Source organism: Vombatus ursinus, unplaced genomic scaffold (genome assembly GCF_900497805.2).
Source record: "Vombatus ursinus unplaced genomic scaffold, bare-nosed wombat genome assembly UNPS02014801.1, whole genome shotgun sequence".
Classification (NCBI taxonomy): domain Eukaryota; kingdom Metazoa; phylum Chordata; class Mammalia; order Diprotodontia; family Vombatidae; genus Vombatus; species Vombatus ursinus.
The window spans coordinates 20984548-21056636 of record NW_020954579.1 but is presented as its reverse complement, the minus strand read 5'-3'; positions in this window follow the sequence as shown (position 1 = coordinate 21056636).

Below are 72089 nucleotides of genomic sequence, written 5' to 3'. Positions count from 1 at the left end.
TGTGGTACTTTTATGAAAATAGACCATGTGGTAGGGCATGGAGAAAATATAAATAAATGTGAAAAGGTCAGGAATATGAAACAGAGTCTTTACAGAACATAATATAATGTAAATAATAACTAATACAGTGAAGACATATAAATGATACAAACCTACAGTAAATGTAGACTTAATAATGACATCCTGAAAAATGAATGGGCCAAAGAAATGATTATGTAAAAATTAATAACTACGTGAAAGAGAAATATATTGCTTAATATACCACAATTTCTAGGTAGTAACCAAACAATCCTTACAGACAAAGAATTACATTTCTGAAAATATACATTAGAAAAATAGAAAAAGAATTATTGAATTGAATAAGCAATCTAAAAAACTAGGGAATCAAAAAATTAGTAATCCAAAAACAAGCACAAAATCCAGAATATTAGAGGAAAAATTATAAAATAGTAAAAAAAAAATCTATAGAAATTAAAAATAAACCTAATATATGTTTCTTTGAAAAGACAAAACAAATGAATCTTTAAGTAATCTAATGAAAAAGAAAGGGGGTATCAAATTACCAAAATAAAAAATATGAATTCACAACAGAGAAAAATAAGAATTAGTAGACCTTAATATAATGCAATTAATTGATTAAAAAATCTGAGAGTTTAAAGGAAATGGATGATCATCTACAAAAATGTTAAATGTTCAAATTTATTACATGAAATAGATATTTTAAACAACCTGCTTTTGTAAAGTAATATTTAAAAGTAATAAAGTCACTCTCAAAATAAAATAATAAAACTTAGTTCACAGAGATTTATGAGTGGATTTTATCAAATATTTAAAAAGAAAATAATCCATATGGTATACAAATTATTCTTTACAATTCACAAAGTAGTCTATAGACTTCCCTTTATGAGACATACATGACTTAAATAAATAAAGTGAAATGGATAAAGCATAAAGAGATTAAAACTCAAGATATCTACTAGATAGCATTTATATTTAAGCTTTGCAAAGTGCTTTAGTATATATTATTTCATTTGATTCTCGCAACAACTTTTTGAGGTTGATACTATTATTACTCCATTTTACAGATGAAAATTGAGACTGAAAAAGGTTAAACAAACTGCCCAAATTCATACTGATAGTAGGATCTGAGGCAGAATTTAAATTAGTCTTCCCGATTCACTCTATCCACTGTACTAGCTAGCTGTCCAAATATTCATTAAAAAAAATAATAAGTATAGAGGCAGAGATAATGAAATAAAATCATAGAGGGAAAAAAGTGGTAAGTAATACATATCAAAAATATATCTATTATCATTAAATTAGTTTTATACCAGGGATGCCAGGAGGGCTCAACATTGAGATTAACAATTAATATTGTCAGTCATATAAAAAAACAAATAACCAAAGTAACCAAAAGCATATCAAATAAATATTTTAAAAACTTTTAGCAAAATATAACTCATTTCTGTTTTTTTTTGATCCCAATAAAAAATAGATATAGAAGGGCTAGTTTTCTTTATGATACAAAGCATACACCTCAAATCAAAATATATTGTTATTTATAATTAAGAAATACTAAGAGATTCCCCAAGAAATGTAGGAAGGCCAAGCAAGAATGCTGCCCTTTAATTTCATTATTTGACAGCATTCCGGAAGTTCTAGTGATAGTAGCGATGGAAAAAAAAAAAAAAGACATAAAAGATGTAAGCAAGGACAAAGAAGATGTTAAAATATCTCATTGGCAGACAAGATACAAATCTAGTCAGAAACCCCAGAGAATCCCAAAAGTAATTCTTAAAGAACAGGAATAATGTCAGGAATTAGTAAAATAAAAAAGAGATCCACAAAAAACAATATGTTGCTACAAAGTAATAACCAAAACTGGGGAGAAATAATATATAAATAATTTTCAAAATAATTACAAAATAAATAAAATATCTGGAGATCAATCTACCAGAAGACACTCAAGATTCATACATTTATGTAAGTATGTATATATGCACATACATATATATGCATATATGTTTACAATTACAAAAAAAATCAAAACCAATATAGTGTAAGAAGAGAAACTGTCAATTTAGGGGAAAAAAAAACCTTTAATCAAATATTTCTGATAAAATGCTAATATCAGAGATATCTAGAGATTTACATATAAAAGACCAATAGACATTCCCCAATATTTAAAAAAGGAACAAAGGGTTCTCAAAGGAATGACAGATGATTAATAACAATTTGAAAGGTTACACCAAATCACCAAACAGTAAAAGAAATGAAAATCAAAACAGTACTGAGAATTCATCTTATAGGTAACAAATAGACAAACTTCAGAAAAAAATATGGAAATAATTGGTATTGGGGGGGTTATGGGAATAAAGACATGCCAATTCAGTGTTCTTCCAACTATTCTGGAAAATAATTTGAAATCATTTAAAAAGAATTATGGAAATGTCTGCATCAAGTGATACAAAAATCCTACTGCCAGACATTTTTCCAAAAAGGAAGTCAAAGATATAAAGAAAATACCAAAATGTTTATAGTACTTTTTTTAATTGTTGTTGTTGTTAATAACAAAGTAGAGGTAAAGTGGGTGTCCACCTATTGGGGAATGGCTAAAAAATTGTAGTACTATAGTGTAATGGGATATTATTGCTCTGTAAAAAAATAAAGAATAGGAGGAATTCAGAGAAATGTGGGATAAGCCCCTTGAGGTCAGGTATTGTTTTTTGTTGTTGTTATTTTCCCTTTTGTTTTGTTTTGTTTTATTTTGTCTTTTGCCTTTCTTTGTATCCTTAGCACTTAGTTTGCTGCCTGGCACATGGTCTACACTTCATAAATGACTGTTGACTTGTTGACATAAGAAGAAACTGACTGCTGTGTAAAAAGATAAGAAAATTAGTTCTATTCTCACTAAATAGGTAAAATTATTCATTTTTATGGGTTTGGAATATTACATTTAATTTCAAATACACTTGGTTGGTTTTGGGGTATGTATGTGTGTGTGTGTGTGTGTGTGTATGTTTATCTTTGTTAAAAAGTATAGTTCACTGAGTAGGGGGTGGAATATGTAGGGAAGGGATGCATACAAACATACGAGTACATATTCATAGGAGAAATTCTGAATATCCTGTAACAGGGAACCTAGCATATATAGTTATTAGGAAGCAAAAGAAAGCAATGATTTCTCCTTTGACTACTTCCTTCTCCAGGGAAAACAAACAATTAACAAGCTATTTTTCTCGAATATAACCTAATTCCAACTGTAGGTTGAAAGTAGAAATAGATGACCTTACAGAGAAGTTATAGCCTCATTCACTAGATCATGGAACATCATGTATTCAGAATTTAAAATGAAGAGAGTTTATGAGATTGAGGGAAAACTTACTTTAGAAAGCAAAGAAGCTGAAGTCCTTTGCATGAAGAGGGCGACTACAAGAGAATAGTGAGATTATGTAAAGAGTCTAAGAAGTGTGTACGTAAGAGGTAGGGGGCAACACAGAAGGGGGCAGATTTTAAATGGAACTTTAAAAAAATGCCTGGAAGGCTAAACTTATTTCCTTCACTTATTTATTCAGCTATCCAGTAAACATTGATTAAGTCCTTACTATATGAAGGACCATAGGGTATTTTGTTGCTGTTGTTCAGTTGCTTGTCATGTCATAAAGTAGTTAATAATAGCAAATATTTATGAAGCTTTTATTATATGTTGGGCACTGTGCTAAGCATTATACAATTATTATCTCATTTAATCCTCACAATAACCCTGGGATGGAGGCCTGATTATTATCTTCATTTTACAGATAAGGAAACTGAGGCAAATAAAAGTTAAGTTACTTGCCCAGGGTCACACTTAAGTATCTGAGGCCAGATTTTAACTGAGGTCTTTCTGTGTCCAGGCCCAGTGCTCTAATCTTGGACCTGAAGTCAGGTCCTGCCTATGACACTTAATATCTGTGTAACCACTGGCATGTCATTTAGTCAGAACTTCAAGCAGTTCTCCAATTTTACACATCAATGGTGCTTATTAAATACTATGTCACTTTGGGCAAATCATTTCATGTCTTGAAGCTCAGTTCCCTCATTTATAAAATAAAGGATTTGGGCTAGATGACTACTAAAAGGTTGTTTTTTGTTTGTTTTTGTTTTAATTTCTAAATATCTGATCTTTATGAAAAGAAAAAAACATGACTTCATAAATCATAAGTGCTTGATGTATTAATGCATGTGTTACTGTGCTGAGCTAAGGAGGATATTAAGATAAATGAAATCCATTTCCTGCCCTGAATGAGTTTATATCCTAACAGAGGAGAAAAACATACACAGAAATAACTAATATCAAATTGGTGAGAGGCAATAGGGCATAGTGAATAGTCAGCCTCAATGCCAGGAAGGCCTTTATTCATGTCACAACTCTGATATATACCTACTATCAACCCCCAGGCATGTCAATGAACTTCTCAGTATTCTAGGTACCTTTCTGAAATTATAAGTGAAAGAGAAGCTAATAATATGCATTGTTAGAGGGAGTTCTCTTCATCAGTAAACCATAGGTTCAGTACCTATCCATATATATAAAATAGATATCCTTATAATAAGTTCCTAAGAGATATCTACATAAATTGCAAAGGACAGTCTCTTGGAAGGTGGGGAGAGGGTGAGAAACAGAAACTTGAAATGCATTTTCTGAGCCTTTAAAATTGATGGACTTTTCTATAGCGTTACGGGGGAAAAAATCAAAACAACAGACTGACTACTTGCAATTGCCAGTTGAAATTTCTCTAACGTTGCAAATGAGGTTTTTCCCTTTAGTAATAATAAATTCTAACTAAATATAGGATTTTTTTGCCTGAAAAAAAATTAAGCTGGGGATGAGAGGGTAGTGCTAGCTTTGACTTCCATATACATAGATGGGTTATGTGTGTCTCTCCTCATATTCTCAAACATATGCCTAGTATATTAAGTTAATCTGTTTTCAACAATTGACTAATGACTAACATCCCCCTGAGTTCAGTGGTTGAAAGGGAATAGGTTGCTAGTGCCCAGCGACACTTGGAGCAGTGGACAGGAGATGTTAAGCATTCCCTTGATACGCAATCTGTGGTTTTCTCTCATTGGATGGTGTCCACAGAGTGGCAGTTACCTGCAGAAACAGCCAGGCACCACTCTGAGTACAAGACTGTCTCCCCAAGTTGCTACATAGCCAAGTGGAGCCAGAGGGTTGATCCCCTGGCCCCTATACACCACTTTCCTTTCACCACCTTCAGTTTATACAAAGACTGGATTATCTAGGCTGTTTTTTTTTTTTTCCTGTAGCCTTTGCAATGAAAAGCTCTCCACGAAAAGCCTAATAAAGTCATATGCCTGTTCTCCCCATGCCTCCCCCATCCCAAATATCCTTGCCAAAAATAAGAGGGAGTGAGGTGGGGGTGGGGAGGAGGGAGAGACTTTTAAACCTGGAACTCATTTAGCTAAAGGGACCTTAGTTAACAAGAAAGTTACCCATCATGAACTGCAGGTAACACCTCCAGTGATCCTAAATCCATTACCAAGAGACTTTGCCTGGACTGAGCTTGATTTTATGAACTGTGAGGCTGCTATGTTGAGAGTCTGCAAATTGGACATAAATTGGACTGCAAAAGACTAGGGGAGCCAAATGGTTTTCCTTCTAATGATGTAACAGGCTTTGACTTTTACCAAAGATTCACATAATCTTGAAGGGAGGCTAGGGATGAGTGTGTGTCTATGTCTCTTTTAATCTACCATTTCCCCACTTCTGACAGTTCTGTTTCTGGCTCAGAAGCAGCTACGAAATAGGATAAAGTCTAAGACTACCAGTGGGATTTGCCATGCTTATATTAATGTGCTCTCTAGATGCACTCAAACCAGTTTGACAAAATTCAGCAAAAGGATCAGCTTTGTTGAGCTTCAGCTGCCAAATAACAGCTTCGTCTGAATTCCCTTTTCAACTGGCTGTTAAGAAATTGTATAGACTCAATTTAACAACAGACGTTTAAATCCTAAACTCCTATTGAGACTAAGCATAAGTGGTGATCTGAAGCTCAGATGGCTTAGACTTGATAGGAAGTTATCTACAAGGAGCTTTCCCAAACCTTCTTAAATTCTAGTGCCTTTTCTCTATCTTTATTTATCCTGTATCCAGCTTGTTTGTATATATTTGTTTACTTGTTGTCTCTCTCATTATAATGAGACCTCCTTGAGGGCAGGGGTTGTGTTTTGCCTCTTTTGGCATCCCCAGCACTTAGCACAGTGCTTGACCCTTAATAGCCACTTAATAAATGCTTATTGACTGACTGACTGATAAGAGTCAAGGATGTGCCAGAAAATATTTAACAACTGACTTTCCAGAAGAAAAAAAAAATATATATATATATATACATAATGTACATATCTGCCATATACATAAAACATATATGTACATATACACATTAGAAACATATATATATATATATTCATGGTACATTTTAAAGTTTCATATACATTATTCAGATTTGCTCCATTACTGTCTTGTCAAGACAATCAACAAAACAATAAATTTTTGTTTTTTTAATAAGGCAATTGGGGTTAAGTGACTTGCCCAAGGTGACACAACTAATAAGTGTCAAGTGTTTGGTCTAAGGCTGGATTTGAACTCAGGTCCTCCTGACTTCAGGGCTGGTGCTCTATCCACTGTGCCACCTAGCTGCCCCTTTCACAGATTTTCTTTTTGTTTGTTTATTTTGTTTTGTTTTGTAAGGCAGTTGAGGTTTAGTGACTTGTCCAGGGTCATACAGCTAGTAAGAGTTGTGTCTGAGGCCAGATTTGAACTCAGGTCCTCCTGACTCCAGGGCTGTTGCTCTATCTACCACACCACTTAGAAGCCCCCAAAGTGGTTTTTCTTTTCTTTTCTTTTCTTTTCTTTTCAGGGGGTGGGGGGTTAGGCAATGGGATTAAGTGACTTGCCCAGGGTCACATAGCTAGTAAGTATCTGAGGCCAGACTGGAACTCAGAAAGATGAGTATTTCTGACTCCAGTCTTGTCACTATTCACTGTGCCACCTAGCTGTCCTATTCTTCCTACCTTTATGAATTTGGGCAAACTGTTTTACTATTCTGGGCCTCAATTCCTTCAGAGATTTGGAATAGATTATTTCTTCCAATTAATCAAAATCTATTTTTTCTTCTTTCTATCTTTCAGCATTGGGGAGAGGGGAGTGAAAAAAAAAAACATAATAAATATGCAACAACAAGCAACAGAAATTCCTAAGTTGACTGTCTTCAAAAATACATTTATTTCATTTTGTCCCCTGAGTCCCTCACTTCTCTGTCAGAAGGCGGGTAGTAAGTTCCATCATAGGTCCTCTAGAATCATGGATTGTACTTGTGTTAATGGAAACTGGACTAGGTTATATAAAATCCCTTCCAGTGGTATTTACTATGGTCATCTGGCCTCAAGAAGCTCATCATTTTTTTTCTCCCTTTGGTTTACATAGTGCTATCTTAGAATATGTATAGGAGAGCTAGAAGGGTACAAAAAATGCCTTTCTTTCCCAGAAGTGAAAACAAAACAAAAACAAAAACACAACACTTGCTATAGGATATAAGTTCCTTGAGGAAAGGAATTTTTTTTGTTTTGTTATGTTTTGGTTTTGACTCACGGAACCAGAAAGATGGTAGTTTAGTCACTTTCTGCAAACCTTTTCTTCTACCCTTCAACCTTAAAACAAAATAATTATGTACCAGATGGAGACTCATTAGCACCAAATCTATAAGATAATGTAACATAGGTTGTACAGAGCATGCAAATATACTCCCTGCTAGCTTCAGTCAGTTATATGTATGAGTCAGCATTTGGGTCCTTGGGGAATCATAAACATCCTGGCTGCTTTTGGTCATGTGATGGGCTTCTGGCCATATTGTGGCTAAGCAATGAAGGATGTGGGTGCTTTGAAATGATAAAACAGTCCCCTGTTGGTTGTGGAGCAAGGCAAACCAATGACTCATTGGACCTTTAGAAAGAGACAGACAGACAGACGGACAGAGAAAAGAGAAGAGGTAGTTTCTGGCTGTCTTCCAGCTACCATTACAAAACCAAAAAGAGATAGGGGATGGTGGGCTGGTTCTTCCCCACTCCAGCATCATAGTGATCACTTTCCTATGGCAGCTAGTATAGAGTAACAACATCATGCAAACTTGCATCTAGTATCCAGGTTACCTCTTCCACTTTGTGTTTTCTTCCCTGAGTAGATTAATTTGGATTCAACATCAAGATGGACATATCCAGGTGAGAAAATGAGCTTACAGGTTTGAGAGCTCTGGAGGTCAACCTACCTAAAGATAGCAAGGGGAAATTCATCATTGGAGAGTCTAAAAAACCATCAGGAGGATATTTGGGAGTTGGTTAGACAGTGTGGAACTGAAGTGAAATATGATCCTTCTTATTCAATGATCCTGTAAATTATTTCATATTCTGATGTTTGTGATACAAATTTCCTGCAGAGTAAAGTGATAATTACTGTATGATATGTCACTGATTGCTTCTGACTAGTCAATGTACATTGTGAATCATTTGTTTCTTTAGAATTCTTTTGTGTGTAGAAAATAAGTATCAGTCCCACACCTGATTCACATAGTACATTGAACCTGTTCTCTACATTTGGAAGCCCTAGATATGAACAAATATGCAAACTTTAAATAATCTGTCCCTAGGGCTTCATACTAAGGGAAATAAGCCAAAGAATATCAAAAAAGGTAATGTAACTACTCTCATGAAGAGTCACCAATATTAACCCTTGAATGGACCACCTAGGAAAAAGGGGTAAGTACAAACTTTGGACTGAGAAGCAGCTCTTAATGTTAAAATAAGAAGAGGGAATACCCAGAGGAAAGATAACTTATGAGTTAACACTTGAGAACTTCAATATTTATCACTCAGTGATCCTCATCTGCCTCCACTAGATCCAATGCATATAAAGACTCTTGCAGCTTGTAGTCACTCTGCCCAAATCCTAGAAATAGACTGGAGGGTTGGGAGCAGAGAAGAGAACAGGCTTTCATTAAATGCCTATATATTTCAGGTACTGTGCTAGGTACTTCACACATATTCTCACTTGACCTTATCTCCTTTGATCATCACAATAACCTGTGAGGTAGATGCTATTATTATCCCCATTGTACAGGTCATACTCTAGTGACTTGCTCTGGGTCATACAGCTAGTAGTGCCCAAGACTAGATTTAGACTCAGATTTAGACTCCTTACTACAGGCCTAGCACTCTGTGCATTGTGACACCTCTATTAAAACTGGTTGAAGAAGAATAGCTAGCCTTTATGTAATACTTTAAGGTTTGCAAAGTGCTTTACAAATATCATCTCATTGGGGCAGCTAGGTGGTCAAGTGGATAGAGCACCTGCTCTGGAGTCAGGAAGACCTGAGTTCAAATCCAGCCTCACACACATAAAACTCACTCGTTATGTGACTTTGAGCAAGTCACTTAACCCCAATTGCCTCACCAAAAACAACAACAACAACAACAAAAAAAAAATATCATCTCATTTGATCATCATAATAACACTGGGAGATAGGTGCTATTATTATTCTGATTTTATGGATATCAAAATTGAGGCAGACAAAGGATAAATGATTTGCCCAGAGTAACACAGGTATTAAGTGTCTGAGGCTGGACTTGAACTCAGGCCTTTCTGACTCTAGGTTCAGTTCCCTATATACAGTGCTAACCACCTGCCTCTAGACTAACATCAAAGGAATGTGAATGATATTTATCATGGAGAAAAGTAATTTCAAAGGCTAAGGATTGAAGACAATATCTTGTGGCCTTTATGGGGAGAAGAGACTAAAGTCTTTTCCCTTATACCATTGTCTCTAATTGGACATTATCCATGAAGAGTCTGAGTCTAAGAAGCCCCGAGTTCAAATCCTGCCTCAGACACTTACTTGATACGTGACCCCTGGGCAAGGCACTTGATTTTCCTGTGCCTCAGCTTCTTAATATGTAAAATGGAAATAATAACAGTACATACTTCTCAGGGTAGTTGATAATATTTGTAAAGTGCTTTACAACCCTTAAATTGCATTATGATGATGATGATGATGATGATGATGATGATGAAAAACAAAACAAGCACAGAGAAGGTAAACAACTTGTCCAAGGTCACACAAGTAGGTCAAAATCACCTCTGACTCTAAATGTTGTTCTCTGCCTACAGGACTCATGGCCTAGAACATGACTCATTCAACAAATAAATGATTAGAATGTGTTGAGAAATTTGTAACAGATAACCAGGTATGCACATAAAGTAGCCTATCTTTGCTTTCAAGCTGCTTCAAACCTAGCTGAACTCAAGCATATACCCCTAAAAGCTAATTAATAGTACACAAGACAAGGTGAAAATTAGATCAATTCCAGTCCTGCTATTTACTACCTCTGTGACCTTGGATTAGTCACTTATAAAAAAATAAGAGAAAAAGATATACAATACCAGAATACATCCAAAGAGAGTGAAGTGAAAAGTTTAAGCTGGGGAGTACCCAAGAAGAAGGGTAGGGGGAGTTGTTAGTGTTCAGTCATTTTTCAGTCATGTCTCACTCTTTATGACCCCATTTGGGGTCTTCTAGGCAAAGATACTTGGAGTGGTTTGTCATTTCCTTCTCTGGCTCTATGTATAGATGAGAAAAATGAGGCAAATAGGATTAAGTGACTTGGCCAGGATGGGAGGGTAGGTGCAGGGAACTGAGGGGGGAAGGAACCCACATAGGAACATGGTGGTAAAGTTCAGAGAATCAGAAGGAAGTTTGGGGAAATGAAGGTCTCAACAGAAAGTGACCAATGGTAGAAGCTAGTTGCAGGGGCAATAAGAAGTTGCAGGACAAGAATGCCCCCAGTTTTCTCTATGCAGCCAAATGAACAAAACAAAACAAAGAAAAGACTTCTCCCCATATGGTTAGCATACTAGAACCAGTCACAGAATATCTACTTATTCTCCATAGTCTTTCTAAGGCACATTCATTCTACATCATTAGGACTCTCCCAGGATCAGACTTTTCAGTCACTCCATAGGGAGAGACACCTGAAGAGTTCTGCACATATGTCCAAACCCCATTATTTCAAGTTTATTATACATCAATATATTTAATTATTTTACTTTGTCCCAAGTTAATTTTCATATTGCATTAGCATAAGTGTATTGAATATAGGAGTCACTTAATAGACAACCTTTAAATAAATTCTGAATGAAGTAAAAATAAAGAGAGGAATCAAACGGGAGAAAAGGGGGAGGAAGGATGCCTCACTCTGCTAGCATTCTATAGCATCTATTCAGGTTGCAATAGTTAATGGAAGGACAGCACTTGGAGTCAAGGAGACCTGAGTCAAATAGCTATTGGGTCAGAGGCAAGATTTGACCTTGGATTGATTTATCTGATTCAGTTTCCTCATGTTCCAAACCCAGACAGAATTGTCTAAGGTATTTTAGATACCATCGTACATCCATTGTGTAGCACAGGAAAGGTGTTTGGCTAAAAAGAATAATCTATCATTAGGAAGGTCTTCCCTTGTATAAGAATTTAAATAATTAACTCACAAATGGAAAGTTGGAATGGCATAAAACTAAAAACCCACTGTTGGCTTTCATGAGACTAGAGGGAAAAAGAGGAGGAACTTATGTTTTTTCTTGGAACAAGAAATTGATAAATTATATTATTTTCTCTGGAAAATATAAGATGAGATTCTTCTCTGAGAAGTAGGTGAGGGCTGAATGCTCTTGAAATTGTACTATTATCTGCCTCATGTTAATAACCACAGTAGGTTAGTTTGGGATCTTTCCCATTATCCCTTGGTCATTGTCATTCAATCCAACAAGAACTTATTAAGTTCCTACTAAGGGCAAGGTGGACAAAACCAGAAAAAAATTCCTGCCAGCAAGGACCTTATATTCTAACGTTATATATTGAAATTTAGCATCATTAGATCAGTGGGATTTGTCTACATCAGAGCAATATCCAGTCTTATGAAAAAGGATTAAATATACAACAAAAGAGAAAAATGAATAATGTGTGACAGGTGCATGTGACCACTGCAGACACAGAATAAAACCATAACAAAATTATGCTGTCCCACGTAATTTGTAGATTCCACTGTTTATACTGTTGTTTGATAAAACTTCCTAAAGCACATTTCCATCATTCATTCCACTGTTCAACGCAGTTTAAATCTACCAAGTATAATTCATTCTTCTAAGCCTGAAATTCAAGATCCTTCACAATGTGCTTTCATCCTTGCTTTTGTTCATGTTGTATCCTATATCTGAAGCACTCTTCCCTCCAATGATTTAGCAGGTATTTATTAAGAATTTACTATAGTCTATGATCTGGAGATTAAAAGAAAGATTAAATGGAACTGTTCTTGTCTTCAGTGAGCTTACATTTAATCACAAAAAGGAACTTGTGCATATCTAAGTGAATTAAGGAAGTATTGAGGAAAGGAGAAAGATTAGCATCTTGGGGAAGTCAGATAACATCTTACGTAATATTGGGAAGAATGAGAGACTGCATATCCCTTAAAGGAGTCATGTTAATTAGTCCAGGTTAATTAATAGTAGCTATCCGATGATGGCTACTATCTTGATCATGGCAATGCAGGGGTTGGAAGAGGAGAGGATCAGCCTAAATAATATTTTTTAAAAAAATACTTAGACAAAGTACAGTTTGATAAAATCACATGTAGCCAGCAATACATTCTCCAGCTGCCTTCCAAACAGACTCCAGTACTATCCATCCCTCAGAAACTAATATTCTTTTCTTACTTAAGCTGATCCTATAGAGTTAATTCTGATACAAGGTCAACTCTACAAATAATTTAGCAGGCCTCTTAAGAGAACTGGACAATTGTCTGAGCTATAATAGCCTTTGCAAACATGCCAGCTAAAATAATGATATAAGCAAAATAAGAACTAATTTCTTATAGGATAAAAGGAAGGAATTTCCCTGTGTTATTTATTTATCATATTCATTAGATGCTCCCATTGCATAAAAGGCTTTAGGGCACAATTATGACTGATCAGTTGTAGGGGCAAAGACTGTCTTTTTTTTTCCTCTGTCTTTCTTTCTGAATTTTAGAAGAGATGTATACTGGAAGTATACACTAATCAGAGAAGAAATCCTAGCGCTTTAAGGTAGACTGTGGCTTTTTGTTGTTTGCACAAGGGTACAAGAATTTTTTCAACCTGCTGCAACTACTGAATGCTATTGCAAACCAGAGATACCCTTTTTTGGCTGTTAATGAAATTTCAACTACATTTGGATATTAATTTTGAGGCTCCAGTCCTTGTGGTACAAACAGTACCTTCTAGCTGAATGAATGAAAGAAAAACTTGAAAAATAAAATTTTAGCACATGGAAAATAAAACACTCCTTGTTACCTTCTGGAGCCATATAGTGGAGAACTGGTGGTTTTGATGCCCTCTCCCTGATAAGCTCACATGACAATAAGAAAAATTGACGAGAAGTAGTTTGCCATAGTAGACAGATAGTAAACCTCGAAACCAGGAAGACCGGGTTCAAGTCTTACCACTGACGCATACTGGCCATGTTGAACTGAGTGAATCACTTAAGGTACCAGTACTCTAGGAAACTAAGACTAAATTTCACATAAAATGTCATCCTGCATTGGCAGGGCAAGCATCCTCACCTGGGATACCTTGATACAAATGAAATCCACAGGTCTAGTCTCTGTCTCTGGCTCAGATGATGTTGAAAGAGTACTTAAAGGTTTGCAAAGTACTTTACATTCACTAGCTTAGTAAAGTCTCAACACAACTCTGTGATGCAAGTAGCATAAGTAATAATATCCCATGTTACAGAAGAATAGACAAGAGTGAGAAATAGAAGTGTAACCCCTGTCCCAAAGCCTAGAGTACGGGCCTAGAGTCAGGAAGACCTGAGTTCAAATCTGGCCTCAGATATTTACAAGCTGTGTGATCCTGGGCAAATCATTTACCTCTATTTGCCTCAATTTCCTCATCTGTAAATTGAGCTGGAGGAGGAAATGATAAACCACTCTAGTATCTCTCCCAAGAAAACCCCAAAAGGGGTCACAAAGAGTGAGACATGACTGAACAATAACAACAACAGAAAGGGACTTTCTCCTCAATTGGTGAAGATGAATGCCCTTGCCCTGTGTGAGTAGTGAGGCAGAGCTGGCTAGGGGAAGATTCTGCAGCCTTCCTCCTTTGGGAACTCTTCAAGCAGGAGTTTCCTTTCAGGGACTCATCATTCAGGTGCAATTGGCTTCTGGCTTAGAGAAAGAAAGATGGAAAAAACTAGTCCCACATCGGGTTGATTAAAGAAAACAAACAAATAAACAAAACAGAACAAAACAAACAAACAAACAAACAAAAAACAATTCTGAGAAAACTCTGAGAAGACATGGGTAGAGCTGGCAGTCTCCATCATGTCCCTACTCCTATTTGCTTCTCTAGAGACTTTGGGAAGTTTTCCCCTTGGGTGAGATCAAGGATACTCTCTTAATTGAGCTGAGTTATCTCACTCCCAATAGGAAAGCTCCTTTACTCTATACTGTCCAGTATATATTTTCTTATGTATACCTTCTCTGATTTCTGTTTTGCTGTGATTTCGATAAATAAGCATCTTTTTTTTTTAATTTTCTATATGTGCTCATTGTAAAACTGGTATTAAGTGGGACAAGGGTCAAGCCTTGAACACAGAGTTCAGGGTCCCTCCCCCTGCCAAAATGACAAAGCTTAGATGGAATCCTATCATATGACTCAGATGAACAATATTTATGGGAGTAGATAGCTATGCTTCTAACCTCTCTCTAAGAAGAGCAGAGTGGTGGCCTTCAGCCCCAACTTCCTGCTACTCATACTGTCAGGAATGAAAATCTCCTTTGGAAAAGAGTTGGTGGAGAAGAAGGTAGAGATGTGAAGTCTACCTTCCTTTGAGCCATACACAAAGACAGTTATCCTCATCACACATGGGTCCCTCTCTATATGTGGAACTCACATTCCATATCACTATAGAAGCAAAACTAAAATCCCGTTCTTCCTGATTTCAAGTTTAGGATTTACACGGAAAAAAGAAAGAAATAAAGAAAGAAAAACAACAATAACAATAAAAGGTTTTAGAGCCTAATAGGATCTTCATTTAATGACAGTATTTAGTGCTCTGATAATTTGAGTATTTTACATTGTTGCAGATAATTATTTCTTTTAAATGACCATTGAACGATTTTGTTAATGTAACTATCTAGAATTACTATAATTTCTCCCCTTGTGATTTTATCTTGTTTACTTTTATTATGTTTGTTTAATTTTCCTCCTTTTTTGTTTTTAATTGGGGTGGCTAAAATTTCATCAATGTTATTAGACTTTCATATATCAGTTCTGCCGTCTTCTTAGTTTCCAATTTAACTATTTGTTTTCTGATACTCAATATTTTATCCTTTGTGCTAATTTGGGTTTATTTGTTAGTTCTCTAATTTTCTAATTGTTTATGTAGTTTCCCTTTCTTTATCTATTTTGTTCATGTATCTACTGAGTGATATATTTTCTTCTCTAAGTATTAACTCCATTAAAGAAAGTATATTGTCTTGACATTATCACTGTTCTTCACAAAATTGTTGGTTGTTTCTGTGATTTATTCTTTGACCCACTCATTCAGGATACCATTATTTATATTTAGATATGAATCTTTTGCTTGTGCTCCCTGTATTTATTAGTATTTTTATTGCACTATAGACTATAAAGGATGTCTTATTTCTGCTTTTTTTTTACATTTATTAACAATTTCTCTGTGCCCTAGTTAATGGTCCGTTTCTATGATGGTGTCATGTGATATTGAGAAATAATTGAAAAAAGAATAGAAGGTTTAGTTCTCCTTCTAACTCCATGATGTAGTCACAGAAATGAGAGAATAGATAACAGAGCTACTTAGATACTAACGTGCTAACTCAATGTTTCTTTATGACAGAAGTTCTTAATCTTTCTTTGTGTCGTGGACCTCTTGAGAAGTCTAGTGAAGACTATTGTCCTGACTCTTTCTACTTTTCTACTGTATATACATATACGTATGTATGTATGCAATATATGTATATATACATATATGTTTCTCCCCACCCCTCACTACCCACCAAAAAAAGAAAAATATAGGATTGTTCCTCAAAACAACCAAGAAGTGAGGCATTAATATTTTCTCATTAAAGGGAAGACTTTTTTTTAAAGGTCTACTTAAGTTGTGATTGTTCATTGCATTTATCAGTAGATTCCTTAAGTCTTTCAAAGTTATTTTCCATTATATTATGGTCATTCTACAAATTGTTATACTCATTCTGCTTACTTCATTCTTCATATAAGTCTTCCCATATCTCTCTGAGTTTGGCACTTTCATAATTTCTTGCAGTGTAATAATCTTGCATTGCATTTATATGCCAAAGCTTGCTTAGCTGTCCTCCAATTTATTGACACTCATTTGGTTGCCAGTTCTTTGCTACAACAAAAAGTGTTGCTATAAATATTTCTATATATGATTTTTTTTCTTACTTTGGCCTCTTTGGAATTAATGCTTAGTAGTGGTATTTTTTATTTTTTTTAAAGCATGTATTCAAATTTTAGTGAATTTTTGATCATTCCATTTTCCTTTTATATAATCTTGGTGAATTTAAAGTATTTGTCCTAGAACCTCAGGGATTTTTAAATTTTCATTTAGCTTATAGTTAATAATTTACAGCATTTTCATATTATGGAAAACCTGTATTTCTTCTGAAAGGAGCTTACTCATAATTTTTCACCAATTAACTACAGGGGGAATGGCTCTTATTCTTATATATTAGTAAAAATTGTATATCTTGGATATTAGACTTTATCAGATAATTTTTACCACAATTTGTTTCCTTTCCTTCTTTTGTTTTTTCTTTCTTCCTTTTTACCATAAAGTGTTTCCTTTTTAATTTTAATTTTAACTGAATTGATTTATTTATGCAAAAATTTCAATTTTAGGCAATCAAAACTACCCATTTTATTTTCTTTTTGCAATCATTCCACTCCTTTGTTTCAGTAAGCATAATCCTTATATGCAGTTGTGAAAGATATCTCTTTGATGAGTCTTTTAATTTGTTTATTTTATGGGATCATGTTGTTAGGTCATATATTATTAGGAGCTAATTGAAGAATATGATAAAATATTGGTCTAAATCTAATCTCTGGGAAACTATTTCCAAGCTTTCAGAACGTTTTGTGTGGAATCAAGGGAGTGCTGGAATACTACGTTGCTGTGTTCAGTTGCTGCTGGGTTGTGTTTTCCTGATATATTCCATTGATCAATCTGCGTTTTTAACCAGTAAAGAGCAGTTTTGATGATTACAGATCTGTATTATAATTAAAAATCTAAGGTCCCCTTCATTCTTACTTTATTTCATTATTTCATTTTGTTCTTCCAGATGAATTTTGTTATAATTTTGCCTATTTCCAAAAAAAATAACTCTTTGGTAATTTGATTGTATAACATTAAATTTGTAAATTAACTTTGGTGATATTGCCACTTTGTCATATTTGTGCAACCCAAACACAAGCAATTAGTCTCTCTCAGATATTTAAATTTTTCATCATTTTAGTGAGTGTTTTGTATTTGTATTCACATAATTATTGTATGCCTTGGCAAGTGGTCTCCAAGGCATTTTATGCAGTCTGCAGTTATTTTGAATATAATTATTGTTTTTTCTTTTCATCCCTGCTAGGTTGTTGGTAATATACAAGAAAACTAACAATTGTGTGTGTGTGTGTGTGTATTATATATATATATATATACACACATACATACATACATATATATTGCTACTTTACTGAACTGTTAATTATATCAATTTTAGCTAAATCTTTGTGATTCATTAAATAAACCATCACATTACCTGAGAATTTAATCATTTTGTTTCCTTTTTATGTCTACTTATTCTATCAATTTCTTTTCCTTGTCTTTATTATTCTCCTAATCTCCAACCCAGCATCACCATTTCTCCTTTGGACATCTTGATTTGAATGGGCATTTCAAATTTAACATGTCCGAAAGAGAACTCATCATTTTTCTTCCCCACATCTTCTTCTCTAAGTTTCCTATCATTTTCAAGACTAGGACCATCTTTTCAGTCATACGGGCTTATGACCTCATTGTCAACCTTAGTTCACCAGTTTCAGCCACATATATAGTCAGCTGCAAATTTTGTTGTTTTGTTTGATTTTATCGATTACTGCTTCATCTGGGGATTTCTAAAATATTTGCTAGGGTGTTAATCCCTGAATTTTGGCTTAGCTAGGAACTTTCATGTTGCCATCTTGCCTGGAAGTCTCTATACAATGTATCTTAATATTAGAGAGAAGAGTCTCTTTCCTCTTCACCTGGGAAAAGCTCAGTACATGAGTATTCATCACACTCTCTACTTTGCATAGTCATAATTCTAGTTATTTGTACAAGGCCAAATTGGCTCAGAGAATAAGCAGATATTCTACTGATCCCATTCTAAGCCAAATAACTTTATTTATTTATTTATTTATTTGTTTGTTTGTTTGTTTGTTTTTTGTGAGGGTCTTTGTGAAGTATCCTGTAAGTATGTTAGGGGGCACTGTGGTACTTTGAAGTGAGATACTGTTTCCATTAAGTTCTTTAATGTCTGTCGTCTTTCGGACTATCAGACAAGAGGATTTAGAATTTTAGCAAAAGACTTCTTAGAGATCATGTAATCCATCCATTTCATTTTCCAGATTGAGAAACCTCATCTTAGAGAGGATGTGACTTCATTTAACAAAGACTTTATTAAACACCTCCTCCTGGGCAGAGAATATTGTACTAGAAATAGAGAGATTTTGTTTGTTTGTTTGTTTGATTGATTTTTTTTCCCTAAGACACATCTCTGGCACAGACAGCTTAGATTCAAAATGCTGAGGATCAAACTATAAGCGAAGTTGCAATTTGAACTCGGATCCCGAATCTATTACTCTTTGCACTGGGACAGATTTGAGACTTATAGTGTGATTCTAAGATGAAGTGATGATGATAATAACAATAATGGTAGCTAGCATTTATATAGTGTCTTAATGTTAGAAATGCTTTACAAATGTCATCTCATTACATGAGGTGTGTTTTGCTTTGAGAGATTTCTATAGTAATAAAGTATAGGCATGATTATATCATTTCTTTGTTCTGATTTGTTGCACACTTCAAAGTGTAAACATGGTAGGTCCTTCTGACAGATACAGTCCACTACACCTTCCCCAACTATGGTTCAATCCCATAGATATGAGGGAATCAGACCTAAACCACTGCCACTCCATGCAGTCTCCTCACTATGGCCCCACTATCTGACGATCAACACCATAAGAAACTTGAACTCCCTCATCTTCAACTCATCTCCTCCAGTGGAACCTTTAGCTTTTTCTTGCCAGGAACAAGGTCTCTAGTCCCTTATTCCTTTCTGAAATCTCCTTGCCAATACCATGATTAGTTAATCTCTTTCCCTACCTTTCCAGAACCCCTTTATGTATTGTCATCCTTTATTAGAATATAAACTCCTTAAGGACAGGGGCTCCTTTTATTTCTTTTTATCTGTTTTAGTAGAACATAGTGTTTTATCTATCTATATCTATTCATCTATCTGTCTGTCTGTCTATTTATTTGTCTTCTACTTCTGTCTGTCTGTCTGTATTTATCTATCCCTGAACAGTAGCTATTAGAACAGTAGCATTTTATAATGGAAAGTACCACTTATACATTCAGAAAAACTGTTCAAGCACTGTTATTTACTATATTATTTCCTCTGTTACTATGTCATTTACTCTGTTATTTATTATGCATTTGACTTTGGGAAAGTTCTCATACATAGGGTCCAAAGCATTATACTGAGAGGGCTTAGAATTACACAGAATTACCATAAAAGGTATCTCATCACCTAATCAGAGGATAGAAGATGGACTATGATAGCCAATCTTGGGCTTTGTTTCAAACACAGACGAATCAACCCATGTATTCCAACGTTCCCATATTCTAGTCTATCCCTTCCCTCTCCTATGAAAACTACCAATTTGAGCATATCAACTGCTAAGGGAAGTTATAATCAAACCATTACTTACATACCCACATAACTAGAGTGGGAGATTGGGAAAATTCCTCCATAAACCCAGCTCCTGCTCTTCAGATCGCCTCTGGTTATGACTCCTGGAGAGTGTGTTAGTGGTTTTCTATGCTCTAATCAATGACTGATGAATAAGAGCTCTGTTTCAAGCCCTTCTCATTTGAGGTGAGACAGTGATTTGCAAAGACTGAGCAAAGACATTAATGAGGCACAATCTTCATTTCAAACCTCTACATTACATTTCCCCCAAATCCACCCCTCTCCAAACTTCCCTATTACTTTTGAGGCCCCCATTTTCTGTAACACACATTTGCAACCTCAGTGTCATCTTCAAATCCTCACTTTTCCTTACCCAAAAGACCTAATCATGCCCAGTCTTGTCATTTTCTAGTTTGTCTCTTGTATCTGTACCCCTCACTCAACTCATAAAACCCATACTCTAGCTGTTACTCACTATCTTTATGTAAATCAGTGTCCTAATAGATATCCATGCCTTGAATTGCTTCCTTCTCCAATTTATCCTACACACAACAGCAAAAGTGATTTTTTTTTCCCTGAAGTGCAGGTCTGACTACGTTGCTCCCCTGTACAATTAACTCCAGTGATTTCCTATTGACTAATCAAATATTATTTTATCTTTATCTCATCCTGTTTTAATTTCTTATTTGTTTGTTTTTTACTATTTTATAACATGCATAATATTAATACAATAGTACATGTCTACTTTAGAAAAAATTAAATACACATATTGGGGTTCATTCTCAAAATATTTTTTACTGACAGTAATATATGATCAAAAACATTTGGAGGATAAAACTTAACTCATAATGTGTAGTACAGATATAGTTCATCTTATGTTAATTCCTCTTACTGATCTGTGAACACAAGGAGCTTGTTTTTGGAGGGGGAAGGTAATATTTGAAAAAAGAAAGAACATATTTAGAGGAATAATAGAATTAAAACACATTGAATCTTGTCACAGGAGAGAAAACAATGTTTGTCTAGTGAGCTTGTAGTCCTATGATTAGGAAAGAAAAATACAAATGCCAAGGTATTTCTGCTTTTTTTTTTTTTACACAGCTCATTAATATTTTCATAATTAATTTCAACTAATAGTTAGCTAATAGTCAATGGAAAATAGGAAAGGCTACCTTCAGCCATCTTAGTTAGACTTGTAGTAGTATTTCCAAAGTAAATGCTGCTCTACAAATATATGTCTAAGAAATCCCTGGCACATTCCCCTTGAGTTTCCGACATCCTCTGAAGGAACTCTTCATGAGACCACATAGGTACTTCCTTAGAATCACACCATGGTCCTGGCTATTTTCCAGACAACTATATGGGGATATTCAGGTTTTTCATATCAGCCAGAGGACATCTGGAATGATATATTCAGCATATATTTCTTTGCTTGTTTTATTCCTCTCTTTTTACACTGCCCTCTTTCTCTCAGAATCTCTTTTATTCTTATTTAGTTTCTTCTAAAGAAAAGTGCCTTCTCCATGTAAGCTGTTCGAAGAAGCTAATTATATACCTATACATATATATATACATACATTATCTCTCTCTATATATATTAAATAAAATTGGCATTTAATACCCAAGCTTCTGTCTCAAACTATATGTACCATAGCTTTATTTTGTGATTTGTAGTAATATTCTTGACGTCTCTAGGTCTCTAATTAGAAAATGGAGTTAAGTTGGAGTTAGGATTGACAGTAAATAGATGAAATAAATGGAAAAAAATAATGAAAATTTAAAACCACTCACTCTGGAAGATGGGGAAATTAGCAAGCTACTCTACCAAGGAAGATTTTACTTTCTCATCTTGATATGTTTATTTTATCTGAGTTAGGTAGATAGATAGATAGATACATGCATGCATACATACATACATACATACATACATACATATATATAAATATATAGTTACATAGATAAGTAAAGCATTAAAATGCTTGCTATGTGCCTGGTACTGTGTTAAGCCCTGGAACAGCAAATACAAGCAAAAAGAAAGATAGTTTTTATGCTCCAGGAGGTTATATCCTAATGGAAGAAAACAACACATAAAAAGATACTGATTTTTTGTGTATAATATATGTGCTTTTGTTTTTTCAATGTATATAATTATATGTGTACATGTACATATTTTGAGTATATTTATATGTGTGTAATAGCCTTTCCATTAAGGCTTGGGCTGGTCACCTTGAAAGGGAAGGGGCTAAGTCAAAATGGACCACGACAGCCTTATTTCTTCCTAGCATGGAAATAGTGTAAGCTAATGCGAGATCAGGACTACTGGGGGTGGTTTTTCCTTTATTGCTTTAGAATTGAGAATCTCTCAGGACAGGACAAGAAGAAAGGAGGGAGGTGGTAAGACTCTCTTCTCTGCCTCCCACCACTCCTATCCTGCTGCCCTACCCTATACATCCACAATCTATACCCTCTTCCCCACCACCCATGCATATATACATACACACACTTACAGCAGCAGCACAAACACAGAGGCTGGTGGCAGTGATTTCTACAGTGTAATTCCCATCCTTCAACTCAAGAGAAATGAAAATTGTAAGGGACAAGTAGAGAAAAATGACATGTGTGTGTATGTATGTGTGTGTGTGTGTGTGTGTGTGTGTGTATGTGTGTAGCTAGCCATCTTTACCATCACGCTGCCCCTTGGCCCAAGCTGCATATGACATATCTGATTAATCTAATCTGGCCCAAGCTGAGTACAATGTTTCTGACTAATCTAATCTTCTTACTCACAAACATCCATATTTGAGCCTGTCCTATGCATTTCCTTGTGTCCCTTTGTTATTTGTATGACAGGATATACAGGACTACTCTAGGAGTCATATAAGAAAGAGTGACCTGTCCTTGGATAGGGCTAGGATCCCACTCCCTGACCTCACACATTGTTAAGAGACTCTAAGATACTCAATATCAAAGACTATTTCACTTTTGGCATTGTTTATTGCCTTTACTTAGCACAGTGTCTGACAAGCAGTAAGTGTTTAATAAATGCTTATTGATTGATTGATTCAAAGGTCTAGTTTCCTGGAAGCCTGGCAAAGTCTTCAACAAAAACGGGAAAATATGGAGGACTGACAGGGTTGTTTGGTGGTGCTAATAGTGGGGAGGAGATGAGTACACTTTTGGACATGCTGAATTGGAATTGTTCTAATTAGAGATGTCTAGCAGGTAATTGGTGATATGGTACTAATAATCAGGCAAGAAAATCAGGTTGAACATATAGATTTTGGTGTTAGTTATAGAAGGACTTTATTTAAATCTGTGGGTGCTAATGATAACAATAGAAGAATAATAGAGCAGAAAAGGCCCAGGACAAAGTCTTGGGGGACATCGGTCTTTATTGAGTAGGAGATGTGTGACAAACCACGAAAGGAAACTGAGGAAAAATAGACAGGTGGGTGCAAAACAAGAAAGCAGAGTCACAGAAGCCAAAGGAAGAGGAAGGAGAGGGGCAAATTAATAGCTTCAAAAGTCACAGAGAGATAAAAACACATAAGGACTCTTAGGGGTTCAACGTTAGGACAAAATGAGGCATTCAAAAGTCATGAACCCTTAACAAAAGATTTATTTTGCCTTAACATAGCAAAGATATTCAACAAGGAGAGGGTGGCACTTAATTTCTCAGGTTACATTTCCTTTAGCCCTCATCTCCATATGGAAAGCCATCTGGTCAATAGTACAGGATATGATGACTCATGCTCTTCAGAAAGTTATGAAGTCAGAGAAGCCTCTATTCTATTTGGATTGGATTTTTTATGGGCTCAGGTGACCAGAAAACTACATCCAGGAAGGCAGGAGCCAATCAAGTCCCAGGGAAAGTTTTGTTACCTTTTAGGAAAAATTAATCTCCATTAAAGAAAACAGGAGAATCCTAATCCTATCACATAACACCACCATGGTGGCAAAGTCCTAAATATCTTCCACCATTTAACTATTTTCAGGACTTTTACTGAATAATCCTTCTGGCATAGGCAGTAGTAAGTGGGGGAAAAGTAAAAAAAAATACACCCTCCCAAGAATTATTAAAATAAAAAAGATTAAAGAGAAAATGTAGAAGAAGACAGAAGGCAAAAATCCTTCGCTTTTTCTCTCCTGTCAGAAGTTCTGAGTTCCAGATCTCAATCATCTAGTGTTTGTGTTGGGTGATGCCACATCATTGTAGTTCAGAGTGGGTGTCCTAATCAAAGTGTGATGATAAGAAAATAAGCCAGTGTAGCACCAGGAATAACAAACATAGCACAGAAAATAACACCTATAAGACTGTTCTTTAACTATGAGGGTCCAGTTGAATTAATTGATGATTATGTAATGAAGGTTTGGAGTTTACCTAGATCATCTAAGATGGCATCACCCGTGTGGAGGATGCTAAGACACCTGCTTCCAGGATATGAGAGGACTGGAGCATACATGGACTGTTGATACTTTTAAATGAACACTATGTTGAGGGTGAATGATTCCTTTATTCACACCATCTGATCTTCCCCATACTTAATCTCCTTTCCTTTCCCTGTTTAGGTCATGCAGCCTTGAAAAATGGTTGTGGGGTTTTAGCCCTTTCCTTCTTCATTTTCCATTCTAGGCACAGGAATTAGAGTCTTTAATCTGGTTCAGGACTGCGAGTCATATCTTTCCAGGAGTACAGGAATATATGCCAGATGTTTCATCCAGTCTAGCAGGGAGGATCTAAGATGTGAGGGTCTGGGGACACAAGACCAGCTGGGCTTTGTACTAAAACTTGGTAAAACTAATGCTATGTAGGAACTGAGCTGAATTGTGAGCCTAAACCCCTCTATTCCCCTTCTCAGAAATAAAGGTAGTGTGTGTGGTGAGGGGATTATGTACCCAGGGTATTGGGAGAATTATATAAATGCTTTTTCTTGTATTTTTGATCAAAGCATACTTTTGAAAAAATAAATTTAGTATTAGGTAGTTAAATAGAACCTAGGTAGCAATCACTGGGCCCCTCTAAATGAAGAGGTGGTAGGGAAGGGGGAAGGACAGAAGTAGGGGGTGGAAGAGAATGCAGCCCTTTGGATTTGATGCTGATAGTGGGGGGGGGAAGAAATCTATACAAACTATTCAAGACACTAGAAAATTCTGCAAAGAATAAAATGAATCAGACCTAGCCCTAAGAGAATAGAGCCAGAGTCAAACAAATTACAGTTAGTTAACAAAAGATGAGAGGAGTTAGCTCCCTTATTCTTGTGGTGCATAGACCACAAACTGAATTAGGAGACTATAGTGACAGGGGAGAGGAAAGAATAACAGGATTCCTGGACAAGGGGTCTCTTTAACCTCCTGTGCATTTCTCTCCTTCCTGTGTCTCATCCCAAAACACATACACACACCCACATACACCCACACACACACCCCCCACCCCCCCACACACAAGGGCAATCATGGACACACAGGAAAAAATTGCTAGAAATGACTAGAGTTTATTGCCAGAGTTACAATTCTTAGGCTCCAAACCACAGACAAACTGCCAAGCACAGTGCACTCCTCTTGGTTATCCACAAAGCATCCTCATCAACTTAGTTTATGTTTATTTACAAAGCAAGGCACAGAAATTCACAGTTTATCTACAGGTACATGCATCTTGGCCCCACAACAGATTCTGCCTAGGACTTTTCCAGGATATTTGCCCACTCAGTCAACAACCAAAATTGTTCTTGGGAAAAAAAATTGGTTTGTATGATCATCTTCATTTAGAATCAATAATATTAGTTCAGAATAAGAGACAGCTTTGGAGGAAGCTGGTCTCAGAGACAAGAAGACAGGTTCAGGCTCTGATTGACTCTGACATATGCTTGGTGCAGACTTTGCATGACTCTAATTTTCTCAGTGCCCTAGACAGCTTTCTAAGACTCTAGCTGATGAGAAGGTACAAATCTGCATTGACAGAGGGAGTTTCTTCATTTGGGAGTTCCTTATATCAATGAAATCATAGATTCAGTCTCTATCCTTATGCTTAATGATAGTTTACTCAAATAGTTTAATATAATACTAAGTGACTGAGGACTAGGCAAGGTGGGACAGAGCAGTCTTTCAAGAAGTGATATACTGCCAAAATTCCCAACTTTTAATTTAGAAGAAAAATAAAATTACAGTTCTCATATTTGGCTATAATAAAAATTTATTACATTGGTTAGTTTCCAGTACTCCTGATCCTGCTGGGCACTGCTCTGATGATGTATTACAGCAGCATGTCACCAGCACAATGGGGCTCTGATGATCCATTGCAGCAACAAGTCATTTGCTATACATCAGCCCAACAGCTGCCACCGATCAAGACCCTCTCCTATACCTAGAGCCTAGGTTAGAGCTCTAGCTTAACACAGTAGTCTCCCAGCCTTCTCACCACTATGTTGATCTCCTTTTTTTTTCTTTTTTTTTTTTTTTCTGGTAAGTATGAGGGGAAAGAGCTACCCAGAAGAAGATTGGTTGGCTTCAGACAAAACTATAGATCTTTTAAGACTTTAAAAGTAAATATCCCAAATCTTCTGCAGGCCTAAACCTTTAATTGGCTGGTAACAATTTAGGAAGCTGAATTAATTACCTATCTTAGGGCAGAGTGTACATCAATGTATTTCATGGTAGGCATACACGTGGTTATTTTTTCGTATGCCAAATGTATTTTGGCACTTATTAAAAGATAGTTTTGTATTATATAATGCTTTATTGATTCTGGGCCTAAATTAAATGTTTCATGTTCTCTAAGATTAAAGATATTAAAGTTATATTTGTTTTCTTGTTGGCTATCCAGTGGAAGAGGGTTTCCTTAACATCATGCTTCTCAGAGAAGACCCACCAATAGCATCACAATCCTATAGCTATATACATTCCCTGACTGGGAATTACATTAAATACTCTAATAATTTCCTTAATCTTTTTCATAATATGAAGGTCCAAGATCAAAAAGAAATGCCAATTCAGTAGTCTTATAAAGAGTCTTTACTTTCTTTGGCAGAATAATGGGCTTTTTAAGCATTAAAAATTGTTTTGAATTTGTTTATGTGTGTCTTGCATTATGATGTGTTGGTATTAGAAAAAAACATAAACAGTTGTCCTACACTTTTGAGTCTTTTTTGCTGTCTGCATGCAAAATAGGCATTTAGGAATTTTATTAAATGTCTCAGCAATAGAATTTAAAGGAGCTACCTATACAATCTGAGAGCAAAGTATAAAAAATTTACTCCATCAGTCTTGTGGAATTTTATCATTCTAATCACTGGATAAAGGCAACTTATGGGACACAGAAAACTGCTAGTGATTGGTTGTCTAAAGGATCAGCCACTTCTTTGGTCCCTAGTGGCATTTTAAAAACAGGAATCAGAAGGTAAGTGTTCACTTTACCTTTTTCCTTTGTGTTTTTGGGAAAATGGGAGCATGTAACAATACAGGATATTTCCCGCCATATACCTCTCCTCCTCCCCTCAATCATGAAGTTTTATAGTAGAGACACATGGTAGCAAACAATGGATAAAATCTGAATGTGGAGTCACAAATTGGTGGGAGGAGTTGAAATTCTGACACCTGGAGCTGAGATACTTTTTGGAACATGGCAGGCCCCAGAGCTGAGATTTCTGTTAATCCTAGGTTGCGTAGTATACCTCTTTCTAAAAGAGTGTATTGGTACTATAGGATCAGGAAGGCATCTGAACCTGAAGCTGGAGGTGGTGATAATAGCCAATCATGAGCCATTTACTCTACTCTCTGATTGTGAGGCTTAGAAGAATGACTTCTCAAACAGACACAACACACTCTGAAGGGAAGGGCTTGATTTCCATAAGGGGGATGGGGGACTGCGATGCTAGAAGTGTAAGTTACTTTGGCCACATATGTGCCTTCCCATTTGTAAACACTATTTCCACTTTTTTTTTTTTTGGCTAGGCAATGGGTTTAAGTGACTTGCCCAGGGTCACACAACTAGTAAGTGTTTTGTGTCTGAGGCTGGATTTGAACATAGGTCTTCCTGAATCCAGGGCCGGTGCTCTATGCACTGCACCACCTAGCTGCCCCACTATTTCCACTTTTACTGCGGATACTGTACGAGGCAATGAGAGAGAGTATATGCAATATTCTCAGGAGAGATTTTGCTTTGATGCTACTCTTCTTTTTTTTTAATTTTTAGTTTTCAACATCCACTTCCATAAGATTTTGAGTTCTAAATTTTTCCCCTTCTCTCCTCTCTACTACCCAAAATGGTATGCAATCTGATATATACTATAAATGTACAATTATATTAAATATTTCCACATTAATCACATTGTGAAAGAAGAATCAGAACAAAAAGAAAAAAAAACATGAGAAAGGAAAAAAAGAAAGAGAAAATAGTGTGTTTCCATCTGCAGTCAGATTACATAGTTCTTTCTCTGGATGTGGGCATCATTTTCCATCATGAGTCTTTGGTTTGTTTTAGACCATAACATTGTTGAGAAGAGCTAAGTCTATCAAACCTGGTCATCGCACAATGTTGCTGTTACTGTGTGCAATATTCTCTTGGTTCTGCTCACTTAACTCTGCATCAGTTCATGCAGGTCTTTCCAGGCTTCTCTAAAGTCTACCTGCTCATCATTTCTTATGGAACAATAGCATTCCATTACATTCGAATACCACAACTTGTTCAGCCATTCCCCAATTGATGGGCATCCCCTCAATTTCCAATTCTTTGCTACCACAAAAAGAGCTGCTATAAATATTTTTTGTACATGTGGGTCTTTTTCTCTTTTTCATGATCTCTTTGGAATACAGACCTAATAGTGGTATTGTGGGATCAAAGGGTATGCACAGTTTTATAGACCTTTAGACGTCATTCCAAAATGCTCTCCAGATTGGTTGGATCAGTTCACAACTCCAACAATGTATTAGTGTTCCAATTTTCCCATATCTCCAACATTTATCATTTTCCTGTTTTGTCATGTTTTGATAGATGTGATGTGGTACCTCAAAGTTATTTTGATTTGCATTTCTCTAATCAATAGTGATTTAGAGCATTTTTTCATATGACTATAGATAGCTTTAACTTATTCCTCTGAAAACTGCCTGCTCATATCCTTTGGCCATTTATCAATTGGGGAATAACTTGTATTCTTAGAATGTTGACTCAGTTCTCTCTATTTTTTTTTTTTTTAGAAATGAGGCCTTTTTCAGGGACACTGGTTGCAAAAGTTGTTTCCCAGCTTTCTGCTTCCCTCCTAATCTTGATTGCATTGGCTTTGTTTCTGATGCTACTGTTCTTCCTATCATATTTCAGTAAATGACTTTGCATTAAGCTTATTAAGTCATCTGGTACTGGAGGGCATTAGTATACCAAGTCCAATTCCCAGTTAGGTTTTGTAGAAAGATAAAGAGACAGAGAAAGGATAAAGGTCAAATTCTATGTTAGGTCATCAGCAGAAAAATTCAGGGGTCAGGGATCCTAGAAGAAAGTGGGGCCTATTCCTTGACATCAAATTATGAATTGGAGTGATAATAGTATCCAGACTACAGATAGGAAGAATCCAAAAGTATAGGAGAGGAATAGAGTGCTGTATGTACCTAGCCCAAAATCCCAAACCAGAAAGATCCAGGGATAGGAGTAAACAAACAAAAATCTCAAACTTAATGAAGAAATATTATTCATTAAAGGAAGCTAATAAGGCTTCTCAAAAGAAGAGAGCTACTTTATACCAAATACAAGCAGAACTTCTAAGCAAAGTATAACTTGACAACAAAGATTCTAAGGCACCTTCAGATAGAAGATAGAGTGTGTAGAAAAGGAAAATAACCTTATGTTGGAGGGGATATTGTAAAATTTTGACATTAAAGCTCTATTGGTGGAGTTGTGAACTTATTCAACCATTCTAGAGAGTGATTCAAAACTCTGCCCAAAGGGCTATAAAACTGTGCATACTCTTTGATCCAGAAATATCATTACTAGATCTGTATCACAAAGAGATTTAACAAAAAGGAGAGGGGGTATTTATATGTACAAAAATATTTATAGCAGCTCTTTTTGTGGTGGCAAAGAATTGGAAATTGAGGGAACATCCGTCAATTGGGAAATGGCTGAACAAGTTGTAGTATATGATAGTAATGGAATATTATTGTGCTATAAGAAATGACAAGCAGGATAATTTCACAAAAAACTTGGAAAGTTACATGAACTGATGCAAAATGAAGTGAGCAGAACCAGGAGAACAGTATACACCAATAACAGTAATATTATATAATGATCAACTGTGAATGACGTAGCTATTCTCAGCAGTACAATGATTCAAAGCAATACTAAAGGACTTTTGATGAAAAATGCTATCCACCTCCAAAGAAAGAACTGATGGAGTCTTAATGCAGATCAAAGCACAATTTTTTTCAACTTTATTTGTCTTCTTTTTGTCTGTTTTTTTTTTCACAACCTGACTAATATGGAAACATGATTTTAATCATTGCACACATATGGCTTACATCAAAGTGCTTGCCTTCTCATTTTGGGATCTCTTTCCAGAGGTGATCAGTGGATTCTTTCAATGTCTATTTTGCTCTCTGGTTCTAGGATATCAGGAAGTTTTCTTTGACAATTTCTTGAGGTATGATGTACATCTTTTTAATTTTTTTTTAATCATGGCTTTCAGGTAGTCCAATAATTTTTAATTTATCTCTTCTGGGTCTATTTTTCAGGTCAGTTGTTTTTCCAATGAGATATTTAGTATTTTCTTCTATTTTTTTTCATTCTTTTGTTTTTGTTTAATTGTTTCTTTATGTCTCTTGGAGTCTTTAGCTTCCACTCATCAAATTCTAATGTTTAAGGAGTTATTTTCTTCAGTTAACTTTGTTTACCTCATTTTTCCATTTGGCCAATTCTACTTTTGAAGGAGTTGTTTTCTTCAGTAAACTTTCGTACTTCTTTTTCCACTTTTTTTGTGTGCTTCCTTATCAAGCTGTTGACTTTTTTTTTCATGATTCTCTTGACTCATTCTATTTTCTCTTCCTAAGTTTTCTTCTCCTTCTCTGATTTGAATTTTTAAAATCCTTTTTGAGTTCTTCCAGGAATTCTTTTTGAACCTGAGACCAATTGTTATTTTTATTTGAACCTTTGAACATAAGCTTTTTAACATTGTTGTCCTGTTCTGAATTTGTGTTTTGATCTTTGATCTTATTATAAAGTTGCTTTCTTCTTTTGAGAAGATCTTGTGATCTTTCCTTTGCCATAATAACTTTCTATGGTCAGGTTCTTTTTAGTTTGTTTTTTGCTCCTCTTTTTCCAGCCTGTCCCACTGTCCCAAGCTTCTTGTGCTAGGGACTGCAGGCCTTTGTTGCTAGTCTGTACTTGCACTGGGGCTGCAGGGGGGCCTGGTCATTTATCTGGCATAATAATGGAGTAGAGAAGGGAGGGGGCTGGCCAATTGCCAGGTGCTATGTTGAGGCCTGTAAGGGGAGTGAGGTGTGTCTGGTGTTGTGCTGAGGATGCAGGGGGCTTGGTTGTTTGCCTGGTGCTGCACTAGGGCTGCAGTGGGGCCCTGGCCACTCACCTGGTACTGTACTGGGGCCTGCATGGGTGCCTGGTGTTGTGTTGGGGCTACGGGGGGAGAAGGAGTCTTGTTGGCCTCTTGCCTGGTGCTGTGCTGGGAGTCATGGAAGGATCTGGGTTGTGCCAGGGACACAGGAGGCCTTGGTATTTGCTGGTGCTCTGCTGGGGCTGCCAGAGGGACCAGGCCTTTTGCATGGTGCTATGCTGGATCATGAGTGAGAGTGCACTGGCCAAATGCCTGCTGTTGCATCAGGGCTGCAGGACCTTGGTCACTGACCTACACTGGGGCTCACTGCCTCTTGTTGTCTTGCTGAGCCAGTGCCAGCTGCTGGCTTGTAAGGACACTGTGTGTCCTGGACTGCTTTTCTCTTTTACCTAAGTGAGAGAGACCTTTCTTGCCAAACTTCCAAGTTGTTATTTCTACTCTTTTTCCTCTAGATTTTTGTGACATTGTTCTGTCTTATTTCTTCTCCTATCTGAATTCTCCTTTTGTCCCTGTTGTTAATTCTTCACCCATGTCATGTCACTAACCATAGGTCTTCTTTCAGACTCATCTCTTTTTGCTCTATATAATCTCAATTGGTAAACTGATCACCTTATATGGATCTGATTTCATGGAATGCTGATGATTCCCAGATGTATACGTCTTGTCCTAAATCGTCTTCTGAATCCCAGTCCTTTATGATATTCATTCATTCATTCATTCATTTAAATATTTATTTATTTATTTAGGTGAGGCAATTGGGATTAAGTGACTTGCCCAGAGTCCCACAACTAGTGAGTGTTGTGTCTGAGTTTGAACTCAGGTCTTCCTGAGTTCAGGGCTGGTGCTCTATCCACTGCACCACCTAGCTGCCCTGCCCTAGTCTTTTATTACCAAGCACCTTTTGGACTTTTCAGACTTTATGTCCCACAGACATCTTAAACTCAGCACATCTAAAACAGAACTCTTGCCCCTAAAACCCTTCCCTCTTTCCAGTTTTCCTATTATAGTCAAGGCCACCATCATGCTTTCAGTCATAAGTCCAGAACCTCAATATCATTCTTATCTTCTTATTTTTTCTTATTTGGCACTTAAAGCTTTTCATAATCTTATCCTCTCCTACTTTTTTCCATTATTCATGCCCTTCCCTCCACACACTCTACAATCCAATTACCCTGGCCCACTTGCTATCCCTTAAACTTGACACACCTTCTCCAATCTGAATGCCTTTGTACTGGTTGTTCCCCATACCTAGAATGTTCTTATCCCTCATCTCTTAGCTTCCCTAGCTTCTTTCAAAATTCAGCTCAAATTTCACCTTCTATACGTGATGATTGAAAAAATTTTGAGAGACATAGTTTCTGAGTAATTTAGTCATTTTATCAATAAAGCCAGCATATTATTAATTAAAGGATGGCCATTTGGCTGTCTCTCTTAGACTAAAGACCACTATGGCAGCAGGCTCACAATTTATATATCCTTCCAAGAGTAGGTGTTCATTGAGGGGCTGAGAGTGATGTTATGTCACCCTTGAACAGAGACCCAGACCACTCCCTCAGTCTTGGTCAATCTATTCAAAAAGTGTATACACAAGAAAGTTAGTCCAATCTCATTATCAGCAATGTCCTTCAAGAAACTGAACTTTTTAAAAATCAGGACTTTAGGAAAAGGGGAGAACTCTGGATATCCCCAAATCATTAGTTATTAATAATCATTCTTCTCATGTAGGAGACCTTTCCCAGAGAGAGTAAATAAATTTATAAAATTTAAAAGAACAACGTGAAATCACAATAGAGAACAAATCTGACTTTATATCAACTATCCAATGATCCTGAAAAAAATGAATTTTCAGAACCTACTGTAAACAATTACAAGCTAGCAAAACCAAGAAAGTAACAGACATGAATGACTGCCTCCAAACATGTAAAATGTCCAGATTAACATATCATAGAATAGAGATCATAACCTGATCTCATAAAATTAAATTGAACAAGTCATAAAGAAAGGGAAAATAAAATCCTAATCCAAACAGATTTATAGATAAATTGTATCAAACGCTTAAAGAGTGCCCACATATTTACCTCTAACAGCAAGCTTATAGACAAAATTAGTGTAAGCAAAGGTATTTACTAAGTTAACCAAGGGTAAAAAAAAAATAGTTACAAAAGATCCTCTCTTCCATAAAACTGGGGCAAACTCAAATATTTTACAGTATCCATGGGAAGAGTAGGCGAAACTTAGAGTATGTTGGTTTCTGTTGTTGTTCAGTCATTTTCCAGTCATGTCCAAATCTTCATGAACCCATTTGGGGTTTTATTAGCAAAGTTACTGGAGTTGTTGGTCATTTCCTTCTCCATCTCATTTTTCAGATGAGAAACTGAGGCAAACAAGAATAAGCCCAGGGTCACACAGCCAGTAATATCTGAGGCCAAATTTGAACTCAAGATGAGTCTTCCTGACTCCAGGCTCAGCATTCTATCCATTGCCCCACTTAGCTGGCACATATTTTTAGTGAGTCACATATGTAGGAAATATATATGTCCAAGACAAGTCACATTTCTAATTCTGTAAGACTGATGTCCTTTTACTTCTTGTGATGTCTTTTTACTTCTTGTGGTGTCCTCACAATGTTTCACCCTAGTTGTAGCATTCCTGCTGCTAAACCTATTCAAGTTCCCAGTTCTGTTCCTTTCTTCAGGCCAGCTTTCAACTGCGAGGGGTAATTCTTCTTTAAATCCACAACTGGGTCTCTTATCTATTCCTTTGTTTCTTCGACATCTTCTCTATCTCTCTCTGTCTCTCTCTCCCCTCTCCTCTCTCTCTGTCTGTCTGTCTGTCTGTCTGTCTCTCTCTCTCTTTCTCTCTCTGTCTCTCTCTTGCAGATGAAGGAAAGGAGGAAACAAACCCTCTCTCCATGCTCGATGTTGCCATCTTGTTGAAATCTGCTTCCTATCTCTAACACTTAAATATAATAATAATCTTCTCTTTTTAAAGGTCATAAGGAGTATAACCAGTCTTGTGCCAGCAAATTGAAGGCTATCCTTTTAATTTCATCAGAAACATTAGCAAAGAGGCATCAAAAATATGGATATTTGCAGAAAGCATGAGAGTTTACTTAGAAAACACTAGAAAACCAGTCAAGAAACTGATATAAGATAAATCCACCAAAATCATAGGCTTTTTGATATAGCAATAACTAAAACTAAAGGAAAACAATAATTATAAAATGCCTTCCCTATCAAAATAGCTACCGAGTATAGAAAATATCTAGGAATCATCAAGGTATATTCAAGATTTATAGAAATAAAATTACAAAATATTTTAAAAATAAATAATATGAGTATTTCAAGGAACAATGATTGCTCATAGTTGGTCCATGTCAATACATACATGTATGTTTATGTGTATGTACAGAGAGAGAGCCAGACAGACAAATGGAAGGAGACAGCCACAGAGAGAATTTTGTTTAAATTAATTTTCACGTGAATTAAATGCCAATCAAACAAATAAGTGGTTATTTTATGGAGCTAAGTGACAATAAAATTTATTTGAAATAACAATAAGTCTACACTTTCAAATAAAATAATTTTTGAAAAGTAAGGTTGATGCAGAACAATATTTTCAGATCCTAAATTATATTATAAAATAACTATCATTGAACTATTTGGCATGGTTTAAAACTACAAAAGGTCAGTGGAACAGATTAGCAAGCAAGAATCAGAAATAAAATAACAATTCTCATAAAATATCTCTTGGTCTGATGATCAGGATAAATATCATAATGAGTCAAGTAGCAAGAAAAGTCTGACTAGTCCATGTAACCTATATATGATAGTGTTCAACCCCCAAACCCTGCTACATACACAATTTTATTTAGGGAGTTTCATGGAAAATATTTGTTTTCCTTTCTGAGAACCTTCCCAGTTAAGATCATCTTTACCCTTTGCAATATAGTCAGTTCTCTTACCATCTGAGCAGGGTCACATTTCAAGCTACGCCATTCACTCTTTATTTTCTATCTGAATGTCATTGCATATTAGAAAGCTACATCACATCTTTAATCCCAGACTTCCTGGGCTTCTGTGATATGAAGGAGAGTAGATTGCCACTGTCTGTGCTTCCAATGCTTTCAAAGTAAGGCATTTTCCTGCAGTGTTTCCTAGTCTAGGCCTTTTATTCCAGGCTAAACAATGAAAACAGCCATCAATAAGTTAGTGCTGTATCTTCCTGACAGAGGAAACAACAGATTGATACCAGCCAGTCTGAGATCAGCTCTTTCCCTGTCTTTGATCTCCTCGGTTAGGCCTGTCTAAACTCGCAGTGGGCCTCCTCCCCAGCTCTGATACTGGTCTAGTCATGCTGATAATTCTTCCTGTGGCCTAGTATGGGCACTGCACTTGAGATGGTGATCATCTGTCAAATGCAATGGCTGTATCCTTTCCTTGTCAACAGGAAACTTTTTAGATCGAATTCAATTGATATAAGTCTAATTGACTGATTCACCACCTCCAAACGACTTTAATGACACCTTGCTAGTAAAGCATCCATTTGTCTACAAGCCTCTGATTTATAAGATCTAGAGACATTTTCAATTATAAGCCTTTATTTCAATCAGTATTTACTTATTTTGGTGTTGCACTTAGTTATGTGGCAGATGGGCTGTCCTCACATGTAACTTAATTATGGAAAGCATAAAATTTCATTATGTACAAATGAATTCAGCATAGCTCATTCCAGATTGTCTGTTACTTTTGGAAGATTAATATATACCTTTGAAAGAGGTGTATACCTGGAATCAAGATATATGACAGCCCATTTTAGCTTCAGTTGGATGAACAGACACCAGGAATATGTAATGTTTTATTGAGCTACTCTTTTCATATAACTTGGTAATCCTATTTCTAGTTGGGGCAGAACAATCCCAAAAGAAATATAATCTCAAAGCTGGGATTAGATGAAATCAAGAAAGTAAAATATGGGGGGAAAGGTTGATGAAACTGAGGTCAATGAAAAATCTTTTTTTTACACAAATTATAGCTAATAACCAATTGTATGTCAAAAAGAGCATTCCTATCAAAAATTATTTTGAAAAGGAGATGACCATGTTTTGATTGGAATTTTGAAAAGCCTCTTTTAAGTTTGAAAGTATGAACACAACTAGTAGGCTGATTTTACCAAAACAGAGTAATTTTTAAAAAAAATCTGTATTTTGACATCATGAACTAATGTACTTTCCCACATTATTTGACAAAAAGTGAAAAAAAAATAGGAATATATGTGGTAGCTGTTGCTGTGGTAAAAATGATAGGTAGAAAAGCAAAGCTATTAAAGTATACCATTAAGAACAAGCAGGGACAGTTAGGTGGCACAGTAAATAAGAGCACTGGGCCTCTAGTCAAAAAGACGAGAAAGACCAGAGTTCAATTTTGACCTCAGACACTTACTTGCTATGTGATCCTGGGAGAGTCACTTAACCTCTGCCTCCATAAAACTAGAGAAGGAAATGGCAAACCACTCCAGTATCCTTGCCAAGCAAACCCCATAGATTATTGGTCCACAGAGTCATGAAGAATCAGACATGCCTGAATGACTGAACAATAACTAAAGGACAAACCTCAAAGTCCACCATTGTCAAAGTAACTTAAGATAATTATTGAAGATCCAGGGAAAGGGACTGGAAGATTATACCAATACCTACCTTGGCATACAAGACATGACTTGAATGCCATATTGCCTAATTAAATAAAACAAAAAAGAAAAAGTACACAAAGGAACAAAAAAGCATAACAGAAATTACAGATAACCCTAATTAGCAAAACAAGCAATTAAATATCAATCCAAGACTTTGCAACAGAACCTAAAGAAGTAAATAAATCAGAAATAAGAAAAACCCACCAAGAAGAGTGGGGAAAAATCTCTGCTCATTGAAACAGTTGCAAAAAATGCAACCAAATGAAAGAACAAGTTGAATCAAGCAAGAATCAAAAAGCTTAGACGTAATTAATATGCTGAATGACAAAACAGTTATGTCAAGGGCAATGATTAAAAATCCAGTTTATGCTCCTAGAAGCTTCTGGAAAGTAGAGACTTTCTTCATATATTTTTATTCCCAGTGCCTGGTACATAGTAAAAGCTACATAAATCTTAGTTGTTATTGTTTTTGTTATTATTATTATCATATTTGTATTCAAGGCACTTAGCACAGTTCCTGGCACATAGTAAAAGATTTATAAATCTTAGTTGTTATTATTACTATAGTTTTATTCCCAGTATTTTGCACAGTGCTTGGCACATAGTAAGTGCTTAATAAATTCTTGTTGAGTTGACTTGACTAATTTCCCTACAAAACTAGAAAAAAAAAAAGAGTGAGGCTGGATAAGATCTATAGTCATTGGCTCATATGCTTCATGGTGTCAAATGGATTATTAGTCAGGCACTTAACCGACTACCTCTTTGAAGTAAGACAGAAACACTTTTCTTAAGAGAAAATGTCATATACCTATTACTAAAAGATGTTAATATCAGTGGTCCTTCTGAACATAGGGCTATTGGATGATTATGAACTTTATACAAAATATTCACAATTTGTATTATGAACAAATAAAAGTATAAACAGAAAAAAACAACAAATTGACTGAAAAGCAAAATATATGAAAAAAAGGCCCAGGTGTATATATATATATACATATATATGTGTGTGTGTGTATGTGTGTGTATGTGTGTGTGTGTATACACATATACATGTATATGTATAAGTGTATGTATATCTATAAAACAGCTTATTTTCAATTCACTAATTAGTCATTAGGAAAAGTTTTCTGACAGTACCATAATTTTATAACCCTTTTGGTGATGATCAAAATCTTTGATTCATCCTATATTGATAGATTATTCATGTGATACACATACAACATATATTACGTATTGTATATTATTTGCTAAATATTGTTATATATGTATACATACATGCATGCATACATATACACATACTCACACACATATATACTTATATGTGTATGTGTGCACATGTGTGTGTTTATATATACATATATACGTATACATACACACATATATGTGTATATATACATATACATATATATATTTGCAAAGGTGAGCCTTTAGCAAAAGCTGAAACTCTGCTAAGGCTAAAAGACAGACATTGAATTGAATTGTAAAGGGAAAAGCTTTGGATACAAAATAGAAATCCCCCACCCTAGAAATGTTCAAAGGATTAAATAGACCAATTGCATATCAATTTGCAAGAGAGAGAGTGAACTTGTCTTGAAAGTAGAGATTGCCTTTCATGCTTTTGTCTCTTGATACCCCTCTATATTAAGGTACCCAAAGGACTGTGGGAGATAGAACTGATTCAAACTGATCACTGAATCAGTTCTATCTCCCACAGTCCCTTGGGCAATATGGAATGACTTACAGGAAGGGACTTTTGAACTGGAAAAGATTTGTGGAATGGGGGAGGCAAGACTTCTACTATCTCCTACTGGAGGTGAGGAAGAACCCCACGGTTGAGGTTCCAAGAGAGTCATAAAGAAGTGGCTTCAGTTGATCTTGGACTATGTCTGCTTGCCCTACTGAAAAACAAACAAACAATTCTACAGCACTCAGAGATAGCATAGTACCACCCACCCAAGCCAATGGCTTCACATTTGCAAATGACCTAGAGCTGAGAGGAATAGCTATCATTGTGGATGATAGAGTCAGCATTCAAAAAGATTTTTGCAGGATAGAGCACCAAGCTGAATTGAATCAGATGCAATTCATTAAGGACAAATCAGATACAAGAATTCAACTTCACAAAGTATCAGAAGGGGAAGAATAGATGGAAAGAGTGGGAGGAGAGAAATCGGAAGCACCTATTGTAGATGGCCTTCTCAAGGAATTTAATTGTATTGTTGAAACACACTCCCTTCTGACCTTGTCAAAACCCCCTCAGACCCTGTTTTTAAGCAGTAGTAGAAAGAATAGAATAGCCCTACTCCCAACCTAAAACCGACTTCCCCCCTTTTCTTGTCTTGGGGCAAACTTGTGAACTCTGTTGCTGGGGAAGATTTCCGTGAATAGATTGTGCCCCCTGACGCCCAGCCAATGGGAGAAGGGAAAGGGGGTTTTGGGAGGAGGAACTTGCCTTAGGCTATAAATAAGCCTTGCGGGTGCGTACTTGTCTTTCCTGGCCCTCTCCATTAGGGTGACCAGGGGTGGCACCCTTTCTCATGAGAAAGCAATAAACTCCTTTCTGTTTTCAAGGTAACTAAGTCTTTGTTTTGAATTTGAGTAGTGATCTCTGTCCCACACACACTTAATATTAAGGAGGGGTCAAACTTGCTCTGTTTGACTCCAGACACAGAACCTGGAGTAAAGGGTAGAAGCCACAAAGAAGTTATTTCAGATTTGCTATTGGGACAAACTCCCTAACAATTATTCAGTTTATTTGTTGTTCATTTGTATATGACAGAGATACTAAAACGGTTTGCTATTTCCTTCTCTAATTCATTTTACAGATGAGGAAACCAAGACAAACAGAGTTAAGTGACTTGCCCAGTATCACATAGCTAGTAAGTATCCAAGGCTGGATTTGAACTCAGGAAGATGAGTCTTTCTGCTTCCAGGACTGGTACTTTATCCACTTTGCCACCCAGCTGCCCCCTAACTATTAGCTATACAAAAGTGGAATGGACTGTCTTGAGAGATGGTGGCTTCCTCTTCCTTGATTGCATTCAAGCAGAGACTAGATGACCAACTGTTGATTATGTGATACTAGGGTTGCCTTTCATGTATAACGAAAATGATGATGAATATGATAGCAATTAGCATTCATAAAATTTGTAAAATGATTTAAAATTATTATCTTATTTTATCCTCACAACAACCCTATACAATAGGTGATTTTATTATCTCCATTTTATAGATGAAGAAATTGAAGCAGAGAGAGGTTAAGTGACTTGCCCAGGCAAGAGGCAGAATTTGAACTTAAGTCTCTCTTGACTTCAGGTCCAGCTTGCTATTAACTGTATTTTTTTTTTAACCATTCAAAACATCTGAGATATAAAAAGCAATTATTTGATCCACTTGTGCAATATTCTGTAGAATGTTAAATATAAAATTTTAAAAAAAAGTATCTTATGCCAGGATGAGTGAGATTGGTGAAGACCCTTCATAAAATTTAAACTTAAATAAGTAAAATAAGGTAAAGACCCCTAATAATAATAATAATAATAATAATAATAATAATAATAATAATAATATGTGTATATGTGTGCCCAGGTCAGGAAGCTTGTAAATAGCCCAGATGGATAGGTTCAAATTGTTGCAAAAATAATCACTACCACCAATTATTCCAGGATCTGAAATGAACAAAAACAGGATGTACTAAGAGGATACTTGAAGGAGTGGGAAGCAGGTGAAACCTATGTAACTGTTCTGTAATTTCCTTTGCTGTTACTGGGGTAATTTTTTCGTGTTTAGATTGTGCCCTCTGACACCCAGCCAATGGGATAAGAGGTAGGGGCTAGGGAGGAGTTGTGGTTAGAACCTATAAAAATGTTTGTTTGGCTGATACCACCTGCGGTCTTGCATTGAACTGCCTTACGGTGTGAGTCACCCTTTCTTGAGATTGAAATAAAATCCTTTCTACTTTCTACTTGGAGAAGCCTCTGAATTAATTCGGGTAAGGGTCATCACTGTCCCACACAGCTTTCTGGTGCATTGGCCAGGGAAATTTCCTGCCTGGAGGGGGTCGTTCTCACTAAGATCCTTAGGCAGGCACCCACTGGAGATTTCTCCGGCAGTCCTTAGATCTGGGGGCGGACTTATTCCGGCTGGGTAAAGGATCCCCAAGAAAAGAACTCGGAGAAAGTAGAAACGAAAGTAAAAGGAGCTCCAACTGTGCTAGCAAAGACCACCGAATAAAGGACACTGAATTTTGGGTCGTAAGTTGTGCGCACAACCCAGGTAAGCAAGATCCAGTGAGTCCTCTGGGCAAGATCTGGTGAGCCCCTGGGTGACCTGTTAGGGGAGAGGGTGAGGTCTAAGCGGTTCAAGTCCGTAAAACTCCCGCTCCCTGGAAATTTTGGTGAGATCGAGTGAGTCCTCAGAAAGGGGACAAGAACTCATGAACCATGGGAAAGGAACAGTATAAGGTAGCTAGCATGAAAAATCTTCCCAATATCCCAGAGGATAGTCCTCTAGGGAGCAGACTTAAAAATTGGGATGAATCATCCAAATATAAGGGAAAAGATAAAAAGAAGATGATTAAATACTGTTGTATTGTTTGGGGTGGCATCCCACTCAGAGGAAACGTATTCTGGCCGAAATATGGATCCTCTGAGGACTGGGTAAGCCAACAACTAAATTTACATGTAAATTATAAAACTCCATTTAATTCCGAAGTGAATACGTGGCTTTAGTGCTGCCGGTGGTGTGGCGGGACAATTTGTACTACCAAAACAGGAGGAGGAGAAGCCAAAAAAGTAATTAGAAGAACAGAAGCCCCATCCTTGGGACCCCCTCCTCTTGTTACCCCCACCATATGTCCCTCCACCACCAGCTCTGCCCATGGTTGCAGGGGGACTGGAATCTCCTTCTGCCCCACTCTCACTTGCAGAGGAGGGAACCGACAGTAACCTGATTGATTTCAACCCATCCACTTCTCATGGCCCTCTCAGGAGAGAGCTTAAGCAATCAGTTAGGGATCAGGAGAATTTTCCCCTCACCTCCAAGACCAAGGTTGAATCCTTTCCCCTAAGAGAGGTCCCGATAGCACAGGGAGGATTGGGGTTTGTGAACGCCCCTTTGAGCACCTCCGAGGTGAGAGGGTTTAAAAAGGAGATGAAATCATTGTTAGAAGACGCTGTGGGTTTGGCAGAACAAGTGAATCAGTTTCTTGGCCCCAATACTTACACCTGGCCAGAGTTAATGTCAGTCTTAGGGATCCTTTTCACAGAGGAAGAACAAGGACAAATAAGAAGGGCTGCTATGAGGGTTTGGGATGATGCTCACCCGATAGCACAAGGAGGACCTAAGGGAGAGCAGAAATTCCCCTTTCAGGACCCAGAATGGGATCATAACAACGAAGCCCATGGGGAGAATGTGAAAGATTTGAGAACAATGATTGTCCAGGGGATTGGAAATGCAGTCCCCCAGAGTCAGAATATGAATAAAGTGGCAGGGGTCAAGCAAGGAAAGGATGAGACCCCCTCCACTTTTCTGACTAGGCTTAAGGAGTGTATGAGGAAGTTTTCTGGGCTGGGGGAGCATGACCCCACTGCCCAGAACTTATTGAGGGTATACTTTGTTACCAATTCTTGGCCAGACATTAATAAGAAGTTACAGAAACAGGATGGGTGGCAGACAAAGCCTCTGGACGAGTTACTAGAGATGGCTCAGAAGGTGTATGTGGCCAGGGCATCAGAAGAGAAAAGAGAGAGTGATAAGAACACCAAAATCATGTTACAGTCCCTAAAACAACAAGGGGAACAAACTAAAGTGATGCTTCAGACCGTACAGGCGGTAGCTAGGTCAGTGATGAAACCACAGGAAAAATTATCAAATTCTTATGGTAGAGGAAGAGGAAGGGGTTTAGACCCCCTGGGGAGAGAATGGAGCAGGGTCCCTTAACCTGTTTTGAATGTGGGCAAGAGGGCCATGTGAGAAGTGAGTGCCCTTCACGAAAGTCTGAACAGAGGGTTTTCTCTCTTGTGGAACTGGAAGATTAGGGGTGTCAGGGGTTCATCGAAATGACCCACCTAGAACCCTTGATAAATTTAGGGGTGGGACCAAAAAAGGAAGAATTAGTGTTCTTGATTGATACCGGGGCCACTAGATCTTCAGAGATACAGTTGCCCCAAAGGACTAAATTATCCAAAGATACTCTACTTATTTCTGGCGTGAAGGGAGACACCTTTACTGTTCCCCTTACTGAAATTATTGAATTTGAATGTGAAGGAATAACAGCCCTTGGGAAGCTTCTTTTGATACTGGGATCAGGGATCAATTTGCTAGGCAGGGATCTGATTACCAAACTCTCAATTCAGTTAATACCTCAAGGCTATTGTAGGACTTGGATAGACTCATGTAAAATATTAACAAAACCCCTGTATCAGCACTTACTGGAAGAAGAACCTAATTCTGTCCAGTGGACACCGGAGAGCCAACAGAGTTTTTGTCAGTTAAAAGAGGCCCTGGTATCTCCACAAGTTCTAACCTTACCCTCTTTAGAAAAACCTTTTCATATATATGTAGATACAGAAAGAGGAGTAGCTTTAGGAGTTTTAGCACAAATAAGAGGAGGGCAGAAAAGACCTGTAGCCTTCCTCTCTAAAGTCCTGGATCCGGTAGCCCGAGGATGGCCTATATGTATACAAGCTGTAGCTGTGACAGCTATCTTAGTAGAAGAAAGTAGAAAACTTACCTTTGGGGTAAGCCTGATAGTTAGTGTACCACACCAAGTTAGATCTATCTTAAATCAGAGGGCCGGGAGGTGGTTAACAGATTCCCGGATCCTGAAGTATGAGGCCATATTACTGGAAAAGGATGACATGGTGTTGACCCAAGACTCAAATCTGAATCCAGCCTCTTTTCTTACTAGCACAGGATCAAGGGAAATAGATTTGGAACATTGCTGTTTGGAAACAGTGGATTTACAGACAAAGATTCGAGAGGACCTTCAGGAGTCTCCTATACCTGGAGTCAGAAACCTTTTTATAGATGGGTCCTCCCAAGTGGTAGAAGGAAAAAGGAAAAAATGGATATGTTATTATTGATGGGGATCAGCTTGCCTTAGAAGAGGCAGGGGGATTGCCAAAAGACTGGTCTGCTTAAACTTGTGAATTATACACTTTAAATCAGACTTTAAAATTACTAGAAGGAAAAAGTGGGAATATTTTTACAAATTCTAAGTATGCCTGGGGGAAGTGGCAAAGGAGAAAATTGGGACCCTATATTCAATTGTAAAGATAGATTTTTAAGGAATTATGTACATTCTCTGGTGAAGCACTTAAATGTGTTACAGCATAAAGGGCTGATCGCCCAGATGCCACCTTTGGGGTTCCCAGTTCACAAATTTCAGCCTGGTGATTGGGTGCTGATCTGGACTTAGAAGGAAGAAAAGCTCACCCCATCTTGGGAAGGATCTTTAAAAGCCCTGCTGACCTCGGACACAGCAGTTCGGACCAAAGAACGTGGCTGGCCGCACCACACACGAGTAAAGGGACCTGTAACTCCCCCTGCTGAATGGACAGTCGATTCCACAGACCCAGGGGTTCAATTCATGAGCCCTAAACCCCTACCCTTATCACCTAGAATTCTTATCCTCTTAAGTGTGTTAATTCCTTTTCTACTTGTAACCATATTGTTGATCGGAATTTTTGCTTGTGTTTCTACTTCTTTACACGATCGCTTTACTTGTAATCAGAGTGTGACACCATGGGGATTTCCTTAATGCTATTTCTGATCTGTTCTTTAACCCCTGCACAACTTGTTCCCATACCCTGGTCAGCAGCGAAAAATATGTTTGAATAATTGATGAAAACTGTAGCTCAGAATTTTAACTTGACTAACTGTTGGATTTGTGGCGGACCCCAGAGACTATTCCAATGGCCATGGGTCCCTGTTCCTCTGAAACCAGAAGGCTCCTTAGCAATAAATCTGTAGTAAATAGTGTGACAGGCTTTTGGGAGGATTGGGAGGAACATTCCTGGTGACTTACTGAGGAAAGGAAAGGAGTATTCTGCTTGAACCAAACAGAAGGGAAAATTGTATTGGGGAAAGTCATTGCAAATGGACCCTTACAGGAATTATGGGAGCAGAAACATATAATTGTACTGAGGTCCAACAAGAATGGAATAACAAGGGCACAAAGGATGTGACAGTCCTCCTAAAAGATCATAAAAAGCTAAACTTTGGGAAAAGGCGGCCCAATGCCAGGGGTTGGGAGGAATTCTAGAGGTCCCCTATATAAATTGGGGATGGACCAACGAAACTGGGGAAAGGGACTACCTCTCATATTATTGGGATAAAGTGAACTGGACAGGACATCTCATCACAACAGACTGTGAATGGGAGGAGAATGTAGCCCTGTGGAAATGTCAGTATAAGGATAAGAACTTAGGAGGTGGGCCTCTAGGGCCCTATAATATGTACTACTACTCAACGGTGGGGAATCATTCCAAAATATATTGGGGGTGGTTGGAGGAGTCAGCACCTAAACTGCTGGCTTCAAGAGGACACTATTGGATTTGCGGCCCCCCTGCCTACACTTACCTCCCTTTCGATTGGGCGAGAGTTTGTTACATTGGATTAGTCCACCCCAAATTCTTTTTCCTTCCAGGAAGAGAGGGAAGCCATCTTGGAATAAGATTATATGATAGCCTCAGTCAAGACTGGCCAAAAATGTCCCTAGACATCTCTATTGCCAGCACAGGCGATGCAAATGGGTGGGGCAATGAATGGCCCCCAGAAAGAATCATCCAAACTTATGGACCAGCTACTTGGGCTCAAGATGAGAGCTGGGGATATAGGACCCCAATTTATACCCTTAACAGACTAATTAGGCTCCAGGCAGTGGTGGAGATCATCACTAACCAGACTTCAGAAGCTCTGGATCTGTTACCAGATCAGGCTACCCAAACCAGAGAAGTGGTCCTCCAACACAGATTAATTTTAGATTACCTCTTGGCTGAGGAAGGTGGAGTATGTGGAAAATTAAATCTATACACATGTTATATAAAAATTGATGATAATGGGGCAGTGGTAAAATGAATTACTAGAAACATTAGGAAATTGGCTCATGTTCCAGTTCAGACTTGGTCCTCTCCCTTTAATATCTCCTGGTGGTCTTGGTTTGGAAGTAGTTGGTGGAAACAAATCTTATGGTTCTTCCTGATGACTATCAGTGGAATTATTCTTCTTCCCATATATCTCCCATGTATGATGCAGTTAATCACTAAATTAGTACAGGATGCATTGTCTAAAATGATTAGATTAGAAAAGAAAGCCAAAGGGTCAGTTCGACCAATGATCCTAAGGAAGCAGGGATGGACCCCAGTAGAGCAGAAAGATAGGACTGGGCCGGAAGGATCAGAAATAAGTGACGAAATAGTGGAGAAAATGTACCAAAACTGGTGTAAGAGGTCTTTGATGAACAAATAAGAGGAGGGATTGAATGAGATTGGTGAAGACCCCTCATAAAACTTAAACTTAAATAAGTAAAATAAGGTAAAGACCCCTAATAATAATAATATGTGTATGTGTGCCCAGGTCAGGAAGCTTGTAAATAGCCCGGATGGATATGTTCAAATTGTTGCAAAAATAATCACCACCACCAATTATTCCAGGATCTGAAATGAACAAAAACAAGATGTACTAAGAGGATACTTGAAGGAGTGGGAAGCAGGTGAAACCTAAGTAACGATTCTGTAATTTCCTCTGCTGTTGCTGGGGTAGTTTTTTTGTGTTTAGATTGTGCCCTCTGACACCCAGCCAATGGGATAAGAGGTAGGGGCTAGGGAGGAGTTGCAGATAGAACCTATAAAAATGTTTGTTTGGCTGATACCACCTGCGGTCTTGCATCGAACTGCCTTACGGTGCGAGTCGCCCTTTCTCGAGATTGAAATAAAATCCTTTCTACTTTCAACCTGGAGAAGCCTCTGAATTAATTTGGGTAAGGGTCATCACTGTCCCACACAAGGACTCGAAAAATATGAGAACAGAATAATAGTAAGTCACATTTATATACCAAATTTATGTCTGCAAAGCACTTGTCTCAAAACAACTCAGAGAAGTAACCAGAAATGTTATCACTATTTTTCAGAAAAGAAGCTGAAGAACATGATAGCTCAGAAAGGAGGAAGAGATCCTGAGGGAATCTCCTTTAGTCTTTAGGTCTTTTTAGTTCTGACTAACTTCTTTGATTAGTAATTGCTAATTGTTTTGAATAATAAAAATCATATGACTCCAAGGAGAGGAGATTTGGGGTAGGCCAGTTTTTACCGTGAAGCTTAGAGACCATAACAGTGCCAGTATTTTCCCCAGTTTTGTGGGGGAAGAATGGAGTGCTGGCTTGGTTGAGCTGGTCAAAGTCAAGGTAGGGTAGCCTTGTATGTGGATGTTTTGAATGGAGCCTTCATCAGATTTTTATCAGGGAGATGGAACACAATTCCCAGTGTGAAAGGGGTCCTCCAGCTATAAAGAAGTTCTATTTGGTCAAAAAGATCAAAGCCTGTTGCTACAAATACCACCAAAATGGCAATGCAAAATCTATCATATTATAGATAATAACTAATGTTCTAAATACTTTTCATGTGGCATTTTACAATTTACAGCAACTATGTGAGATGGATAGTACTACTAATATTAGCTTACATTTAAATAGCAATCATAGGTTTACAAAGTACTTTCTCTACCACAACCCCATGAGCCAGGTGGTACAACTTCTGTTACCTCAATTTTACAGATGAATAACCTGAGTTTCAGAGAGATGAAATGATTAAACCATAGATATTGCATGAGAAAACTGGAACTCAAACCCAGGTCTTCCTATTTTTTGGACCAGTACTTTTTCTACTAAATATCATAATAAAACCGTAATTATTTATTTTATTTACTTTTATTTCTGTAATTTTATATTATTATTTGAAAAAACCATAATCCCATATTGTTGTATTGGAATTTGTTGTAAGGATCTGATTCACAGACACTGACAAGCTTTCCTTTGTAGATAAAAAAGCATTAAGGCTAGACAATAGGACTTAATTTGAATGAAATACTACATACAATTTTCCCTCCAGAATGGCAAAGTATGCCTTAGAAGATTGATTTAAGCATGAAGATTTAAGGCTTCTCACTCATCTGCATGATGCCTAAGCTTTGATTTGTGAGCTGTGCAGGCATTGAAAAATTCAGCCAGGCAGCAAAAGTTTCCTACATGTAAATGAGCTCTTGTGCAAATCCTCATGGAAAAAATGCTAATTTGGTTTGAACAGCAGTGGGATTCAAACCTGCTAAATAATTGCTCTACTCTGATGCAGGAATCCGGAAGTCCAATGGAGCCAATGCAAGAGTGTGTCTGGCCCCTCGTAGACACTTAATAGCAACTGCACTTTCAGAAGATGTGATTCTTTTCTCTATCATTGCTTATATGTACGTGTGTGTGTGTTGGCTAGGGTCAACGGCAGGAGGCGGGGAGAAGTTTCCTATGGAATGTTGTAAAAGTGAACATTTATTTCTTCCAAGGCTTGCAGATAACTCGGGAGTTTTTTATCTCTTGAGGCTGGAGACAGTAAAAAGAAATTTACTATTTATAAAGTGTATAAAGCTAGTGACAAAATTGACCTGTTTGTCCTGTTCTAAATTTCTTTTTGTTTTCTCTGTGTAAAGGGCTGCATCAGAACAAATTGATTTTGGACTGTTTATATAGCAGTAGATTTAACAAATTATTATATTCACATTGGATCAGGAGTTATCATTCTCTTCTTTTAAAGTCTTGGAATTCAGTCATGTGAAGACTTTAAAGAACACATAATCCAACCCTCTCATTCAGGAAACTGAATCTGCAGAAAGGGGAAGAGATTTCAGAGGCACATCAATTTAAAACTTCAGGATTATCTTCTCCTATGAGGTTACTTTCCATCTACATCCAGAATGTAAGCTCTGGACTTCCAGGTCATGTCATCAATAAGATGGAGTAGACTTTCCTTTCATCATCATGACTTCTCACACCTTTCCAAAATAGGAAATATGAATGAGAAATAAAATGTGTTCTGCTATCTTCACAGTCTAACACGGTAAAAAACCCAAAGAAATAACAGCAGAGAAGGATAATTCCTATCCCTACTGCACCTACTCATGACTCCCTGCCTTGCTAGATTTGTAATAAAACTCAGCTTTGTAGTCCTCTTCCAAATCCCTACCCCCACTTCTTTTCAGTGTCAGGAAAAACCAAAAGGCAGAAACTTATTCGGATAGGATTGCCTCTGTGCTACCTAAGTACTCAATTAGGGAACTGTGGAACAGAGAAACCTGAGATAGGCTTGCCAGCATCTATGGTACTACACTGAGCCTGAGGAAAGAGAGATTGACATCCAGTTGGGGTCAATTTTGTCTTCACTGAAGTCACTCAAGTCAGAGATCAAGGTCAATAATAGTAATAATAATAAGTAATAATAATAACAGCAATAATGGTTAGCATTGCTTTACAAATATTTTTCATTTTTATCATCATAACAACCCTAGGAGGTTTTTACTATTATTACCCATATTTCACAGATGAAGAAACTGAGGTAGACAATAGCAAAATGACTTGCCCATGGGCACACAGTTAGTAAGTGTCTGAGGCAAGATTTGAATTCGTGACCTGATCCTGGTGGTCAATCCATTGTTTTTTTTTGTTTTTGTTTTTGTTTTTTTAGCTGTCTATAGGTGCGTTGAGGCCCAGATTTCAATCAAAACCTCAATCAAAGGGGAAGGAGTCAGAAAATGAGTTATAGGGAATTTAAGAGAAAAAAAACACCTGAAGTCACCTAAACTCTCCAGAGGAAGAAAATTCAAGAACCCTTAGCATAAGCAGATAAACCAACAGGGAAGATTAACAGTAAAAGAAACCATGCTTCTAGAGCAGATAAGAAAACACAGACATCTTTGAATAAATATTCCAAGGCAAAAGATAAATGAATCAACAATTGTCTCTGATGAGGCAGAGGAACTAGTGAATTCTCAAGAGAGCATGCAATCAAAGCAGCATGGTTTCGTGATGTAAAAGAATGATGTAAAAGAGAAATAAAAATTGTGAAAGTAGAATGAATGGCTTACATAGAATAACCAATCAGCTGAATAGAAAAACTTGAAAATCACAGTGGCAAATTTCACCAGTGAAACAAAAGAGAGAATATATTATTGGGAATATGAATATATGGAATTGAAAAACAATTTTGGAGAACTGAAATAATGGAGAAGTGACAACAAGAACAACAATAATGATAATTATAATAACTTTAAAAGAAAACATAATCTCCCCACAAGCAAAACACATTGATTTTGAAGAAAGAACATGTGAAGAATTGTGTCTCACAGAAATAAATGACAAGTCAAAACTACTGAACACCATGATGCAAGAAATTATATAAGAAAATCCTCCAAAAATTTTTAACCCCCAAAATGAAAAAAAAGAACAACACAGAATTTGCAGATGGCCTTCAAGAGGGGTGGGGAAGCAAAACAAAACAACACAATAAAGTATTCTTTAAAATCCAAAGCATAATGGTGGTTAGGTGTAATAATTTCAATAGGAAATGGCAAACATTGCAAGCAATGAAAAGAAAGACCTTCAAGTATAGAGGGGGAAAAATTTAAGTCATTAAGAGCAGGTATTGTTTTTCATGTTTTTGTTTTTTTTACCACTGTTGCTTATCACAGTAGCTAAAATACAGCAGGAGCTAAATAAATGCATGTTGTTTGATTGATCAATTGATTGAAAGCCACCTTGGAAAACACAAGTCCAACACCCTCATTGGAGATGAAGAAATAGAGGTTCAAAAGGTTTATTGACTTTCCTTAGATCACATGGCTAGTAAGTAGCAGAGCCGAGATTCAAGCCCTCTGACTTTTCTAAGTGATCACACGGTACTGGGCTATCTAGCTCTCCTGTCTTCCAGATCAAGGGATTTTTTAAGTGATTCATGCTGTGTGTCCTTGAATATCATGAAAAATCCTTGAAGGAAAACCTTGAAGCAGCCCACTGGAAGGATTGCTGTAGAGTTCAAGGATGAGGATGTCAGTTTGTGTGTGGCTTTGCTTTATTTGGCAGGGAACACCTTAATGTAACTTGAGGATTCATTAGGACAAAGGGCAGGCCTGTTGCTGCTCTCCAGTGGCATCCTACCATTTTGCATTTTAGTGCCAAGTGTGCCTTGGGACATCATTTTTAAGTGACAGGAAAACCCTGGAGATAGAAAGAATCAGACTACAAAATCCATAAAATAATTTTTTATTTTCTAATCCTTTTTTGATGAATAACTTTGGATTCTCATCCCACTTTCCATGGAGTTGATAAAAAATAGGCTCATTCTTAGAGCTCCTAAATCAGTGCAAGCAATGGCTTAATCAGCCTCCTGCCTCCACCCACTGCCTCTCTGGAGGGAAGTCAGACTTCTGCTGAGCAGAAACAACATGAGATTCAGACAACACTGACAGGTCATTTATAGCTATCCAGTCTGGTGTGAAGGGGGTAGAAGTACAATAAAGGGAAGATTCATCTTAATTTATTTCCTCTTGCCATTGACCCAGGAACAAGGGAGGAGGGAAGGAAAAAAAAGAATTATATCCTGAGAAGCAGAGATTTGGGACTTCCAAATGGGACAAATTTGTGGAAAAGCATGTAGGTACCTTGAAAGAGGAGACTATTTTTTTGTTTGTTTTCTCAATTTTTTTTCCAGGGCACAATGCCTTGAACGTAGAAACTAAATTGATATTTGGATTTTAATTGAATTAGATTGGAATGGACTGATTTGGATTGGATTGAATTAAATCTGGACAGGACATCCATGATGTTGGAAAGGTGTAATAGGATTAAAACTTACTTAGATGAATCAATGCCTTTAGCAATGCAAATGTTCCTTCTACTGGTACTGATTGCAGCCTCTCCCCACATTTGCATCACATATAATTTCTTTCAATAAACCATTCCTAGAGAACTCACTTAACATGGGAAGTCTTCCTCTAGGACCCTTTAATATTTCACTGATATTGGTATAGTACTTGGATTGTAACATCTGTTATTCACTGACTATTTTCCCATTCACATATGTCCTTCATAGAGTCTTAAATGGCACTTCTGGGAATTATTGTTGGTAGCATAGTTTAATCTTACTTACACATAACCCATGTCTTTTCCACTTTGGTCATCTAAAACTTTGATTCTAGGGAGATCATGGTATTCTATGATTTGCATCATGATATCAGTAGAAGCAATGGTGGCAGCAATGAACCACTGGGCGGGGGGGTGGGGTGGGAAATCAAGCAAATGCCAAAATAGAAGTTCATGTTAAGAATTTTAAGAATCCTGCCTTTCAAGGCTGTGTCAAACAAGCCAGCGTCTGTGTGATAAGAGCATAAAGATGAACTCAATGAAGCCTAAAGAATAAAGAGGAGTCCCATATGAAGTGTTACTCCAAGAAATCTCAAGCTTTCTTGGGGATTCTGTTTGTTGTTGTTCAGTTATTTTTCAATTGTGTCTGACTCTTTGTGACCCTATTTGGGGTTTTCTTGGCAAAGATATTGGAGTAGTTTGCCATTTCCTTCTCCAGTTCATATTATAGATGAGGAATCTGTGGCAAACAGGTTAAGTGACTTACCCAGGGTCACACAGCTAGTAAGTCTTTGAGGCCAGATTTGAAGTCAGGAACATAAGTCTTTCCGACTCATGCTTCACAGCATGGATTTTATGGGCTTTAGTTCCCACATATGTAAAGAAGGAGATGGCCTTCCAGAGTTCTTTCCAGCTCTGCATACATGATCCTCTGATCCTAAGTTTGGGATTTGATTACAGCTAGTGACTTATGACTAAAATAGGAATTTTGAGTTTCTGGACCTGAGATTTCATCTGTGAGAGTGTCCAGTGGAATAACTCTCATGGGAGTGTCAATATTAGGAGACACCCTGTTTTCCAGAGCCAAGGCCCAGCAAGCAGGCTGTGCACTGAGCTTAACATAACAACAATCCTTTGCACTCACTTCTAGATGATCTCAGCCACAGCAAAATCCCAGAACTGTTTCTGGTCATGAAGCCCTGCTATCAATCAAATTTTCACATTTTTGCTGTTACTCCTCATTGTTAGGGCTATAGCTCATTGAATAAGCCATAGGTGTAAGTATTGAGATCTCCCCACACTAAAGCAGGTCCCACCCACTAGGGGCATGGCTCTGGCACGTGTGTCCTTGCTCACAAGCCATTTCCCTCACATTGAAATTAAGCTTCTGTTTGATTCCTGATTCTCCTGTCTCTAGCCTTCTCTGTTCAGTTCTGGATACCCACGAGTTAGAGGCTGGTTCTGTCTGGTTGACAGAACATAAAGATCAGAAACTGACCTATAGCTGATTGTTCTAGAGAGTTGCTTAGAATACTGTAAGGTTAAGTAATTTGCTCATGGCCAAACAACTACTATGTGTCAGAACTTGAATCCATGTTTTCTTCCAGTACTCGTTCTCTGTTTACCAAAATATCTGATCTTCTTAATATAATTTTAATCTTAAGTCACAGAACTACAGAATATTAGGCAGTGAAAGAATTTTAAAGATGACCTAGTCCAGATTTTTGTTTTGTTTTGTTCCGTTTTTAAACATTTCTTATGTTCCTGCACCTTTTAGCTATCTGGTGCAATCTATTAGCCCCTTCTTGGAATAATGTTTTTAAATGCATATAATAAAATACATAGGCTTACAAAGAAAACAAATTAAAATAAAGATGATTATATATGTGTGTATGTGTGTGTGTATATATATATATGCATATAGATAGATATATAGATAGAGATATAAATATAGATATAGATAGATAGATACTTGCCCATACAAATCAAATTCATCCCCTACAGCAGAGGTTCCCAAACTTATTGGCCTACTACCACCTTTAAAAAAAATACTCAGTGCACCCCTGAAAATCTATTTTCTTTCCTTTAATAGATTTTTTTTGAAATTTGCATCATTTCAAAAATATTATGAATCAAAAAAAGACACATCCTAAATTCAGTAATTTGATGTAAATTTGTGTTGTTGTTTTTTTCCCTGCACTGAAATTTTAATGACTTAATATTGTTTCATATAACCAGTATTAATATATTGTACTACCCACAGATCACTTGGGGGTTTATGGAGCTCTGGTGAAGAATGCCTGTTCTAGTCCATTAGTGTCCGCATATAAAATATAATTGTCATTAGTATGCAAATCCTTCTCACATATACACATTCACATAATAGACTATAGCTTCCTTTAACTGTCACCCTTTTCTTTCACTTTCATAAAATGGTTCTGTCATTTTCATAAAAATATTACAATGTCCTTCTCTCTGTCCCTTTTTCATTGTCTCTGTCTCTGTCTGTCTCTGTCTATCTCTGTCTGCCTCCACCTTACTGCACTATTACCAATGGTCTCCCTTTTTTCTCTACCAATTTTCTCTCCCTGAGAGAAAAAAATGAAAGTTATAACAACACCTTTAGTCCATCACCTCTTTGTCAGGAGGTGGATAACATACTTCACCACAGATCCTCTGGAGATGTGATTGGTCAACAGTGTTCTTAAGTCTTTCAAAATTGTTTTTCTTTACCATGGTTTTGTCCTTGTATAAACTGTACTCCTGGTTCTGCTCACTTCAATTTGCATTTGTTAATGCTTCCAAGGATTCTCTGAATCAGCTCTTAACATTTCTTATCGCACAATAATATTTCATTACACTAATATACCACACTGTGTTCAGCTGTTACCTAATTGATAGGCACTCCCTCCCTTAGATCACAACTTTGTTTTGTTTTGTTTCCACTTTGTCTTCCAGTTTTATTTTCTGATTCCTGCTTCACCATCTTCCTTTCAGGAAAGTTATTTTGCTTGTTACTATTCCCTTCCTGGAATTATTCATTCTGAACCTCTCTTCTGCTTATCTTGACTTGTTTCACTTGTTGAGTTTGGTGTGTCGATGGACTAAACAGTGTATGTATATAAGCATGTGTGTCTAAATGTGTTTGTGTGTGTTTTTAGCCTTATAGCCTTTGATATAATTAAGGATCTGAAGAGATACTTGTTGTTTTTTTCCTCCCCATTAGAACACTAGCACTGCGTCATCATACAACAATTTCCCAATTTCTGAAATAAACTTAGGTTTCCAAGTTTCTCTTCACTTTAATATTTGCATTTCAAAGTTTCTGTTCTTCTCTGGTCTTCAAATCAGAAATGCCTAAAGGTTCTCTATTCCTAGTAGAAGTTGCTAGGTCTCATGCTACGGATTATGATTTTTGGTACTTGAACCTCTTATTTCTGAATGCTTTTTTCTCCCCTTATCATCTGAGCTCTTCATTTTGGTTATCACATTCCTGACACTTTTCTTTTTTTATTTGTTTGTTCAGTAAAGAATTATTGGATTCTTTTTGTATTCTTTGTCCTCTGGTTCCGGTAGAGCTGAGCAATTTTCATTTATGATTTCTTCAAATATTGTGTATAAGCCTTTTTTAAAGATGTTATCAATGCCTCTAATATATATTACATATTATATACAATGTCTTATATGCATGTATATACATATATGTGTCTGCATACACCTATGCATTTATTCGAATCTTATTGTGACATATATCATAAGTCTAAATGCATTTTTCTGCCATAGTACTTCCCAGTTTTCTCAGTAGTTTTTCTCATAGGATAGGTTTTTAACTGTATTGTCTCTATTGTTTTATTATTAGGATAAAATGTAAAAAGTGTGTGTGTGTGTGTGTGTGTGTGTGTGTGTAGGGAGTGTTTAAATATATATAGAAATCACCCACCTTTTCACAAAGAAAGAGCAAATTCATGCCCATCATCAGTATAATATTTGGGGAATGGAAAGAGGCAGGAAGTGGGCAGGAGTGGGCAGGAAAGATTCTGACAATGGAGGCTAAACAATTGTTTCTCCTCTAGTATTCCAGAGAGACATTAGCTTAAGTCCCATTTGCGTGATTGTCATATGTTTTAATGGTTCTTATGTTTCTTTTAGTCTTTTAAAACTAAGGTCTTTGCTTTGTCATGATGTAAGTCCTTTTCATCAGCATTGTTCTGATATAATTTTTTATAGATTATTTTTAGAATGATACAACTAACAGTAGTACAACTCAACTGCATTAGTTTGGTTTGTTGAGCCAGGCTGAACTGCTGGACAAAATGTGTCATGAGTCAGGAGAGCTTGGGAGAAACACTCAAGATTGTAAAATGCATGTGCATTTCAGGGTTCAGTTCAGTACTGTTTCCTCTAAGGGAGGAAGCAGTATGTTTTCTTTTATCTGGTTTTTTTTATATTGTTAGTTTGTTATGTTATTAGTTATTGGTTTTACTTTTTTCCTTTCCTAATTGTTAATATTGGGGGGTGGGGTTGTGAGGGAGATAGTTAAAACAAATCCTTATAGCTATCATGACAAACATGAATATATAGGAGCTTTGTAAAAAGTGGTTTTCTTGTTGAATTTGTAAAATTGTTTGCTGAGGGGGTAGTACAAAATCCAGGCCCATCTGGACCCCTACAAAGACTGTTAATTTAAGAAGTGTCTAAGCCTTATACCTTATGGACATTTCTCACCCTCAGTGTAAGACATCGGAGAAGGTAATCTAGAAAAATACAAATCTTAGAGCCTTCCCAGGTCCCCCCTGAGAGCTGCCCACAATGGGAAATATCACCCAGTGTACTCAGATTTCTATTTGTTTTAATTTCTAAAGTTTGTTTTTAATTCAGATTGCTAGGTCACCAATTTTTTAGATGAGGATAGAGTGTAGGGGGAGGTTGATCAGAGGAGATCCCATTCAGTATGATGAATATATCTCTTCCTCTATACAATATTGAAATGTTCATTTGTACTTTCTTAACAGGGCAAAAACCATTGTGGATTAGCTTTCAGACATTAGCATCAAAATTAGTTTCCAGAGACTGGGGTTGCCTCCAAGATGATTGGCTCCTCCAATTCATCCTTCGGAGTCTCAACTAACCATTGACCTTATTGAAGGTACAGTTATAGTCCCTAGAAGTCAATCAGGAGTTGTATTTTTCTTCTTAATGAGGGAGCCATTTCTATATTCTTTAGGAGAAGAATTTTTTGTTTGTTTGTTTGTTTGGATATAGGTATCATTAGCTAACATTAAAAACAACATAAACAAAACAAATAAAACAAAACAAACAACAAAAAACAACAAAAAACAAAAACAAGGCTCAGAGTAGCCTAATTATTTGTCCAAATAGTTAGTAAGTAGTAGAGGTAGGATTTGAACTCTGGACTTCCTAACATAGTTTCTAACATTTCACATATTCCATTGTACTGCTTCTTTGTTATGGCTTATATTCATACAGTGATTTTAAGGTTTCCAAAGGACTTCCTTCAGGACCACCATGCAAGGCAGGTAATGAAATTATCCTTATTTTTTAGGTTAAAAAATTGAGACCCTGAAAGTTTAAGTGTTATGTACCTGGTGAGAGTCCAAATAAAGGATTAAACCTAGGTCTACTTACTCCAAGTGTAGCAATACCTCTACTACACCACATTGCCTTAGATACCATGCTAGGTTCTTGAGGATGCAAAGAAAGATAAAGCACAGCCCTGCCTTCAGGGAATTTCCAGTCATATAGGACTTGCATATTTCAACTTTGCCACTTATTTCATGTGTGACAATCAGCAACTCAGTTAACCCCTCTGGAGCTCAGTTTCCTCATTTGTGGTATGAAGGGCTTAGATGTTTAAATCTTTCCCAGCTCTTAATAGGTAATAGCATAGCATGATCTGGACCCACTGCCCCAGAACAAGGTCTGATAAGTGCCCCTGTAAGATTTCTAGAGGCACCTTGAGGAATTTGACATGTCTCTTTTTTAGTGCCATTGATTCAATTCCTCATTAGTGCTGGGGAGTAGTTTCCCAGTTCTATTTAATTAGTTAACATCAATAAGATTTTACAAAGGAGTAATTACTTTGAGCACACAGTGAGAACAAAAGTAAGGATGTTTCAGTCCAATACTTTGGAGGGCATACTTTCCCCTATATTACCTTAGTCTCTGGGGAGAAGGGTATTAGACAGAATATAATTTCTACATAATATTAGTCCCACCAAATTCACATCAAGATGTTGCATCAATTCTGGATGAATCTTGTCTCAACTACTGAAAGGATGAGTTCTGAAGGTCACTTCTTGCTACTTAGGGTATTGATGCTGGGATTGTTGCAATATGGACTTGGGTTCCCAGATTCCTGGAGGGTCATCCTCCTAAGTTTTCTAAACTATCAAGGGCAAAGACTCCAAATCAGTGTCACCTAAAATGGGAAAAAAAGACAACAACAATAAGACCAAAAGACAGAGACCAGTTTTCACAGGACCACATGTTGACTTGATAAGAGAGAAGACCTAATAACTCTCCTCTTACAGCATTGTGTCTCACTGGAAACTGACAGCAAAGGCATCAAACCAAGTAAGTAGGTGAAAAGAATGGACAAAATGAAGGTTTCTAATACATTTTGTAGACATCCCCAGTTCTGGTTATGTAACCAAAGAGACTTTTCCTAACAATGTGGTTAGCAGACTAGGAGCAGTTATAGTATGTGTATATGTCTACTTCCATTCATTGCATGTTATCTTAACTCTTCTGGAAGCTGTCTCCCTAGACTTCTCCATATGGCAAGAAATTGGAAGAGATACTGTGCACATGAGTCAGTCCACCATTTCAACAAGATCATAGGATCATAGATTTAAAGAGATCTTCTAGTCCAATCCTCTCATTTATAAATAAAAAAATTGAGACCAAGGGAGGTAAAGGGATTTGTTGAAGGTCACACAGGTAGTAAATATCAGAGGCAGGATTTAAATTGAGGTTATCTGATTCCAGATAGAATTATCTTTCCACTATGATTTTAATGGTAGTTTTATTTCATATATGTGTGCATGTATGTGCATGTGTGTACACACATATATAGTATAAATAATATAGATGTGTGTATGAGTATATATACATATATATATATACCTACCTACATATATTTATGTATGTGTCTATGTATACTGTATACTTTATATTTGTGTATATCTATACCTAATCTATAGCTATATCTATGTATCTGTCTATTTGTCTGTCTACCTAGCTAGCTATCTGCGTGGACATGGGATTTTATCTGTGTAGGCAATTCCTTGTATGGGGTAAGGTAAATACCTCCATGCTCAGTAACTTTTAATGTTCATGAAATTAGAGATTAAGTAACTTACTATTAGGAAAAGATTGAGACAACATTTAAATCCAGATCTTTCTGACCCCATCACTGTCTCTCTGTCTATTATTTTATATTGCCTCTAAAAAAGTCTAGACTGCAGCATAGAATTTAACTTGGTAAGTTCTTAAGAGAGGTCCAAAGTACTGTGACATATTCAGGTCAGAATGGACATTATTCAAAGTCGTTTATCTGCCTATGAATTAATTAGATTATGTCTAGGCAGCAGTGACCTAGTGGATAGACTGCTGATCTCAGAACCAGGAAGACCTGGGTTTACATCCTGCCATTGACTCATTGTCAATGAGATCCTGGACAAATAATTTAACCTCTCAGGCTGGTTATAAGCAACTCTCTAAGAACATGAGTTTCAGAGAAGTTGCCAATATGCAATGGTAGAGGAAATCTCCTCATCTAGGAGTTCCTATGAAATGAAATACTGTCCCAGTCCCTATCATTACTATGGGAATGTTAATTATTTTCCAGAGTTAAAAATGGTCCCATTCAGATGATTTCGGAATTCACTAACTACTGGTTTAGTTACCTTAAAATGACAGGACTTTCACAAACAAAACTTATTTTTATTCCTTTACGGAATGTGCTTTACTTGGTACAAAGTACCCTGTGGCCATTTTGGAGATTTTTCAAAACACCCAAAAACTTGGTTTAAAACCGAAGTTCCTTTTTTGCTGGTTTTTTAATAAATCACCAAGTAAACAAATATTTGCTTTCTGCCCATTTCTGCAGGAGGGGAGAGAAATTATGGGTTTTTCTAGTAATAATTTTCAAATTCTCTAGTATTCATTCAGGCTTGTTGTCTTTCTTTGCAAACCCAGGAAACGTGTTTGATTATAGACATAAAAGTTTCACTGAAGCTTTTGAAAAATATGTCCCCTGCAAAAAAATAACCCTTCAAACATTATTTTTAAAACCTAAATATAGACAATAAATTCCCCAGCTCTTTTCCTTGTCTTATCAAAGGAAAAGTACATAACATCAAGAAATATAAGATGCATATATTAATAGCCAAATCAGATTTCTGAACAAAATTAAAACACTATGGCCTTTTAATCCTTAAAGATAACAGGTCTCAGATGAAGAAAAGATGCTGGCTTTGAAACTTAAACATTAACTTATGTTTTCATTTATGTCCATTAATTTATTTTCTCATTTTTTTTTGTCAAGAACTATGAATTCACCAGTGTTAGTGAATCCATGGGTGGAAAATTTCCTCGTTGAATCAGATTAGCAACTGATTTGCTCTTTATAATCTTAGAGTGTACTCTGGGAGTAATAAGCAGTTAAGTGATTTGCCAATGGTTACAAACACCAGCAGAGCTTGAATTTGAATCTTCTTTATTCTAAGACTCATTTTTCATCCATAGAACAAGGATGAATCCCCTAAATTGTATTTTTTAAATAATATTTCATTGCAGTTCTCATTCAACAATCAAAAGAATGTGTGACATCTTAGATTAGAATATGCCTTCCAGTAATGCACAGGGCAACTCACCCATGCTGGAACAACCTAGGAGGCTATTGTTTATGACTTTCCATTAGTTCAACACAATGGATTCCCCCTAATGAAGAGATTTACATTTCTTTCTCCTGACTTTAAATTGTTAACAATCTTAGAAAATAATTTTCCAAATCACTATTAATAAGAGAAATACAAATCAAAACAATCCTGAAATTTCACCCCACATCAAGTAATCTGGCAAAGATGGTAAAAGAAGGAAATAGTCAATATTGGACGGGTTGTGGGCAGATAGATTTACCAGTCTATTGTCAGTGGAGTTGTTTATCACTTTGGAAGGCAATTTGTAAACATGGAAATAAAGTCACATAAATGTCCATACCTATTGATCAAGGAATCCTATTTCTAGGCTTACACTCCAAGGAGGTCACTAATAAAGAGAAAGTTCCTACATAGGCCAAAATATTTATAGTAGCACTTTTTGTTAAAACAAAGAATTGGAAATAAAGTAAACTGATTGGGAAATGGTTAAATAAATTGAGGAACTTGGTTGTAATGAAATATTATTATGCTACGTTGTTGTTCAGTTGTTTTTCAGTCATGTCTGAAACTTCATAACCCCATTTGAGATTTTCTTGGCAAAGATACTGGAGTGGTTTGCCATTTCCTACTCCAGCTCATTTTACAGATGAGGAAATTGAGGCAAACAGAGTTAAGTGACTTGACCATAGTCACGCAGCTAGTAAGTGTCTGAGGCCAGATCTGAACTCAGGAAGAGCAGTCTTCCTGACTCCAGGCCTGAAGCTATTCACTGTGCCACCTAGCTATGCTTATTATTGTGCTATAAGAATGATAAATTTAATAATTAGAGTAACAAGAAAGAATCTACATGAATTGATTCAGAGTGAAGTATTCAGCGTTAAGAAAACAATTTGTACAATCATTATAACAATGTCAATTGAAAGAACAGGCCATAGAATGTGAATATTTCAAAATTATAAAGAACAAGCATGGGTTGAAGGAAGACATATGAGAATTCACCCCCAGTTCATACCTTTGCAGAGGTAAAAGATCCACAAGGATGTTGCACGTATTTTCAGAATATTCCATGTATTTATTAGCTAGTGAAGATTTTTTTTAATTATTGTTTTTCTTTTTTTGTCTCAAAAATGCTATTTGTTATGTAGGATGGCTCTATGCAAGAAGGATGGGAAGCGATACTTGGGAAAACTGTGGTAATATAAAAAAGAGACATCAATAAAATTTTTATTTTTATTAAATAACATACCAGTGCAGTACTTTGGCTGTTCGTTTGTCATCCCTCACCCTCGTCATGTGATTAGTCTGTCTTCTCTTCCCATTAGACAGTTTTCTGATGACAACTTTTACTCCTATTCTCTGAAGTCCTTGTTTTCTTATATATTATAGCCTGCTCAGACCCACCATATGCCTCTCCATTGTTGTCTCTGAGATGTTGGTTTTCAATTATTTGGAAACTATTCTGTTCTATCTTTTGCAGCCATATAGCAGCACTGGTTGAATGTCGATTTTTTTAAATATGCCTTTCCATCTGGGAGAAGTTTGGGGTTACTAAAGAAATTTTTCAGTTTCATGAATTTCCAGACCTTTTTCTCTTTTCTTTTTATTATGTTACTGTCTGATTTGTACTAATTAGTACGGATGTCGTTTGTACTGCCTGACCAAGATAAACATACTTTGGAAAGCTATATAGGTTATCTATCAAACTGCCTTTCAATCTAGTCAATAAACATTTTTCATCCACCTGTGTGTTTGTGTGTGTGTGTGCGTGTGTGTGTGTGTGTGTGTGTGTGTGTGATCAGGCCAAACTATTTTGAGTGGGTATCTCTTTTTTTTTTTTTTTTTGTGAGGCATTTGGGGTTAAGTGACTTGCCCAGAGTCACACAGCTAGTGAGTGTTATGTGTCTGAGGTCGGATTTGAACTCAGGTCCTCCTGACTCTAATACAGGGCCGGTGCTCTATCCACTGCACCACCTAGCTGCCCCGTGGGTATCTCTTTAAAGAGAATCTGGTGTATTTCAAGGGTTGATAAAAAAAACAGTATAATGTCTTTCACAAGCTGGAGAAGCTGGAAGATATCACCATTAATAAAGGATTTCTCTTAAACTTGAACTTTATACTGAATCTCTTCCATTGTAGTAGCCAACATCTTTATGGACCATCAATTTGATTGCTGCCTAGCATAATTAATAAATTGATTGATTACCCAGAAACTCTGTCTCTAGGGATTTTTCATTCATTTCAGCTTTTATAGAGACAATATGAAATAGTGGACAGAGGGACAGCCAAAGATCCAGTTCAAATGTTTTCTCAGTCACTTTAGCTGTGTGACCATAGCAGGTTATTTAAACTCCAATTGAAATAAGATTAAATGTTACTGAGTGGGGAGGTAATTACCCTACCACATACCAGAAATTCCCTATATTAGTAAAATCCCAGGTCTACACAGATAGATAGATAGGTAGGTACATAAATAGATCAATAAATAACTATAGATTGGGTATAGATATATACATATACATATAATACACATAGACAATATATGCATACATAAATACATGTAAGTAGGTAAATATGTGTATCCACACATATATACTATACATATATACACATATATTTATGCACATGTGTATACACACATAACATATACACATATATCTTCCTCTGCTAATATAGTTTGGCACCTTCTGTGCAAGATATATTTTTAGAAAACATTTTATACTACCAAGAGGATAGGACATCAGTCCAAGGGTCTCACAGACATTATATATGTTGGAAGAATATCTTGAACTTGGGTCTTCTTGGCTCAAAGGCAATACTACCTCTCATGACATTTCATAAAGCTTAATTTTAAAAAAAAAGACCTTATTAGTAGTGGATTCTGAAGAATCAAAAGAGTTAGAAAATTAGATTCACCAAGACTGTATAGTTTTTTATAATTAGAGTTTTAACACAGTACAGTACAAACAAAAGAAATAAATTTCTATTGATAGAAGTTGCTGAATTTTGTAATTTTAAAGCAGTAATGAAACAAATTTATTAATTAGAATAAGTCTAGTCAATTTTAGGTTTATCTCCACCATTGTTCCATCACTCCCAGCTTAACTCTATTTGAAAATACTTAGAAAGAAATTGCATTCTCAAACTTAATATTAAAATCTTTACATTTTTGTAGAACTAGACAATATATAAAACTTTTAACATTAAAAAATAAAATCAATTTATTTGAAAGAACAAAATTTAAATAATACTGAGGGAAATATGTGTGTGTATACACACACATATGTGTAACATGTGTTTATGTATATATAGTACACATATACATACATGTATGCATGCATGTAGGAAGGAGGAAGGAAAGGGTTCTAGCAGTACCAAATATCAAACTACAGTGCAAAAAAGATGATCTTCAAGACTATTTGGTACTGGTTAAGAAAAATATATATTATGTATATATATAAAAATATACACACATATACATACACATATATACGTATATATCTATATTTATATATACAAGCAGAAAAAAAGTTAGATACTCAAGATCCAAAAGCAGTTGAACATAGTAGCATAATGTTGGCTAAACCCAAAGCCAACCACTAGAGTATGTCTTTTATCATGATCTGACAAAACATGATGGCAGAATTGGAAAGTAGAAATTAAATGTAGACCAATATCTCACACCATTTATGACAATGTGTCAAATGTATGGAATATCTAGATATGAATGCTACATGAAAAACTAATTAGAGGAGCAGGACGGGAAATGGTTCTCAATCATTTGAAAAGGTACTCTGAATCTCTAATAATAATAAAAAAAACATAAATTAAGACTGTGGTTTCCTCTTAAACCTAGTGGATACAGTGCTGGACCTGAAATCAGAGACACTTGAATTTAAATCCTTCCTCAGACATTTAATATGGCCCTGGGCAATTTGCTCAACCTCTCTCTACTCCAGTTTCTTCATCTATCTGTACACTAGAAATAATAATAAAAGAACTCCATGGTTGTTATGAAGATAAAATGAGATAATATTTCTAAAGTTCTATGCAAACTGTAATGCACTATGTATGGCTATCATTATTAATCAGAATGACAAATATGACAAAAATAAGAAATGACCATTGTTTGTGGGGGGAGGGAAGATATGGAAGGATTGTCACATTAATTTATTGTTTATTTTCAGTTATAAATTCATTATTTGGTTGAGGGTGCTGTTAGAGAATAGGAGAATTCTATACACACATGATAAATATTAATAAATACTCAATGACCAGACTGGATAGACACAGACAGATATCTTGCACTCTCCTTCTGCCCTCAGCTGCCCAACAGATCATGACTTAAAGATGGGGTGGGTGAGTGAAGATGATGATTTGAGCATGTTCTAACTTTAGTAATACTTCAACAATTTGAAGAATGACTGGCAAAAGGCTAGGTCCTCAGTCAATAGAGGGACTGAAAGTGCCAATCAGGGTCATCAGAAGCAAGTATGTGAGCATCCTGAAATTACTATTTGTGCCTTGAAGTGTCTGAGAGAAACTGAGGTGGATGTTCTGGTGTCCTTATGCATGGTTCAGGGCCTTAAATGACCACTTCAGCTTTACTAATTAAAAAAAAAAACACCCTTTTTTTTTCTTTTTTAATTATGGGATCAACTCATTCATTTTTACTGCCTTTTCAATATAATATTACACACATGCACACACACACACACACACATACAATTATGGACACACTCTACAGATTTTCCATCCAATTGCATGTCATATTCTGGGCAATAGAATTTCTTCATCCACTTGATTTTTCTTGTGTGGATGGTCAAGCTAAAATTTTTAGAATAGATATATAATCTCTCCTAGGAAACTATGTAGTGCAGTCTGAGTTGCAGTGTTCCAGATTTACCTTTTCACCATGTTCCTGTGTCAGTTGCAAGTTAGTTCTGTAGGTTTTGCTGCAGAGGATGAAACTGATCTGGCCGCTAGGATAAATGGAGATGGAATAGTAGACATATTCCATAACAGGAAATAAAGACTTGTAAAACTTCCATTTTCTTGTTGGGGTCCAAAAATAGGTATTAGTACTTAGCCAGACAGCAGAAATTACTACTCTCTTTCAATTTCATCTTCTTCAGCTTCAAATAAGACTGAGCAAGCTCAAGTCAGAATCCATGGATCACAGGAGTCACTGATAGTGACATTAACAGCATCCTAGTTCTGTTGCATGAATTTAAAGCCACCTTCCACATGTAGGAATAGTTTTCAGCTTAAGTAGCCCTAAAATATTTCTTAGAGATCTGGATCACATCCTTAACAATCTCACACTGGATCACTTATTCCACTGATGAATGTTGTGCCACCCTCTTCCCTGCTAAAAATGATCAGTACCTTTTGAGGGCTCAGATGGCTGCATAGGAACAGATTGGCAATCATCTCCTGACATGAGAATTCATCTATATCTGTGAATTGGAGGACTCTATCCTGCACAAGGATATCATGGTAGGTTTTATCACGAACGTGAAAAAGCAAGATGTCCTTACTGCAGCAGTGTTGAGATAAAACTTGGCCTAACATAGGAATCTGGCCCTCCCAGGAAGCTTAGGCAGAGGAATATTAACCTACATATGTCACTACTAAGTACATGCCTCAAAAAAGATTGAAGGAAAGAGGGAAAAGACTGTATATACAAAAATATTTATAGTATGCTTTTTTTTTAGCAAAGAACTAGAAAAAAAATAGGTGCCCAGAAATTGGGGAATGACTGAAAAAATTATGGCATATGAATTTAAGGACATAATAAATGACAGGAAGTACTTGGTTCAAGGAAGGCTTGCATGAATTTGTCCAGAGTGCAATAAGCTGAGTTAGGTAAATGATTTTATGTAACTATAACAGTGTTAAGAATTCAAGTACTCTGAACAATGTAATGAGCAGCCAGGATTCCTGAAGATCAATGACAAAACATGTCCCATATCTTGATTGGGGTGTGATGGACTAGAGATGCAGAATAAGACATCTGTTTTCATTCATGGTCACTATGTAAATTTTGTTTTTGTCTGACTTCTTGTTTATTACACTGGAGGGGGTTTTTGGGGTGTGGAATAAATTGGGAGAAGGGGTATTGACAATATCAGAGAAAAGAAAAAGAAAAAGAGAGAAGAGTGAGTCAATAAAACATTTAAAATTTTGCAAACAGAAGTTGAGAGTGAGACACAGTCAAGCAGGGTCTCTTTGGAACTAATGTGACTGAATTTATTTGTATTAAAAAACAATATAATAGAGACTCGGCATCTCATGGCCAATCTTTTTTCTGTCTTTTTCGTATATGGGAAATGCTCATATTTGTTGATGTTTGTAAATTTCAAAATTATTTTTTTTTAAACAGAAACAAGACCAGATAAAAAAAGGCATGTGTGATGCTTGTTGAAGATATTGGTTTCTGAGTTTTAAAACAGTTGTCATATAAATAATTTTATTCATTTGAGGCTTTTAAGTTTCTGGACAAATATGAATAATCATGTAAAGGGCACTCAAGGCAATAAACCTCACGAAGGACTAGTAATTGTGGTCTTATGTGGTGTCTGCTACCTAGTAGCCAGACAGAGGAGTAGCTTTTAACCAATTAGTGGCATGGATGCTCCTCTCCCTCCCCCACCCCACCCCAATCCCTCCAGCTTCCCACACACATTCAGTGGCTGAAAGTGCTATATGAACAACCCACAGCTAAGAAAGTCTTATGATTCACAAACAGCAACCCTACCTTCACAGCCTCCAGTCTGGCACTAAGCAGTCTGGCAAAAAACAGCAATTTGTTTCTGTGTGTCTTAAATACAGCCTAGATTCTGCCAGAAAAATCACAAAAATAATGTCTTCTCACTGGGGAGCTCCTGGACATTCCAAACCCAAGCTTGGGTCATACTCAATTTGATCACAGGGCTTTTGCAGCCTATAAAGTTGGACAAGGTGATGGTTGGTCTAATATGTGGGCTGCAGAATTCTTCCTTAAAGGTCTGTCTAATGGTTTCTTTGTACCCAAAAAAGTTTTAATGAGACTCTAGAGAGCTGATGAAATACCAGCAACTCTCCAAATGATACCAATACTATAGACTTACCATAGACTTTAGACTTGAAAGATACTTATCAATAGATTAAAATGTACTTATCCATGAGGTTTTGCCACCAATGTCAGGAAAGGGAATAGTTATTGCTACTCAAAAATAATCTCTTGATGTTAGAGTACATCACTTGGGATTGTGGGTCTATGTGGCAGTAACTGATTGGGAACTAGGTTCTCACAGTTATCCTCTTCATAGTGAAGTATAGTGGCCTTTATAGTTAGTTTGAAAGCAGTTTCATCAAGACCTAAGGCATAATTACTTGTTTATTCAGGGTAACCCATTATCAAAATTTTTCATCACATTTTACTAAATTTTAGCAGAGAGAAAGAAAGTAACACTCAACTAATGGATAACCATCTTAGAAGCAAGTAGGGGATAGATTTAGCTCACAATATTGTCTCTCTTAGATTAAGAATCTTGGGTTTTTCTGTATGACTTCGAGATACAGAAAGTCAAATTTTGTCCTATTTCAGAGACTGACAAAATTAGATTATGTTCATATATGTTACTTGACACCTATAATGATCTATGGACTAAGGATATGCATTAAGTATTAGAAGCCTAGCATTATGAATCCCTTCTATTCCTGCACTTCTAAGTATAGCTATTCATCTAGTTGGGGGTTAGGTGAGGAACTTGTTACTTGATTGGAGCCTCTTTGATCTCATCAAAACTGTATACTTCATTTTTTTCATTTCATCATAACCTAGTATCATAGATGAAGAGTTGGAAGGGTCCTCAGATTACATTTCATCTCCCTTCACAAATGTGGGAATTGATGCTTATGGGGTAAAGTGACTTGTTCAAATTTATACATGTAGCAATTATTAGACGTATCACTTCACCATCCTTTACATAATACTGTTCTCTGCTACTCAGTGGGATTTTCCAGAATGAGATACAAATTAGGGTGCATTTTCAAATGAAAATCTACATTCCAGACATAACAGTTACGTAATTGATGGACATTAATATTTAATTATATATATATACATATATATAAATAATTATCATTGCTTATGGTATGTGCAAAAGAGTAGGATATATAATATGATGTCAGTAACTGTGGTAGTGGCAAAAACAATAGATTTTTGTTAGAGAATCTGGGTTTAAATCTCAGTTCTACTAACGGTCTGTGTGACCTTGGACAAATCATTGTACCTGTCTCAGTTTTAGGTTCTAATATGATTTGGAATGTTCCACCACACGGATCATATCTTTAAGATCTGGAACTCAGCCCTTTTAAAAAGTGGAGGCAAAGTCTGTGATATCCAGTCTTCATTTCCCTCTAATTTCTATTATCACTTCAGGAGTCCATTATGTTGTTTGTCTTTTTGGTGAACTTTTCTTCTTGCTTTTTGTTTTTCTTCTCCAGTGCTTTCCCTATCCCATTTGCAAACATTTTCTGATAATGGTCTCAAGGCCATTTAAGTGGTGGGAGGTCCTATAAAAGATCCTAGTACCCTACTCCTATTAGGATCTTTCCACTTAAACTATAAAGTCAGTTTAGATGAGATGATTAAAGTCCCTTCCTACTTTCAACTGAAACTATGGAATAAAATGCTCTGGGATTTGTGCACAAAAACATAAAACAAAATTTTCTTATTTATCTGTTATAACACACATGGTAAATTGTAGGTCCTTTGAGAGCAGGGACCACATCTTATATTTGTTTCTTCTTCAATAGTTAGCTCAGTATTTTGCATAGAATATTAATCAACTATCCATCTTTAAGAGAAAGATTAAAGCAATAGTTCATGCAACAGATGAAAATCCCAGATCACCTGCCTCTAATTTATTAGATTTGCTCAAAATGTTCTCAGTTACCCATGTGGAGAATAGAGTAAGGGAGTATAGTTGCACTTTAGGTGTCTACCATGTAGGCTAAATTCTTTCCTTTTTTTTTTTAAATTAAAGAAGGTATTGAAATTATTCTCAGTTGTCTCAGGGGACTAAGGTGCATATCATTTATGTAGCTTCCTTGTAATGTAAGTTCAAGGATTCTTGAGCTCCTCTCTCAGGCTAGACATACATTTTTCACTAGCGTGTTAGCATGACAAACACAAAGGCCAGGAGGTTAGACTCAACTAAATTAATACTTAACCTTTGCAGAAAATGCTTTCCTGGCTATGGCTAAGTAAATTTTCACTTGAAATTTGTTAAAAGGCTTATAAGTATGTCATTTTATTCTATTCTCACGCTTGAATTCCTGTGCTGACAAGAATCAATCTTGGCTTAAGATATTTGGCAATATCTAAGAAAACAGAATGGGAATATCCTTGTGGTTAAAGTGGGGAAATGAGATGCAATAGAAGGGGAATCCAGGGTCATTGGAGGTCCTGATAGGGAAGCCTTGTATCCTGTGGCCTCTGTTATTCTGGTAATGGTACTTGGCTTGACCTCATACCTTGAGGTGGACCTCACTGACCAATTAGAAAATTTTCTGTCTTTGGTCATTCAATAAGTAGATACAGATGTGAATGTGTTTTATGTTTTTAAGAATCATGCCCTAAAGATTTTTAATTGTAGTTTGTTGAACAGCTTTGAAAGACTTAAGAATTCTCATCCAAACAATGCCAATTATAATCCAGAGGTTCAAAATGAAACATGCTACATTCCTCCTGATACAGAAGTGATGAACTCAGAATAAAGATATAAAATTTTATCTTTTTTTACATGATAATATAAATTTGTTTTGCTTGGCTATGCAAGTTTGTAACTCGGGATTAGTCTTCCATGCTTTCTTTATGGGGAGTGAGGAGATCATAAAATGGAATGGAGGAAATACATATTTGGAAATAAAATAAAAATGATTTTAAAAATATTGTTGTTTGTTGAATCTACATCATTTTTGTGTTTTGGAATAATAGTGATCTCCAAGATTACTAACTGTGGTAGGCCTGCTCTCTCCCCCTACACCCCAGTTTTTGAATCTATTAAGAACTGTGTTGAAGTAACTGTTTTGGATTTTTTATATGGAATTTGGGAGGCTAAAAGGACCTGTGAGAAGAACTTGAAAGAAAATTTTCAAATATTCAATTCTCCCCAGGAGTCTAGAGTAATTTCCAGAATTGGGGATATAAGTAAATGTACCTTGTTTAATTTGCTGAAAACAAGGCATGGGGAGGATATACTTCACTGTGAAAGGAAAGATAGCTCCACTAACTCTTCTGTGAACTATAATTATCTTTCTCCCTTGTATCTCTAGTGATATTTATGGGACAATTTCCTATGGATCAGCCCCAGCCCGGGCCCTGGGTATTCTTTCCTACTATCCAAGAAATGATGCCTGCTACTACATGGCAAATAGAGACTCTGATTACCTTTTCACCTTTGTGTCTCTCTCTAACAAAGGTGATTGATCCTGAAATGGAGATTTCTAGGGCCTAATTGAGACAGCAAGAGTGTCTAGGTTTTTTGGTCAGATATGACTGGCAACAGAGTGAGTTTCCTACACCCTATAGAACAGAACCTGCATAACTGGGCAGTCGGGAAGGGCCAAAATTAAAATAGGCTAACCTTCTTTGGGCTGCAGATAAGTCTTTAGCAGCTCACTTTCCAAAGGTAAAATTAATGATTAAACTATTTTGCAAATAAACTATATTTTTAAAAGTGAAATTTCAATTAATATCAATTAATTACATTTATTACTTAAGATTTTTATTTATAATGAAATCACATTAATGTAAAAAAAAAGTACCTTGCTAAGTGGTACACGTTTTAATACATTTTTCAGGTTTTCTTACTGTTTACATTTAGTTAATGAGACTTATTAAACATTTTGTCAGTAATCAGTTTATCGTAC